The sequence below is a fragment of the Bactrocera tryoni genome, unplaced genomic scaffold, assembly GCF_016617805.1.
Source record: "Bactrocera tryoni isolate S06 unplaced genomic scaffold, CSIRO_BtryS06_freeze2 scaffold_11, whole genome shotgun sequence".
Classification (NCBI taxonomy): domain Eukaryota; kingdom Metazoa; phylum Arthropoda; class Insecta; order Diptera; family Tephritidae; genus Bactrocera; species Bactrocera tryoni.
In genome coordinates, this window is record NW_024395824.1 from 20,183,588 (window position 1) to 20,244,797 (window position 61,210).

Below are 61,210 nucleotides of genomic sequence, written 5' to 3' on the forward strand. Positions count from 1 at the left end.
AATATTGTTACGGGATTGGCAGTATATATGTAAATCCATTCCAAATAGTGTCATCCTCTTTAATAATTTCAGATAATATATTCCAAACATGGCTCCTTCCCTTATGTCGGGCTGACAATGTGTAGGCGTTTGTACGTATTTTTTCTAAAATATCTTCTTGCTCCATATCGACGGGATGACAAATACATACTAAAATATAAGTTGTGTACCAAATTCTTAGTGCAATGCATGTGACACATAACCTGATCGCGAACAAAGCATACAAAAACTATATACATACATACCAGAGAACTGCAAAACTCACTTTTTCCTTAAATCAGCTCATACGCAAAAGTTTCTATTCAATTCCAATCACTGAGCGAAAGTGAGCTAAACAGGCTCACATTGTACGCGAATGAGCGATTCGGCAACATGAGCTGATTTTTACTCAACGCTGTGTTTCGCTCAGTGATTGGACTTGAATAGAAACTTTTGCGTATGAGCTGATTCAAGGAAAAAGTGAGTTTTGCAGTTCTCTGCAGAGAACCGAAATGATGAAATAAAACAATACAAGACTTGCGTAGTAATGATCAACAGATATTTGGTGGCGCTTTGATTCTATTGGCTGGTGATTTTCGTTAGACATTGCCTGTGATTCCCCGTTCAACACCAGCAGATGAATTAAAAGCATGTTTAAAGTCATCTTATTTATGGAGACATGTACAAATACTCAATTTAACTTCAAATGTGCGAGTACAAATTCCAAACGATCCATCGGCCGACACATTTTCAAGGCAACTGTTAGCAATAGGCAACTGTTAGCAATAGGCAATGGTCAACTTGCTGTTGATCGTGAAACTGGCTTAATCGTTTTACCAGATAACTTTTGTAATATTGTACCGATAAAAGAAGAATTAGTGTCAAGTGTTTTTCCAAATATTGCAGAAAATTATCGCAATCATAATTGGTTAGCTGAAAGAGCTATACTGGCCGCTAAAAATAAAGACGTTGGTCAAATGAATGCAGACACTTTAACCCATGTTCCTGGCGAGGTTGTAACATATCAATCAGTTGACACGGTTACGAATCAAGACGACGCTGTTAATTATCCGACAGAATTTTTGAATTCATTGGATTTACCCGGATTTCCACCTCATCGTTTACAATTGAAAGTGGGTGCTCCCATTATTATGCTTCAAAATATAAATCAACCACGATTATGCAATGGGACAAGATTAGCGGTTAAAAAGGTCATGAACAATTTGATCGAAGCAACAATTTTAAGGGGAAAGTTTAAAGGTGAAGATGTATTGATTCCACGAATTCCAATGATTCCATCAAATTTACCTTTTGAGTTCAATACAACAGTTTCCAATACGTCTTTCACTTGCTATTAAAATAAATAAAGCGCAAGGGCAATCGTTGGAATTGTGTGGGATTGATTTAGAATATCCTTGCTTTTCACACGGCCTCACGTGCTCACGTGTTGGCAAGCCTTCAGTTTTCTTTATCTACACAACAACTCATGGCAAAACCAAAAATGTTGTCTACGAAAGAGCTCTAGGATAGTTTAAGTGATACATAGTCTAAGATTGTAAGAAACTAGAATTAAAAGTTGAATAATAGGGAACAAAACCAACTTTATTAAAAACAGGTGTGTTTCTTTTCTTATTTTGTTGTGCCGTGCGAAGCAGGCACCGGGTCGGCTAGTCATTTTATAAAATTCCCACTTGACGTTGTATTGTAGGAAAGGCACGGTATCTTTTGGGAGCTCGACGTTGCTTTCAATAGTGACCAATTCTTCAAGGAGGGCTTCAGAATGAGTCGGGAATCATTCAAAATTTTATGTAATGAGCTAACAAACATTGGCAAACGTGATACTACATACAGGCAATGTATTCCATTAGAAAAAATAGCTATCGCTTTGTATACCCTTGGTTCTTCTGCTGAGTACAGAACAGTTGGAAGACTATTCAGGGTTTTCAAAGCGTCTGTATGTTTTATCCTTAAAAACTTTTGCAGAGCGGTGTGGGACATATCACAATATAACAATATTAATTCATTAACAAAAGAAAATAATTCATAAGAAAAACAAAGAATTATAAAAACTTAAAATTTATATACATATGTATATACATACATAACAATATAAAATAAAAAAAAATATTTAGCCAGCTCATTTCTTACGCAGGATAAAACTACGGAGTGCGCTGAAGGATTTAGAAAAATTGGATTTCCCCAATGTCTGGGCGCATTAGGTAAGTTTATGAATTTGAAATATTTTACCCATAACATGCAAGTACAATTTATTTCAGATGGATGTCATATTGAGAATTAGCTCATCCGCATCTGATGCTGTTGACTATTTCAACTACAAAGGTTGGTACTCAATGGTTTTACTAGGCCTCGTAGACTACAGGTAAGTTAATGACATACATGTTTTGGAAAATACTTAAAACATTTTTTTTAGATATAGGTTTATGTACATTAATGTTGGAGCGCGTGGTCGTTGTAATGATTCCCAAATATTTGAAAAATCCGACTTGAAAAGAATTTTGCAAAACCCTCTGCTTAAAGAGAATGCGAAAAAACTTTGTGACACTAATGTCCCAATTGCACAGTCTACGACAAAAATATAGCACATTTGATTTTTTCCCTTTTTTTAATTCTAATGAAACATAAATACTTTTCTGATTATATGTCTATATATTTTAGTTGTATTCAGCATAAAACAAAACCACTTCTTATGGTACGACAAAAACTCCAGGTAATCGTACAAGTGAAAATATTATACAGTTAGCTTATTATAATTTTCATAAAGGTAAATCAGCTAAAGAAGTGGCTGAAATGTTTTCTCTAAATGTTAGAACAGTGTAGAACATTATATATCGCGCAGAAAAAGAAAATCGATTAGAATTAAAAGAACCCAGTGGCAGGTCAAAAAAGCTTACACCAAGGATGGAAAGGTTAATAATCAAACAAATTGACAATAAACCACAGTGCAGCCTTAGAATGTTAGCTGCAGATTTGAAGGAACGCAATATTGTGCAAGTAGGCCATGAAACCGTGCGAAGAGTTCTCTCAAAACACAAACATACTTCAAGAAGTGCAAGAAAAAAACCATTGCTATCACAAATTAACGTTGAAAAACGGCTTTCTTTTGCTCTAACTCACATTTCACATCCAATGGAATACTGGGACGATGTAGTGTTTTGTGATGAGACGAAAATAATGCTACACTACCACGATGGACCTCAAAGAGTTTGGAGGAAGCCGCTTACAGCCCTACAAAACAAGAACATTATTCCCACAGTAAAATTTGGAAAGCTGAGTGTTATGGTGAGGGGTTGTATTTGTAGCAAAGGTGTTGGTGAAATCAGAATAATTGAAGGTAATATGACAAAAGAAACATATTTAGACATTTTACGTAGCAATTTAAAAAGAAGTGTGCAAAAATTTGGGCTAGTGGATCTAAACAATCCCAATAAATTGAATTACAAATTATATCAAGACAATGATCCCAAGCACAAGTCTTATATATGCAGGACTTGGTTGCTGTATAATTGCTCAAAAGTGCTAGATACTCCTGCGCAAAGCCCAGACATCAATCCTATAGAAAACTTAAGGGCATATTTGAAAAAAAGTGGCAAAACGGTGCCCTACAAACAAAAGCACCCTAATACAGTCCATCAAAGAGGAGTGGGAGAAGATCCCACAGGAATATGACATAAAAAAGCTAATTTCAACGATGCTACGGAGGCTACAATGTGTAGTAGACGCTGCAGGTGGTCACACCAAATATGAACATAAAAATGCTCGCGTGTACTGATTGGAACTTTAATTGTGGGGAAATGTGAAAAGAATTTTGAGACAGTACAGAATAAGATATCTTTTGTTTTTTTCTAAGATATTTCTAATACGAGGTGTGTTCAAAAAGTATCGCGAATTTTGTGTTTTTTCAAAAATTATTTATTCATGAAGCACTTCAAAAAATCACTTTTTTATCTTCTTCAGCTCCTCCTTCGATGCCGTCTTTACCTCGTCAAGAGAAGCGTAACGTCATCCTTTCATGGGCCTCTTCAGTTTAGGAAAAAGTCACAGGGGACCAGATCTGGGGAATACGGTGGCTGCGGCATCATTAGTGTGTTGTTTTTGGCCAAAAAGTCGCGCACAAGCAACGATGTGTGAGCATGGTGCAAAAGCAAATTTTTATTCTTCCACAAATCCGGGCGTTTCTGGCGGATTGCTTTGTGCAAATTGCCCATAACTTGCCAATCGATATGTTTAGGTCCTCAGCAACTTCTCTAACGGTGATTCGACGATTGGCCAATACCATTTTCTCCACTTCATACCTTGCCTACAAGCGTCTTTTCGCGACGATTTCAAAAGCTAAAATTCATAAATTGAATATATTTCTGAAATTTTATGGAAGGAAAGAGTCACAACCCCGCAAATATAAGTATTAAAATATATTAGAATAAAATTGACAACATAGTTTATTTGTCGATTTTCAATTCAAGAAATGTTTCAAAGAAAATATTCAAAATTCCTCTGATTCATGTGTACAGTAAAACGCGGCTAAGTAGTACTCCGCTTAAAAGAAAATCAAATCCCTCCTTCATCACCCTTAACAGCCTAAATTATATCTTGCTGCATCTCACGGTTTGGTTTTTGAAATACATACATGCTTATATACATAGAAGTTATTGTTTAAGTACCACTTGCTTACGTATCCGCACTCGCTTATGTGCCATATTACATTTTTATTTTTAACAAACCACAAAATTCTGTATCTGTGATTGTGGTACATAACTGGGATTGACTGTATTTCTCAAGGAAAGTAAAAAATATTTTGTAATTCTGAAATATTTTTACGCAGCTGCGTCGATATGTATGTATACAAGCTCACGCATAAACATATGTACATACATATTTACGCTGGTTTGTAGGCGAAGCTGTTTCAGCGGCAAAGGGAAGCGGTGACAATCGGCGGCCATTCGTTTATTTTTTTCGGCACAGCATGGATTTTCACAAAGCATTTTGACAAAACGTGAAGATCGGCCAATGGTTGTCCGTGAAAACGGAGTTTATGTATGAAACAATTCGTGTATATATGTACATATTTACATAAAAAATTGTGTGTAGACAAATTTACAAACATTATGCGAATGATTCTTTCAAATTTGTTTACATGAATACAAAATTACATACATACATACTTATGTATGTGAATATGTGAACTTTATGCGTACGGTTTTTTAAAATCTGTTACATGTACACATATGTACATAATTAAATGCATATGACTTTTAAGATTTTATCAAAACGGGATTTTATCAAAAAAAATTTTTATCATTACGGGAATGGTTTTTAAAAATCTGTTTGTAAGTACATACATACATATGTACAAAGAAGACCAGCTTTCTATTTTTTCTTATTATCAGATAGAAAAATTTATATCTTGCTTCCAGCTGTATACTTGAAAAAATATCTTGTTCCTTAGATTTTGTAGGAAATTGAATGTTCTACAGAAAAGGTCTATTATGATTTTTTCGTAAACCTAAAAGTTTAAAAGATATTAACAGTTAAAGTTTGATTATTTTTGGGAAATTTTTTTATTTTTTATGAATTTTATAACGCAATGAAAAAAAATTATTATGAATGATGAAACTTATAGGCTTTCTTAGAGGTGTCTAGGAACCTATTCTTCAGAGTACCAAACGAAAAAAATTTTTCTTTTTTTGATTCACATTAACCGTTTCGGGACAATCAAAAAATCGTATCTGTCACAATATGGAAGCGATTTGGTTCAAAACAGTCCCAAATCATTCATTATACTCTTCTCTACAAAAACAAAAATCCCAGCTGTTGGTTGGAGTCATCAGTTTTTTATTAAATGTCATTTTCTTAGACACGCTGTTGCGTAGATGCTATTTGTTTGGAAAAAGCTTATAAAATAAGTGATTTTTAAATTAATTATAGTTATATTTTGTGTAAATAGTGCTAATATATTGAAATAAAAAGTTTACAATAAAGAATAACTTATTTTCCTTATAAGAAGTCAAGGTAAGTTCCGTGGGAAGAAATCATGCCAAATCTGTTTATTTGTGGGATATTATTATCCCATACGTACTCAAGTACATTATTTTACTTAGAGAATGGAGAGACCACGCAGACTGGGTGTTTCACAAATTCAGAACTTATTGAATGAATCGAGTGATGAGGATGTCCCAGTGAAAAAAGCAACATTGATTCAGAAGATGGAGAAAACACATAGCCCGGCAGAGCATATGATGAAAAAATAGAAATTGATCGCGGAAATGAAATTGCTATGGATGAAAATGATGGTGAAAATGAAAGTACTGATGATGAAATATACGAAGTTGAACGTTTGGAAGAAGATAATGTGAATGAATGGCCTGATGATATTATAATATGGACAGACCCACAACCGACATTCAAGCCACGATTCACTATTAGCCAAGAACAAATCATTAGTAATGAGGGCATAACTCGTGGACTGAAACCTTTGGAGGTATTTTTCAAGCTATTGCCTAGAAACTTTATTCATCACATAGTATATTGTGCCAATGAGAGAATTGATATTCACAATATAAGCCATGTAAAAAACAAACGAGCTAGAACCGATTTTGGTGAGATCCTCATAATTCTCGGATGCACATTTGTAATGTCATATAATCGAGTGCCTTCTTTGAACGACTATATTTCAAATAGCCTTTCATTGAGGAATCCATACATAAAAAAAGCCATGTCCAGAGATCCGTTCTTACACGTTATGTCCAAATTATATTTTTCCTCGTTATCATACCAGCCTGATCCAAAACCTAAAACATATTTCATTGATGATTTGGTCAATTGTCACAAAAGCTCCTTTCAAAAATGTAGATCCGACTCTCCATTCCAAAGCATTGATGAGTCTATGAGCAAATTTTTGGGTCGCTCTATCTTGAAGCAGTATATGCCTTTGAAGCCAGTGAAGAGAGGAATAAAATTATGGATGAGATGTGACAGTATGACTGGCTATACTTACAATTTTAATATACATATGTATGTTCCGGAAAAGAAGACAATTCGCATACATCATCCACATTAGGCGAACACGTTGTTGTGAAATTGGCATCGACCATCAGATATCCTGACACTTCATTGTGTTTTGACGGTTTTTTCACGTCAACAAAATTGATAAATAATATTTCTTTTCCAGCTTTAGGTACCTGTGTATCTAACAGAAAAAATTTACCTAAAGTTACTGAAAAACTAAACAGAGGAGAATATGTTTTCAAGTGTAATTCATCTGGTACTTTGGCAGTGGTTTTGCAAGATACTAAACAGGTAATGCTTCTAAGCAATTGCCATGAGGATACAGTGGGCACCGTTCAAAGAAAACAAAAAGATGGCACCAGAGTTGATGTGACTTGTCCAGATTTAGTGAAAACATACCGAAACATTATGGGTGGCGTAGATTTGGCCGACAAAAGTTACCCTGTATGAACTAGACCGAAAGTCTGCTAAATGGTGGCGAAAAGTTTTCTTTTGACTTATGATGACATGCGCCGTAAATGCTTGGATTATCCATGCGGAAACAAACCATCCACGTCAGAAAAGAGAACCGTTCTTGGGATTCTTGGTAGAGCTACCCGAATGCCTCATCGACGAAGGGAAAAAGAATGCGAAAATTCAGCGCAAAGTTCGAACAGGACAAAATCTGAGAGATCATTTGCCACAAAGTACGAACAAGAGACAACGATGCGTAAATTGTGCTAAGAAGACCAAAGAGAGCCGTACGAATCAGATTTGCATTGCTTGCAACTTGGCATTTTGTAAAAAATGTTTTACTCCTTGCCATCAGATATAAATAAAATATCTTATAAGATAAAATTGAATATATAAACGACAAAATAAAATGAAATCGAGTGTTTTTATCCCAGGACAATATCACCTTTTTTATTAATATATTTGAATACAGATGGATTTGCGATGTTTTTTTCCCAGGACAATATCTCCTTTTAGGGATGCGCTAAAAATATATGTATGTATTATCAAATTACTTTTCTTAAAATAGCCACAGAAGACGAAATAAACACTTTTCTTTGAGATCGTCCGTCACAAAAGTTCCCGTCCCGCAACGGTTAATATGCATTGAGTTTTGACGATGAATATCTCGTAAACGCTTAACTTAATCGAAAAATCATATGAGACCATTTTTATAGAGCAGTAAATTTCCCACAAAACTATGAGTTTCAGGAGAACCTTCCCGTTACAATTAAAAACTCATGTTTGGAGAGGCTTTCTTAGAGATGTCTAGGAACCTATTTTTCCGAGTAGCAAACGAAAAAAAAAAATTTTGTTGAATCACTCTAATATATACATATGTACACTTGTGCTCACATAATTAAGCCACTGCATAGCAAAACTATGTTTCTGAAAATAAATTCACCGTATTAGCTTTTCATTTGTCTGACGGTATGCAAAAAAATTCCGTTATATGTTGAGGAGTTGTTAAGATCATATTCAGAGAAATAAGTATCGTGGTTGGCGAAAAAATTAAAATAAACTCGCAGTTGAGCTAGTCGCGTGTGCTCATATAATTAAGCCAGTGTTACAAAATCTTTGCAATCACGGTCTGTGTAAAAAAAATTATTAAAAAAGTGAAACGTTTATTGGTTCCATTTAATTTAAAAACGTTTTTTAAAAGTGTTTTAAACAATGGGTAAAAACAAGAGTACAGTTCCATGTGAAAGAAGAGTCATATGGGAATGTTACCAAAAGTTCAAAAATATTGCGAAAGTAGTGGAATATTTAACCTTTTCTAAGGAAAAGTTTAAGAATGCCTTACAATATTTTAAAAAACATAAGTCTTTTGAAAATCTTCCCCTTAAAAAACCCAGAAAGACAACTCCTAACGACGACAGGCAGATAGTACATATGAGCAAGGTGGATCCTTTTTTGACCTCGAGCGAAATAAGAGCTCAAATTGAGCAAAATCTTGGTGTACGGGTATCAGCACAGACAGTCCGCCGGAGATTACAGGAAAATTCCTTAAATGGGCGAATTGCACGAAGCAAACCGATCGTTACAAAAAGGAACATCAAACGAAGGCTAGCGTTTGCGAGAGAGCAAAAGGACTCAAAATTCTGGGATCTAGTGGTATGGAGTGATGAATCTAAATTCAATGTCTTTGGGAATGACGGTAGACCCTTTGTCAGGCGACCACCACTACAAGAACTTAACCCACGGTATACCAAAAAAAAAAACTGTGAAACATGGTGGATCATCAGCCATGGTGTGGGGGTGTTTTACTTCAAGCGGAGTAGGACCACTTGTACAAGTTGAGGGCAAAATGACAGGCAGTATGTACAGAGACATTTTAGCCGAACACCTAAATGGAAATTACGCCGATAATTTACCACTAGCTTGGATATTTCAGCAGGATAACGACCCAAAGCACTGCTCCAGGGCCGTTAAGGACTGGTTTGCGATGATCCGTATCAAGTGTCTTGAGTGGCCTGGATTTAAACCCTATAGAGAATTTATGGGGGATTATTAAAAGGGCAGTTGCGGCGAGAAAGCCGTCAAATTAGGCTACATTGTGGCAAATTTCAAAAGAAGAATGGAGCAAAATTACTCCGGACCAATGTAACACACTGGTCCGTGCAATGAGCCAACGCTGCAGAGAAGTAATTTTGCAAAATGGATTCCCAACAAAATATTAGTCTAAATAAGGCAAGTTGTTTTGAACAAAACATCGAATTCTTTTATCTGACAGCTTATTTTTGCAGGTGGCTTAATTAAATGAGCACGAAAAATACATACCAATGAAGAAAAAAAACAGATTTTTGCTTTCGCATTAAAATTTACCTTTAAAAAACTATAAGTACAATAAAGTTAAAGCAATTTCTTTTAATTTTGTGAACTTTTTTTTCGATTTATCAATAAAACTCAACTTTTATGAATTTGTACACCATAACGTTAATGTGGCTTAATTGTGTGAGCACAAGTGTATGTACATATGAGCTTTGTTATCAAATATATGGAGAATATCTATAAATTATATACATAGTCGCTTGCGCATTGTAAATATCCGAATCTGTAAGCGTACATTTCTAAACATTGAAATTAGCATAATTTTTCTCATTTATCACTGAAAAAGCTCAATTCTGCTATTTTCGACCCTCCTGTTAAATATTGGTGAAATCCGCTAATAGAAAAGAGTACCCCTGCTTTTGTGGTGAAATCCACTAATAGAAAAGAGTAACCCTCCAAAAAATGAAATATCGTAAATTTGGCAACGCGGTGAACCTTCTCTATATTATACGTTCTCTGTTAACATCACCAAGCCTATAGCGCAAAACCAAATATGCCCTGCGAGAAAAATTTTATGATTCTAAATGCCTTTGGTGCCATGCAATACCTTTTATGTTCCAAGTCTTTTAAAGATAATAGTGAATATATACTTAAAAGACATTTTATTAATTTTCATTATACTATTAATTATTTAGATGAAAAAGAACAAAAATGTCTTTTTAAAGAAAAAATATATATTTTTTTGCAAAAAATATCTGACTGGTTACCTAAAAACGAATACTTAATGCATAGCTAGTTAAAATCGCTTCTCCCCTTCCTTCCTTTTCCTTCCTTAGCAAGCAAAATGTGTGAACAGTTGAGCCCGTGGTAAAAACGCAGAAATCAGCCATCTTTGTTTGTTTTCATTTGAACAATGTTGCCATTGCTCAATACGCATATGTATATATGTATGTAGTTTTGTACTCATCTTTGTTTTCAATTACATTTTTTTATAATATAAAATATCAAAACTGAAAAAAAAAACTATTAAAAATAGTTTACATATTTATAAATAATAGCATTCGACTCTGATTTTCAGTTATTTTATGAAAATTTCAAACATATTGAATAGTAGTGCGTTTCTGTAAGACAATATTCTGTCGACAATATAATCGATTATAGTGACGTCATTTCGATTCGATCCAAATTAGTCGATTGATCGAGAACGAGTGTTTCTGTAAGCATAAGTCGACAAAATATGAAACAGTGAGAGAAATGGAACGCCAATCGACAAGAAATCTACCGAATCAGACTGACAACTTCATGTTTGAGAAACTATTATTGAGAAAAGTAAGCATTATAGAAATGTGTGCACAAATATTTAATTCTTATTAATAAATAAAAATTGATTGTGTTTCAGCTATGAGTTTATTGGTAATAACGCTCGGCATACGGCATGACAGAAGGAATATGTTGTGAATACAAAGGCGCACTTTAAGGGACTCGACAGATCCATTCAGCATTCCCGAGCCGCGTTTTCTTGAGTTATTCCGCTTCAGCAGAACTGCAGTACGGGCACTCCTTGTGGAAATCGAGCCTTTTATGGACACAGCAGTAAGAAGTACATTTATTCCAAACTCCACTAGGTTGTGTGTAGCGCTGCATACTATGCTACAGGATCATTTCTTAGGGACGTAGGTCAGGATTTTGTTTGCCCTATAAGTAAGACCATGGTAAGCCGATGGATTTTGCAAAATCATATGGCGCAACGTTACATAATTTTTCCAACTACCTTAGAGCAGCAGAATATTGTGAAGCAACGGCAATTGAAGTGTTATAATCTTGAAGATTAATGGTTATTTATAGCTGGCTTATGTTTATATTCACTTCCCGGCTTCACTGCTACTGGATTTCCTGGCATCTTAGGAGCGATTGACTGCACTCACGTCAAAATTAAGAAGCCACCACTTGCAGTAGAACACTGCTACATTAATCGAAAAGGATATTTTTCCAAAAATGTGCAATTAGTGTGCGACTTTGATTTAATATCCTGGCGTGCTTTGCAAGATATGGGGGAAGTACGCACGACGCCTACATATGGGAAAGCAGTACACTAAAGTCCCATATGCTGAATGAGTACACTGCCAATGGGTCAACTGGATGGTTGCTTGGAGACTCTGGATATCCGTTGCAGCCGTGGCTAATGACTCCATTCAGAAATGTAGAGGGTATTAGTCAGCAAAGCTACAACGATTCTCACGCATGAGCTCGAAATTGTGTGGAACGCCTTAATGGAGTTTTAAAAAAATTATTTGGGTGCCTTTCCCAAGACCGTGGCCTAACGGTGAACCCCTCATTTGCAGGATCAATAATTAATGCATGCTGTACGCTACATAATATTCGAAAGAGATATAATTTTCCACTTCCTGAAGTTGATCCACTTGAAAATTCTCCGCATGGAGGCAATGGTTCATTACTCAACATTTTAAATGATGGAAGAGCTAAACGAAATACTATTTTAAGAAACCACTTTTGTAGTTAATTCACATACAGTGGTGTTCAGAAAAATATGAGGAACACTCCAAATGATACTGTTTGCAAATTATGTTTAACTCTTTATTTTTTATAATATATATTATAATAACAGTCGATTGTAGTGAACATTACTGTCCTTCCGGGAATAGATTTCAATGCAGCAACAATTGGAGCGCGTCTATGTAACCCCGTTTGAAGCAGCTACTGCTATTGGTGTACATACGCAAAGCCTTGGCCCCAACCAATGAATATAATATTTAGAAAATATGAATATTTTGCTGTGCCTACTCCTTATGCAACAGTCGCTAGAAGAAAAGGAATATTTATGAGATTTAAAGAACGTACAAATTTTATCGCCTCCCGTTACCTCCCGTCATGGTTTCCAGCAGAGCTCTCAGTGTATCGTGAATTCCATTTAAAACATCCATGTGCTCCTTGTGTTGTCTCTCCAAAATCTCTTTCAGCTGCATTCCGAACGGATCACTGAATAGCTTAGTTTTTAGTTTTGTAATATGTTACTTACGTCCAACCCAATGTTGGCAGTAGCATCACCCTCATCCTCAATGGTAACATCGACCATTTCAGCAGTTGTCTGCAATATAAACCAATTTTATTATCACATTTATAATCACAACTTTAAATTTTGACAGACGTTACTCACCGACAAACCAATTTCGCGAGTGAGCCCATCACCGTCCATCATGTCGCTTGAAAGAAACTCCAGAATTTCCCGGTCCATGGCATCCAACGGTTTTGGACCGTCCTGCAACGGCAGGTTTCCAGTTCGTCTGGCGAACGCTCTGTGGGCATTGTTCAGCTTCTTGACTGCCGATTTCCAGTCTATCCAACACTAAAAAAAACCAACACACATACATATGTAAATTGTAATGCTATTCACAAGAATATTTTAGTTTTACCTTTTTCCACTGATTAGGGGACTTGTGGGACCCTCCCAATGCATTTAATTCAGCAGCAACGGTAGCCCAAACCTCTTCGTGCTCCTTCCTCGCGTTTGGTTTCATAAATTGGCCTCTTCCAACGCTGCAGTGCTGCTGCATTAAGTGCAGTAACCGCCTCTTTTGGCCATTCGTAACAGCCCCGACGTACTTCTCTGTAAAGAAAATGCATCAAATCTTTTTTAACTATTCATATATAATATATTTACAAAAATTTACTTACATTTGCTTTAAATTCAATAATTCCATTTTGAATTTAACGAACAATTTTTTTGTCATCACCTCAAATGGAAGTGAGAAAACCAATCGACAGTATTTCATTCAATTTGGTTACAGAAACACATTCAATCGAGCATTCCTACTGAATTCTTACTGAAATGGAAACTGAATAGATTTTAGGAGAGGCTTTCTTAGAGGTGTCTAGGAACCTATTTTTCAGAGTACCAAACGAAAAACAAAAAAAAATTTTTTTTTGATGAATATCTCGTAAACGCTTAACTTAATCGAAAAATTATATGAGACCATTTTTATAGAGTAGTAAATTTCCTACAAAACTGTGAGTTTCATCATTCATAAAAATTTTTTCATTGAGTTATAAAATTCATAAAAAATAAAAAATTTTCCCAAAAATAATCAAACTTTAACTGTTAATATCTTTTAAACGTTTGGGTTTACGAAAAAATCGTAATAGACCTTTTTTGTAGAACATTCAATTTCCTACAAAATCTAAGGAACAAGATATTAATTTCTTTTCAATTTTGCCAGAATTCAATAATACTTGATTTGTTTGAAACTCCCCGATCACTTCTTAGAATTATTAATTCTGACTGCTAGTAAAATTCATATCGACTAATATGTACATACATATGTATGTATGTACATACTTACATATATCGCAATGAAAGAGATTTTCAAACAAATCTAGTAATGGTTGGATTTTTTCAAATTTTTTGAATCTGCCTTCAAAACTATTAAAAAGAGTTTCTAATATTACAATGTGATCACATTGTTTGATATATTTAATTTTTGAGAAAATCAATGCAGTTTTTAGGAAATTTTCATAATTACCTTCTTCGATTTCTGCAATTAATAAAAATAACTTCGTTTTTTTCACATCCTTGAAGTGACTTATTTAATTCATTTAATATTAAGGAAATATCTGTTATAAATGCTTAATTAAAAATAAATTTATTATCTTTAAAAAAACCGACTACAAAATTTTCTAGACCTCCAATCTCGAGGAACTGCAGAACTTCTTCTCTTAGCTGAAATAATCTGTTGAGACACTCCCCTCGACTTAACCATCGAACTTCTCTAAGCATTTTTATGTCTGAGACCCAGCACTCTTACATTTAAAAAATTTTAAAAATTTTCTGTGGGTCAGTGGGTTATGCCCACCACGTATTCTGTTTATGATTTTCTCTGAGATTTTCACTAAATTTCTACTTAAGAATTTGGAGCAAGGTGCATTGCATCATACATCAAGATTATGTACATTTATACCATGCTTTTTCAGCTGCCCGATAAAACCGTCATAGTTACCAATCATAACGTTTTCTCCATCTGTACACAGTCCTGCGAATTTTGTCATATCGACAACTGAAGAAAGCTTTTCATTAACGACCTCGAATAATAACTTTCCAGTTACATTCGAATCAAAGCTTTCTAGAGAATATACGGTTTCAAATATATCATAATTAGTATTTACGCATCGCACGCATTAAGCTTATTGAGATACGTCATTAAGGTATGTGCTTTCATCTAAACAAATACAAAAAAACGCATTTTTTTTAATAAAGACTTCATCGGAAAACGCCTACCCTGCCTAACAATCTCCAAACTAATGGAACTTTATAGCTGTGTTTTAGATTTTAATTGATATGTTCACTATAATCTAATAGCACAAACAGTGGAGAACGTAGAATCGTGGCCCGGCTGATACGATCTATGTATCTTATGGGCGCCCAATGTAAGTGAACAGTGAAAAACGCTACTCCCTTCTCTCTTTGACGTAGGATGCCGTGAGAATTCACGGCATTTTGATTTTTGCCGCAGAAATATGGCAGCTGATTGCTCTCTCACAACGCAGGGTTGCCAATATCGATATACTCTAGTAATTATCATCTTTTACGTTTCTGTAACCCATTTCGATCGATGTTCTCGACTCAAATTCTCGATTTGACGTCACTCTCACTCAATGTGTTTCTGAAAAATAATTACTCGATTCAATCGATTGTCAGCTGATATGTTCCATTCCATTTCAGTAGGAATGCTCGATTGAATGTGTTTCTGTAACCAAATTGAATGAAATACTGCCGATTGGTATTCTCACTTCCATTTGTGGTGATGACAAAAAAATTATTCGTTAAATTCAAAATGGAATTAGTTGAATTTAACCCGGTACTGCCCAGAACTGTTTTTCTTTCAGATTTTGCTGAAATTAAGTAGACTTACATATGTATGTATTTTGACCTCCTGAGTACGAAATTGATGTCCGTTTTACGATTCACTATATAACTTTTGCGGAAAATGCGAAAAACCAGCGATGCCATATGGTAACCGTGGGTCGCCTAGGACACAGGTTTTTTGCTCTTCCTTTTTGAAATAAAATCTTCGAAAAATCTTGTTTTATGCATTTTTATTGAAATTTAAAGTAAGAAAAAATAAATTTTATGACAATACAGTTATGGTTTTGTATGGTAGTCTGCAAAACACTTGACGCAAAGTCCAACGTTACATTTTCCATATGCTGTTCGCCCGTTAACGCTACAATTTTCACCCGCACAACGTCTACGATGTGATGGCACTACAAAGTGCCCAGTTTGATCGTACCGGAGAGTATGTTCTACGCGACTTAGTTGCTGGGCATATCTGCATACTACCATAATGTCTGCAATAGTATACGGCCAGTTGTCGTCGAAATTCAAGTTGCGTCATTTTTGGTTGCTCTTTTCGATGAAGCTGCCAAGCATTTTGAATAGAAGCATCTATCAGCCAGGTAAATATGCTAGACCACCACTTATTTCCCCTGTATGCGATGCGGTACTGGGCCAAGTTTTGATCGAAACGATCTACTCCACACATATATTTGTTATATTCAGTGACCGCACAAGGACGGGGTACGTTTATTTGGGATTTACTCTGCTTTGAATAACGTTGTGCCGTTGACTTAGGATTTTCACCAAAAGTGGTAGACAATAAGCAGACAACATTATTATCTTTCCATTTCACCAAACGAATACCAGTACTTTTCATAACAATTGATTCCGAGTAACCTCTATCCATTGATTTAAAATTTTTCTTGTGCATCAGAGGACAGCTTGCAGGAATGCGGTTTTCACGGATTGTCCCCGTGGCATTATATCCACATCTTTTCAGAAAACCTAACAAAGGATAACTAGCGAAAAGGTTGTCGAAATAAAACGAAAATGGCAACACTTTCAATGAATCAGGAAAATCGTCAACCATACTGACCAAAGGAGCAGCACATTTTCCAAACTTCGCTTCATAATCTTCGTTTGCACGAGGATTCTTTCCTTGGTAAATTTCGAAGTTCACCATATAGCCCGATGGAGTGCAAAGGGACCAAACTTTATACCCAAAATGTAATGGTTTGCCCTTGATAAACTGCTTACATCCGTGTCTGCCAAAGTAGGAAATCATACTTTCGTCAAAGGATAGATTTTGTTCGGCATGAAAATGATCAATCATTTTTCCTTTTAAATGATCAGTCCATGGTCGCAATTTCCACATTTTATCGGGATTGCCGTCGCCGTTTTTTGAAGATGCATTAGAGTTGTCTTCGAAGTGAAGGTTTTGCAAAATTTCCTGAAATCTATTTCGACGCATTGTGTTACTCACTTAGCTGTTGCGAATATCTTCATCTATGCTTAGGTTAGGTCTATTCTGTCCGATCGCATACATTACACTTTGTTCGCAAATGTGTCCCAATAATTCATCATCGAAAAACTTTTCAAATTGCTGATGCGGTAGTAAATAACGACAATCCTCGTAATTTGCATATGGGAAAATGGGAATAAGAGATGACGCATCATCTTTTATCCGTTGAAATGTTGTTTGTTTATTACTTTGTGGCAGTGAAGCATTTGAAGATTTTGGTTGCACTCTACGTAACCGCTTTCTGTCTGGTGATGTACAATTGGATGCTGAAGGTTGACCATTAAAATCCATACTTTTATATTCTTTTTCCACAATAACGACGGGCAAATCTTCGATATTTGGAGCTAAAGAATCCAAGATAATTATTTTTATGTAAATATGAAGCAATATTGTTTTCAAACATGCCTCCAATTTCATTTTCATCAAAATTTTGTAAACGTCGTCCACTAGCCATTACAACTTCACATCCGCTTTTAAGCTGCGCTGGACAAACATTATCTGGTATTCCCCCAGATTCGTTTTCCGCATCATCTTCACCAGATATATTGCCATTCAGAGGGGGTTCAATATAAATAGTAGCTGGTACATCATCTTGATCACCTGCTTCGTCAAGCTCTTCAATAAAATCAAGCATTTGTTGCAACGATAAACCTCTAAGCAAAATAAAACATAAGTATGAAAAACAAGAACATATTCAGACATTTGTTTAATAAAAGCATAAAAATACTTCGTACGCGATCCAAAATGCAAAGAAAATCACAAACAATTAAATGAAACACGAATAAAAAACCTGTCCCCTAGGCGACCCACGGTTACCATATGGTAACGCCTAAGTTAAAATGTAAAAAAATAGTAAAAACCAACTATTTTTTTACCAAACTGAATTCACATTTTATGGTTTATTTATTTATCTTTCGATTGGTATTAATAATTTTAAAGTCTGTCGAAATATAAGCATTATATAAAAGCACTTACCGACATGCCATATCGAAAAACGAGATTTTTTCACCTTTGCTTTCGTCAACTTATTTTCAGATACGATAATTACTCGAATTGAACTCCCAATAATTCAAATTTCACAATTCTGGAAAGCTGCAAATTTTTCGCATAAGAAAACGGTTTGTAGTTTGTAGTTTTGTAGTGTAGCTTTCAAGTTATTTATGAAAATGTAACATGACATTCTGCGTTGCCATATGGTACGCGTGGGTTATTTCGGGTTAAAGCAAATGTAAGTATATTTTTGTTAATATATTATACAGTCAGAGTCATAAGTCTACAAGCAGTCAATATAAAAATGTTTGTTTCAAAATACACAGTCTTACAAAAGTTTACATACGACCACAAAATTTTAATTTTATTATAAATATCAAAATACTGCTTATATGTTGCTGGTTTTTATAACTTTAAACGAAAGATAAAACCATTATAAATACTCTTCAATACAAAATTTGTTGTATTCGCTAAAGTAACAACAAAAAAGTTAAAATGCTTAAACTCCCATATTTACATAAGTATACATACGATGCAAAGAACAAAGTGTGCCGTTATGAGTACCGCTGCAGATTTTCTTGATATTTGCTTTAAATCATCAGTATAGCTTGACATTTCATAGAAGGTGGTCACAATTATAATTCTTTAGTCGAGAAGTGTTTTCTACTATAAATATGGGCAAAGGAAAGGAAGTTTCCGAACCAATTCGGAAAACCGTTGTAAAAATGAGGAATGAAGGTTATTCATTAAGCGAAATTGGAAGAATTTTAAATTTAAAGAAGCCAACAGTGCAAACAGTTGTAAAAAATTTCAAGGAAAATGGAAATTATGAAAGTAAACCACGCACCGGCCGTCCTCGGATGTTAGACGAAAGAACAGATAGAACAGTTATACGATTAATAAAAGAAAACCCCAAACAAAGTGCGGTCGAAATAAATCGTAAGATTCTGATCAAACAGTTCGCAGAAGTATTAAAAACAGTGGTTTCAACAGCTGTAAATATACAAAAGCGGTTTGAATACGCTCAGAAGTATGCGAATATTCACATAAGTGACCCAACGTTTTGGGAAAGGGTAATATTTACTGATGAATGTAAATTTATGGCGAAAACTAAATACAGAACCAGAATATAACCGCTACAATCAAATATGGAGGCGGTTCGGTCATGGTATGGGGGTGTATGGCCGCAAATGGTGTTGGCAAATTAAGGATTATAGAAGGCATTATGGATAAGGCTATGTACATTGACATTTTAAAGGATAGTTATCTTCCTATTGTGGAAATGTTAGATTTGGAAGGAAATTCTTTATTTCTCCAAGACAACGATCCGAAGCATTCTTCTAAAGTGGTAAAGGAATGGATTCTCTATAACGTCAGGCATAAGCTGGAACATCCACCCCAATCTCCCGATCTTAATGTTATCGAACATTTGTGGGATATTTTGAAGCGGAATTTGAAAAAACTGCAAATACCATCCATAGCAGGTCTAAAGGTAGAACTAATGGAGGAATGGAGTAAAATTACTCCCGATATTACAAAAAAATTGGCATTATCCATGCCCTCTCGACTGGCAGACGTAATAAAAGCCAAAGGAGGTCATACCGAGTACTAATTTATTAATTTTTTCTTTTATTTACTAGGCGTATGTAAACTTATGTAAAAGTTCTCAAAATGCAAAAGTGAAATATTTTGTGTTATTAAATATAAATTTATTAAATTGAACTATTTTTAAAATTCCTTTTTAATATTTAATACTTTAAAATAAAATAAAACAAAAACAATTATTATATGCTCAGTTTCCTTTATCAAATTGCAAATTTTAGTACCGTATGTAAACTTTTGTAAGACTGTGTATGTCCAAAATTTATTTATTTTTTTAGTTCAAGTTGTATTTTTCTTATGTATACTGAATTGAATGTAGAATGCTGGTGCCAAGTTTCTTTGCACGTGTTCGCAAGGCAGACGAGTGAACGGCACTTTTCCCTTTCTAGGTAACAATACAAGCGATCAAAAGTCTACAATCACTAAATATACTATGAAGGCGTTACATTGTAAAATTTAAATTGTTGTTCTTTAATAACGAGTTGGATATCCACGGCGCTTTATGACCTCTGCTAACCGTTTTTTCATCGAACCTACAAGTATCGCTGTTCTCCTGAGGTGTTATTTTAGACCACTCTTCTAATACACCCTGCGAAATAAGTATAAAGGCACTACAAAAAGATTTCTTAAAAAAGGAACTTTCTAATATTTTGTGAATTTATTTAGGAATTATATTAATGTATTTCAGAACGATTTAAAAACAAATGAACAAAAATTAAATTTTTAACCCTTTGAGCTCCAAGGAGGAAAAATTAAAAAAAAATTCAAATCTAGTGCGAAATAATTATAAAGGCACAAGAGTATTTTAGTTTCTTAGGTAAATATTTATTAATTTAATAAGAAGTATGTCCTCCGTTATTGTTTAGAACTTCTTCCAAATGCTTTGGCATTGAGTTAATGAGAGAATGAATGTACGATGGCTCAATGTTCCTCCATTCTTGTTGAATTTTTACTTTGAGCTCTTTAATGTTCTTAAATTGACGTCCATGACTGAAAACCTTACTCGCTAGCAGTGACCAGAGATTCTCAATTGGGTTTAGGTCAGGACTAATCGCAGGCCAATCGAGAGTTGGAACTCCGCGGGATAATAGGAATTCTTTTGTCTTCCTTGAACGATGGATTGCTGCGTTGTCCTGCTGAAAAATATATTCTGGAACAGATATATCTTCTCCAAACGATATTAAGACATCATCTAGAAGCTGGATATAATAATCGGAGTCCATCTTGGTGCTAATGAAGCAGATAGGTGTGGTTCCTCGGTAACTTATTCCCGCCCAAACCATTAGGGAACCACCTCCAAAGTTTCGGCGTTGACGTTTTTGCTTGGGAGTGCCTTTCTTGCGCCAATACTTATCTGCACCATCCGGCCCATCCAAATTAAATTTCTTCTCATCCGAAAATATTACAGTTTTCCATTCTTCATCCCAACAAATATATTTTTCAGCAAACCGTAATCTAGCCAATTTATGCCGAGGTAGCAGTGCTGGTTTGGAACATTTTTTCTCGTAGGAGAGAGTTAAATCTTTTTTTAAAATTTGTTGTACGCGTCGCACACCTACTCCTAAGTCCATTTCTCCAACTATCTCTTTTGTGCTTATGTTTTCCTTCACTGCAAGCCTGGAAATCTCCATTTTCGTCCTGTTGTCGATCCTTGATGTCCGCCCTGGTCGCTTTTTTTCCCATATAGATGGCCCATTTTTATGAAGTTGTCGATGACACAGCTAGATCTGTTTAACCGCCTCGCAATATCGCGATTCGACCGTCTTTCTTCATGATACGTTTCAATTTTCCCCTTTCCTCAAGGGTTAATGGTTTGCCGCGTGGCATTCTGAAATGTTTACATATTAAATATAAAATACTTGTGTAATTTATTAAAAATAGACTAAAATAAGAGATACTTACTTGTATTTCCTTGTACTGTCAGTATAATTTTTATAAAATATTAATTTTCACACTGCCTTTATACTTATTTCGCACTTCCGAACGGTTTTAATCGCGTTTTATTTTTCATACACACACAAGGATGAGCAAAAATTATCGATATTGCCTAAAGTTGCCACAGAATTCAATTACGCATTTGCAAAAAAAAAGTTATTTTGTGGGTTGCAAATCAAGAGAGTAATGATAAGAAAAACAAGTTTTTAAGCTGCTGTGTACTCGATATTGAGTGATTACCTATCATTCTTTCCAAAAATGCCCGTAAGTGCTCGATTGGGTTTAAGCCTGGTGACTGTGGAGGTGTGCATAGTTGTTTGGGGGCGTTGTAGAGCAGCCAAAGCCGTACGATTTCTGCAGTGTGCTCGGGATCATTATCTTGTTGGAAGTGAAACCTGTTTGTCTATCCTAAGTTTTCAGCTCTCGATCGCATATTACGCTTTAAAATGTCTAAATAAATACACCTATTTATTGTAGTCTCCACAAGTTCTAGGTTGCCGGGGCCACTGGCTGACATACAACTCCAGAGCATCACCCCACCACCTCCATGCTTCACAGTGGAATAAAGATTGCATTGGTTGAAAGCTTCACCTCGCTTACGCCACACTAATTTGCGTCCTTTTATACCGAATACACAATATTTCGTTTCGTCGCAGAAAAGCACATTATTCCAGAACTCATCTGGCATATTTATACATAAACATATTTGTTTGCGAAAACAATTCGCTTTATTCTATTAATCCGTGAAACAAAAGGTTTTTTTCGTACTACCCTACTATGAATCCCAGCCCGTCTCAAAATTCTTCGCGCAATAACGACAGAAATATTTTTTGCGAGCCTTTCCTGCACATCACGTGCAATTGTTGATGCAGTTATTCTCGGATCTTACTTCACCACATTCAGGATTGAGCGACATTCACGGTCCGAGAGTTTCGGTGGGCGACCAGATCTAGGCTTTGACGTGATGATTCCCGTACTTTTGAAGTTTTTTATTACGGTATAGACCGAACAGTGCGATCTTCCAACCAAATGTCCAATTTCCCCTATTGGATTTTCCTTAGTTCTAGAATTTAATGATAACAGTTCTTTCTACTGATTTCTTTTCGATTAGACGCCATCGTTAATATTTAAATCGAGTTTATAAAAGCAAAAGATTTTACTTCACTTTTCTGATAAATTAAATCAAATACAATAAAATGTAATTAAAATTTACGCAAATTTACATGAAACACGCACTAATGCCCTGATATTATTAAGTGTTTGTAGACTTTTGATCGCTTGTGTTGTTACCTCGAAAGAGAAAAGCAAGTGCAAAGAAACTTGGCGCCAGCATTCTACATTCAATTTAGTATAAGACAAATACAACTTGAACTCAAAAAATAAATAAATTTTGTACATATTTTGAAACAAATATTTTTATATTGACTGCTTGTAGACTTATGAATCTGACTGTATATGAATAGTTAAAAAAGATTTGATGCATTTTCTTTACAGAGAAGAACGTCGGGGCGTGTTACGATTGGCCAAAAGAGGCGGTTACTGCACTTAATGCAGCAGCACTGCAGCGCTGGAAGAGGCCAATTTATGAAACCAAACGCGAGGAAGGAGCACGAAGAGGTTTGGGCTACCGTTGCTGCTGAATTAAATGCATTGGGAGGGTCCCACAAGTCCCCTAATCAGTGGAAAAAGGTGAAACTAAAATATTCTTGTGAATAGCATTACAATTTACATATGTATGTGTGTTGGTTTTTTTTAGTGTTGGATAGACTGGAAATCGGCAGTCAAGAAGCTGCACAATGCCCACAGAGCGTTCGCCAGACGAACTGGAAACCTGCCGTTGCAGGACGGTCCAAAACCGTTGGATGCCATGGACCGGGAAATTCTGGAGTTTTTTTTCCAGCGACATGATGGACGGTGATGGGCTCACTCCCGAAATTGGTTTGTCGGTGAGTAACGTCTGTCAAAATTTAAAGTTGTGATTATAAATGTGATAATAAAATTGGTGTATATTGCAGACAACTGCTGAAATGGTCGATGTTACCATTGAGGATGAGGGTGATGCTACTGCCAACAATGGGTTGGACGTAAGAAACCATGACGGGAGGTAACGGGAGGCGATAAAATTTGTACGTTCTTTAAATCTCATAAATATTCCTTTTCTTCTAGCGACTGTTGCATAAGGAGTAGGCACAGCAAAATATTCATATTTTCTAAATATTATATTCATTGGTTGGGGCCAAAGCTTTGCGTATGTACACCAGTGGTCGGCAAGTGCCGAGTGCACGCATACAAAAGTATTCTTGCTTGTGTGTGTGACAAAAATACTCATTGCCGCTGTCAAATTGTACACCCAAAAAATTTTGCGGGCAAATAATATATGTATATTTTTTTGAAAATTTCACAGAACACTTTAAAAATAACTGAGAAGTATTAGATATTACAAATTAAAAAATATCAGAACTGCTTTTCGAAAATGTGTAAAATCATTCCCTTGTAAGAGGTAGATGTCTGAAAAAATGTTAAACGTATTTTGAATAATATTATAAAAATGCACAAAGCTAATTCGATTCACCTTGCAGTGCTAGCGCTCCGTAAAGTGGCGTGATAGGCCGCGTGGATTATATAAGTATGTACATATGTCATTTTCAAGCTTAAAAATAAAACACACTAATCCACAAATTTGCTTACTTCTTGTTTATTGTTTACTTCAGGTATTTTTCTTTATAACTAAGAAAAAAACGTAAATGTATTTCATTTCACTAAAATTATAAAAAAAAAAAATAAAAACTTCAATTTGTTAATCATAAAAAGTTTATACATATGTAATCCGCACAACCACTGCAGGGTTAAATATATGAATATTTAATTTAAAAGAAATATTATTAATATTATTTGAAATTATAGGTTAACTTTGCGTTTACTGTTTGCACCTTAAGTTTAACCATTAAACAGTTTTTAAAATGTCATCTATATTTATATCAGTTTTGTTAAGTTTAATTCTCATGAGGTCTTCTAAATTCGTGTCTGTTAAACGATTCCTATGTTTGCTTTTAATGATTTTTAATATAGAAAAAGCGTTTTCGCACGTATAGGTGGTGCCAAACATTGAATAGAGCTTAAATATTTCGGTTGTGCAATTCGGGTATTTTTTTTACATACTATTTGCTTCCAAAACTCCTTTCCCGTCGCCAAAGGTAATGAGACATCTTCTATCATTTGTTGTATTTCTTTTCTAATTGCAGGGCTTTGATTTTGTACATCAGAAACATAAGTGTTATTGTGAAGGTCTATAGCCGGTAATATTTTATTAAAATCTTCAAATCTCTTGTTTATGTTGTGAAATATTTCTTCACTTGTTGTAAAGAATTCTTGAAATAAAGAATCTGAAATACATAAATTATGTGATCCAGTTTTCGGCAGTGAGCTTATATTTTTATTTCTTAATTTTTCATTTAAAATTTGTAATTTTCTTTTGAAATTGTTAATAATTGGAAATAATTCAAATATACATATGTTTATTTTCGCCCTGCAGTGCAAGATTAAGTTCATTAATCATATTACAAAAGTCAGTAAGGAATGCTAGTCTGATTAAAAAATCGTTCTCGCTTAAATGACCCGATAATCTTTTAGAATCTGGAGACTGATCCAGGTTTAAGAACTCTAAAATTTCGCATCGAAGTTCAAAAAACCTTTCTAGACTTCTTCCTCTGCTAAGCCACCTTACTTCTGTGAATAACAATAAATCACCGTAGTCAGCTTCAACCTCCTCAAGAAATGTTTTAAATTTTCTATGATTTAACGCATTGTGACCCCCTCTTATTTTATTTATAATTTCTACACATATTTTCATCACATCATTCAAGCATAAATTTTTAGCAAATAGGGCTTGCTGATGTATAATGCAATGAAATGTTGGCACATCAATATGTTTGGTTAAATGCCCAATAAAGCCCTTCTTTTTTCCCACCATCACCTTTGCTCCATCTGTGCAGAGAGCACTCAATTTATTTTTGTCAATAATTGAAAAAACTCTCTCATTAACAGCTTCCCACATTGTTTTCACATTTACATCACCATGCAAAGAAACTAACCCAACAAAATCCTCATAAAAACCAAATTTTCGTGGACTGTTTTCAAAAAAATTATTAATTGGCATGTATTACCTATGTCAGTACTGTCATCTAGACAAATAGAAAAAAAACAAACATTCCTGAAGGCGTTTTTTCAAATCCTCAAATAAAAAATTACTTATTTTTGCTGTACGGCGATTAAGAGTTCTGGCTGATAATGGAATCGTTTTAACAAGCAAAGCCATATCTTTCCCACTTTGGCCAAAGCAATTTAAGACATTTTCAAAAAGATTTTTTACAAAAGGACCGTCTTCATATGGACGACATTTCTTTGCCAATGCAAGCGCAACAACATAAGAGGCTTTTAATATTTGGCGTTCTTCACAATTTTGATTATGATATGGCTGTTTTAAAAATTTATTGAACACTTTGGCTTTCATTTCGACAAGTAGTTCCGCTCTTTCATCATTTTTGTACTTTTCATAATCAAAATGGTGTGACATGTAGTGCCTTCTTATGTTATATTTGCTGCATTGTGCTAATTGTGTCGAACAAATGTAGCATTGCGGCTTTTTTAAATAATTTTCAAAGAAAAAAAAACATCAATTCCCAAACATATTTTTGCAGTGTATTTGAATTAAACAAGCGCTCATAATGTTGCTTTAAGAAAAGTCAAGCAGAGACTAGCTGCTTTGTGTATACAAATCTCTTGCGTACATGTGAATTGCCGATCGTGTCTGTGTAAAAACACGATTGCAGTCGGGCCCGCGGGTCTATGGACTGTTATTATAATATATATTATAAAAAATAAAGAGTTAAACATAATTTGCAAACAGTATCATTTGGAGTGTTCCTCATATTTTTCTGAACACCACTGTATGTGAATTAACTACAAAAGTGGTTTCTTAAAATAGTATTTCGTTTAGCTCTTCCTTCATTTAAAATGTTAAGTAATGAACCATTGTCTCCATGCGGAGAATTTTCAAGTGGATCAACTTCAGGAAGTGGAAAATTATATCTCTTTCGAATATTATGTAGCGTACAGCATGCATTAATTATTGATCCTGCAAATGAGGGGTTCACCGTTAGGCCACGGTCTTGGGAAAGGCACCCAAATAATTTTTTTAAAACTCCATTAAGGCGTTCCACACAATTTCGAGCTCATGCGTGAGAATCGTTGTAGCTTTGCTGACTAATACTCTCTACATTTCTGAATGGAGTCATTAGCCACGGCTGCAACGGATATCCAGAGTCTCCAAGCAACCATCCTGTTGACCCATTGGCAGTGTACTCATTCAGCATATGGGACTTTAGTGTACTGCTTTCCCATATGTAGGCGTCGTGCGTACTTCCCCCATATCTTGCAAAGCACGCCAGGATATTAAATCAAAGTCGCACACTAATTGCACATTTTTGGAAAAATATCCTTTTCGATTAATGTAGCAGTGTTCTACTGCAAGTGGTGGCTTCTTAATTTTGACGTGAGTGCAGTCAATCGCTCCTAAGATGCCAGGAAATCCAGTAGCAGTGAAGCCGGGAAGTGAATATAAACATAAGCCAGCTATAAATAACCATTAATCTTCAAGATTATAACACTTCAATTGCCGTTGCTTCACAATATTCTGCTGCTCTAAGGTAGTTGGAAAAATTATGTAACGTTGCGCCATATGATTTTGCAAAATCCATCGGCTTACCATGGTCTTACTTATAGGGCAAACAAAATCCTGACCTACGTCCCTAAGAATTGATCCTGTAGCATAGTAATGCAGCGCTACACACCACCTAGTGGAGTTTGGAATAAATGTACTTCTTACTGCTGTGTCCATAAAAGGCTCGATTTCCACAAGGAGTGCCCGTACTGCAGTTCTGCTGAAGCGGAATAACTCAAGAAAACGCGGCTCGGGAATGCTGAATGGATCTGTCGAGTCCCTTAAAGTGCGCCTTTGTATTCACAACATATTCCTTCTGTCATGCCGTATGGCGAGCGTTATTACCAATAAACTCATAGCTGAAACACAATCAATTTTTATTTATTAATAAGAATTAAATATTTGTGCATTTCTCAATAATAGTTTCTCAAACATGAAGTTGTCAGTCCGATTCGATAGATTTCTTGTCGATTGGCGTTCCATTTCTCTCACTGTTTCATATTTTGTCGACTTATGCCAGAGAACGTACATTTATAGAGAAGGTTCAGGGTGTGCCGATTGTCAAAATGTTCCTCTTTTTGGAGAGGTAGAGTTTTCTATTAGTGGATCTCACCACAAAAAATTAGATGAATTTGAAGTGTGTATTGGACTTTTTGTGTTTATGTTAAATATGAAGTTAAATTTTTTATGGATTAAGTAAGAAATAAAAAGTACATAAAATTTCCTTTTTAATGATATATAATATGTTAAGCTAAATTGTTATTTCAATAGCATTAACTTACATCCAAAGTTATAGCTGAGTTCATCCGGTTGGTCGTGTGAGTCACTGTACATGCGCTTTTCGGTTGAGGATTGGTATGTTAGATTTTTTTGATATATGTATGTTTTCATGGAGGAATTGCGCCAAATGTATTTGCAATATACATATGTACATACATACATATGTATGTGCTTTTGGCATATTAGGCTTTTCATATTTATGTTTGTACTTAGATTTTTACGTATATATGGACATATGGTATATAATATAGGTAATATACATATGTTTTAACGGGGAAATCGCGCCAATAGGAACCGCAAAAGCTAATACAAATGTATGTACATATGTGTGTATTTACAATACACCCAACTCTTTTTTTTACACGGTTTGGAAGTTACGCGGTTGATTTTTTTTGTTTTGTAAAAAAGTCGACGGCGCAAGACCTTTCGGAAAGTAGTCAAACAGTCAACAGTTCAAACCATCGAATAATTTGATGAATATCTTCAGTGATGTTACCGACTTTAGTCCAGTTCATCGCAAATGCAAAAATGCAAAATGCACTTGTTATCAAGTAGCGCGAATAAGTATGTAGCTACATACATATGTATGTAAATATTTTTTCTTTATTTCTCCTCTAGTTTTTCTGCTCTTAATTTTTGATTAGCAGATTTCTTTTATATTTTTGCTCTTCCAATTTTTCACCTGTATGAGTTATGTATTTTAAGTTTTAATGCTCAATAAAATGCCATATGAACATACAATTTGTATGCATATCTGAAATTTTATAGTTTTCAACATAAGTATTTTACACGGATTTTCGAAGTAAATACATAAGTTCTTTTTTTCATCTTACGCTGTTTTCAGATGACATCTAACGTATTCCCCATTTTACTATAGGAAACGCCTCTTTTTTTACACGGGTGTCTGAGGAACGTATCTACCGTGTAAAAAAAGAGTTGTTGTATATATGCATATGTTTGCGCTTTTTGGCTGAGTATTGGCATATTCGACTTCTCTGATATATGCTTGTACTTAGATTTTATATATGTATGTACATATGTATATGTACGCAATATGCAAGTAGTTAGATTATTATATGTACTTACGTACTACATAAGTTTTTGCGGGGAAATTGCGCCAAAACGAACCACAAATGCATGTATGGTATGCAGGTGGTTTTTGGCTGAGTGTTTGCATATTACATTTTTCTGATATATGTACATAGTACATATGTTTTCATGGAGAAATTGCGCCAAATCTAATGATAAAAAGTACAGTAGAATCGAGCAAAATTTGGAAATACAGTAATCCGATTTGGAGCGTCCATGTACAGCTTTAAGAAGTTAACTTTAGGTTACCGTTTTTGAACTTTTGTATCTATTTTTTTCAAACCCAACCGTTTGTTTGGCAAGATAAATAATTGTTATGTTTTCCCCGAATTTCTATGTATGTAAAAAATTATTGTCGAAATATTAAAACACTCTTGGGACATTTTGGTTAACTTTTTCGATATTCTACTGTGCGTACATACATATGTACATATATGTATGCAAAATGTAAGTAGTTAGTTTTTTCTAATTGGTGTTTTAGTTTAGTGTATATTAGTTTTAACGGGGAAATCGCGCCAAAATGAACCACAAATACTAATACAAATGTACATATGTATGTATGGTATGCAGGTGGTTTTTAGACGACAAAAGCTAATACTACATGCTTATGTACATATGTATTTTTTTTTTTTATTTTCTTTTTTTTTATATAGTAGGAGGAAGCATCGAAAGCCGAAGTGCGGGACTTTAATCCGCTAAACCTAACCTACTCCCACCTTATGTCTCTCCCACGGGACCACTGGACAAAGTATTACTTCATGGGAGAGAAGAAGACGTTTAAGTCTCCTCTATTGCACGGACTGACTGACGCCTAATGTGTTCTAAATGTCTCAATTTGGTCATAATTAGATTTGCCGCTCCGCTAACAGCTTTCCACTTTACAGAGGACTCGCACATAAGTGCAGTCAAATTTTCCACCGAGAAACTACCCCCCAGGGTGGTTTTCAACTTTTCCCTTATACTTGAAAACCGAGGGCAATAAAAGAACACGTGTTCAGACGCAGCAAAGAACGCAGTCAGCAGAAGCAGCAGAACACAGCAATCGGGCAACAACAAATGCACTGACAGCAACCAGTCTACCAGCAAGCGCACAGGCAGCGAAGAAAATTACAACGCAAGGTGAGAACGTAATAAAAAAAGGCCCGTCTGTACAAACAGGCATTGACCGCTACGTCAATATATATTTAATAGAAACAAAGTACCTCAGCCAATGTTTAAAATTGAGTTGTTGCCGAACTCAAAACAACTTAAAAAAAATGAAACACATCCAATATATAATTTGAAATATTTGCTGCATCGTAGAGTAACTGTGGAAGAACCACATAAAAGAAACGGTCCGGTACAATGTACTAACTGCCAAGAATATGGGCATACTAAATCATACTGCACTCTACGCAGTGTTTGTGTGGTATGTGTTGATTTACATCCCGCTTCTAAATGCACCCTTAAGAAAGAAGAAATTAAATAAAAATGCAGCAATTGTGGAGGAAATCACACTGCTAACTACAGGGGTTGTCCTGTATATAAAGATTTGAAATCGAAGTTGTCACAGGGCATTCAAGCACGTCGTAACCAAATGTTACAAACACCCCGTAATGATATTATAATAACCTCAGAGAAAAGTTCAAAACCCATTACTTCTACCAATAATAATATGCAAGGAAGCTATGCTAATGTGTTGAAAGCAACACTGTGCAACTGCCGCAAAATCCTCCAAATGGAGGTATTGAAACTATGATTATAAATCTTACACAGTGTATGACACAATTTATGTCTAGCATGCAAAACATGATCCAGGATTTAATAAAATCACAAAATCAAATGCTGCGAAATTTATTAAGTAAAAAATGAGCTTACTAAATATATGTATATGGAATGCTAACGGTGTTAACCAACATAAATTAGAGATTATTAGATTTCTGTCTGAAAAAAACATAGATGTAATGCTTATATCAGAAACTCATTTAACAAATAAATATAATTTCAATATACCGGGATTTAGACTATATGTTACAAATCATCCGGATGGAAAAGCACATGGTGGTACGGCAGTGTTGATTAGAAATCGTTTAAGCCATTATGCTCTAGAATCTCATGCTACACCACGGTTACAAGCTACAACAATATCACTAAAAAATCGGGGTTGTGACCTAAACCTTACGGCTATATACTGTCCACCTCGTTTTAAAATTACAGAAATCGAATTTAAAGACTTTTTTGGAACACTAGGTCAAAGATTTTTAGCAGGTGGAGATTACAACGCAAAACACACGTACTGGAGCTCACGTCTTATTAATCCGAAAGGACGACAGTTGTATCAAACTGTTATAAATAGGCACAATAACCTTGAAATAATATCTCCTGGTAAGCCGACATATTGGCCTAGTGATCGTAAGAAAATACCAGATTTAATTGATTTTGCTGTAATCAAAAATATAGATAAATCGCACATAACAGCTGATACATGTTCTGATCTATCTTCTGATCATTCTCCTGTACTAATCAAGTTATTTGAACAACCCATATTCGTTAATCCAAAAGTGGGTCTAACTTCTTATAAAACGAATTGGCTAAAATATAAAAAATATGTCAGTAGCCACATTAATATTGAGTACAAAATAAATACGGAAAGTGATATTGATGAAAGTATAAGAGAAGTTAATGATATAATAACCAGCGCAGCTGTCTTAGCAACACCAAACAAAAGATATACTCGTAATCCGCTTGGCTTCAGAAAAATCTCTAATAGAGAAATAGAATTGCTTGTAAATGAAAAAAGGCGTGCAAGACGTGAATGGCAGATAAATCGCTCCCCCTTCCACTCTGCTTCAATTGAAAGCTGCGGTACGTAAATTAAAAAAAGCGCTCAAACGCGAGGAAGAATTGAACACCGCAATGTATATAAAGAAGCTGTGTCCAAATTCAAACAAGCAAAATTCCCTTTGGAAAGCCCAAAAGTCCATGAAGCCCAACTGACTGAGTCCAACTGACTCCAACATGCCAATACGAGACTTGGGTGGAAATTGGGCTCGAAGTGACGAGGAAAAGGCTAATTGTTTTGCAAATCACCTAGAAAAGGTATTTCAACCCAATTTGCCAAAAATAACTTTAAGCTGTCAATCTTACCCAACACAGCTAAAGAGTCGATCGAGTCTCTTAAGACTCACCTTCTGAAATTATTGGTATCATCAAAGAACTAATCCAAAAAGGCGCCGGGATATGATAATATTTCCCGAAAAATGCTAATTGAGTTACCAATTATTGCTGTAGAGGTGCTCTCTTTGCTCTTCAATGCAATTCTTAGATTCGGATACTATCCAATTTCCTGGAAAAAGTCGCAGATTATCTTGATAGATAAACCTGGGAAAGACCTAACACAGCCGTCTTCATACAGACCAATTAGTCTTCTACCCTGTCTTTCAAAGGTATTTGAAGTATTACTATCAAAGATAACTCCTTTCCTCCATGAAAATAATACAATACCCATGCATCAATTCGGTTTTCGTGCAAAACATGGCACAATAGATCAAGTAAATAGAATTACTAACGAGATAAGGAAAGCATTTGAGCACAGGGAGTACTGTTCAGCAATATTTTTGGATGTAGCTCAGGCGTTTGATAAGGTGTGGCACGAAGGTCTTTTATACAAGATTAAAAAAATTCTACCTTTAGAACTGTATAAAATATTGGAGTCTTATTTAAAAAATAGACGATTTGTGGTAAAAGTGGGAGATTTCATATCTGATGAACAACAGATAAGGGCTGGTGTACCCCAGGGCAGTGTTTTAGGCCCAACACTATACATCATATATACAGCAGATCTTCTAACAGCTAATAATGTACTAACTTCAACGTTTGCGGATGACACAGCTATAGTAGGCCGTAACAAATGCCACATTTTAGCATCACGAATATTAGCGAAGCATTTAAGTTCTGTCGAAGATTGGCTAGCGAACTGGCGTATAAACGTGAATGAACAGAAGTGTAAGCATATTATATTTTCGTTAAGACCAAAGATGTACCCGGCAGTAAAAATAAACAATATTTTAGTACCCCAAGCGAACGAAGTAACATATCTCGGTATTCACCTAGATAGAAGGCTCACATGGAGAAAACACATCTCTAGTAAAACAACATGTATGAAGATTAGAGCTACAAATTTAAATTGGCTTTAAATAAAAACTCAAAACTTAGCCTAGACAAAAAAGTGCTTTTATATTATGCGGTCATAAAGCCGATTTGGATGAAGAAAGAAGTAGAAGACAGCAGAATTAAATATATATCTAAACTCCGAGATCACCCAAACCCTCTGGCTAATGCTTTGGCGCATTCCTGCGATCAAACACGACTTAAAAGAAGAGATATGCCTTCGTATTGAAGAGCGACGTATCACCAAAACAACTCAATCACTTGCTTGAGCCTGTCTAGTTTTTAATTAGATTTAAAATTTTATAACTTATTATTAGGCTTAGGAAAAAGCAGATCCAATAAATAAAATAATTTTGAAAAAAAAAAAAAAAAAAACGTGTTCAGAGTCTTCTATACACTCTGTGCACGTCGGACAGTATGGACTAAAGTCATGACGATATTTGAATAGGTAGCTTCTGAAGCAACCATGCCCACTGAGTATTTGGGTAAGGTGGTAGTCAAGGTCCCCATATTGTCTACCTATCCACGAATGTATGTCCGAGATCAGTCGGTAGGTCCAACGTCCTTTGCATGAAGTTTGCCACCGCTGCTGCCACATTTCAATGCTTTTAATTCTCTCACCTCTTTTTGCTGTAGTAGACATCTCCGACAAGTTATATATTCGCGCGAATTCGTCTCCTTGGATGTCAATCGGTGCCATACTGGCTAGTACCTCAGCAGCGTCATTTGAAATGGTTCCTTACCTTAGCTATTAAACATCCTTATTACCTTAGCTATTAAACATCGTCGGCTGGAACGCACACAGCCTTTATTTGCCATCATTCTAGATAACGCATTATATATTTTATTTGCTTTACGCGTCGCATTTTCCAAGTGTTCCTTGAACTTGAGTCGCGAGTCCACTATTACCCCAAGGTACTTCAACTGCGGCTGTGAAGTAATCTCACATTCTCCTATGGTGAGCGATATTTTCTCCTCAATTTTCCTGGAGCTTATGAGCAGGACTTCTGTTTTCTGCTCAGCAAGCTCTAGACTCATGGTAGCGAACCATCTGCGCAAACCATTTATGCTGTCGTTGCATTTGATCCGAAGGTCATCCAGATGTTTAGCTACAGCTACCACTATGAGGTCATCCGCATATGCGATTGATTTAACATTTTGTGGTTGCGGTATTCTTAGCACTCCGTCGTACATCAGGTCCATAGCAGCGGGCCTAAAACCGAGCCTTGCGGAACTCCACTGGAGATAGTGTAGCTCTGAGTGCCTTCGTCCGTCTCGAATAGCAATCTCCTATTTTGAAAGTAACTCATTATAATATTTATTAGATAATGAGGAGCGTGTATATCGTGTAGAGCTTTTATTATATTTGCCATTTTGCGGAGTTGAACGCGTTCTTTACATCAAGGGTTATTAGCGCGCAGTATTTTTGTACCACCTTTCCATCTTTTTCCACTTATTGCACATTTCGCAGTGTCGACTACTTCTCTTAGTGCGTCGATAGTGGACCTCTTTTAATAAAGCCGTATTGTCTCTCTGATAATCCGCCGGCTTTTGGATTACTATCTCCAAGCGGTTTCTTACATGTGCTTTCGTACACTTTCCCAATTGTGTCGAGCATGCAAAGAGGTCGATAAGATGAAGGTTCTTCTGGTGGCTTTTTCGGCTTTGGCAGTAGAACCAGACGTTGTATCTTCCACGGGTCGGGGAATACCTCTTCTAATATACACGCATTGTACATATTAACAAATAAACCGGGCTTTAGAGTTATGGCTTCTTTAAGGGCTCTATTTGGTCTACCATCTATTCCAGGCGCTTTGGAGTTTTTGATTTTTTTCACAATAGCCAATAGTTCATCTTCTGTGACTAATAGAGGTGGCTCTGTAGCTTCGTTTCGTCTAATAAAGAAAATGGAGGCATGTGTCGGGAATAACGTTTCGACAACATTTTTCATAAATAATGCGTTCTTGGGCTGCTGCGACTTAGTTTTCAACTTCGACATACAAATTTTGTATGCCGTTCCCCAGGGGTCTATGTTGGCTTCTTCGCAGAGCTTTTCGAAACAGGATCTCTTACAACGGATAATGGCTGACTTCAGGAGCTTTTTTTGGCATTTAAATGCTTCTCTAAGGCTGATTTCGTTATCACTTCCCTGATTACGCTGTAGGCGGCGTCTAGCTGAGTGACAGAGCTTCCTCAGCCGGCAATTTCGTCGTTCCACCAGTATACTGCCTTTCGATTGTTATAGTATCTCGTCCTGCGCATAGTTGCATCGCAAGCTGCAACTAGTTCCTTCCGCACAGCGGATACTAATTGGGTTGCGTTTTCGCCTGATGCATTTGCCGTGCTCCAGACACTCTCAAAACGTCAGTATCAAATTCCTTTTGCCGCCAACTTCGTTTTCGGGAGGTATTTCTCGGACAGTGTTCCGTTTCTTGGGAGAACGAAGACCTCAGCAATTATAGCCATATGGTCACTATTTGTGTACATATCTGACACCTTCCACTTAGTATGCCTGCTAAGCGCGTCGTTAACAAACATTAAATCTATTATTGAACCTTTATTTCCCTTTTGAAAGGTATTTTGTGTGCCACTGTTTAGAATCGTAAGGTTTGTTTGACTCTAAAAATTCTAGAATGAGGCGACCACGATGATTAGTAATTCTGCTACCCCCATGCAGTAGACCATGCGTTAAAATCTCCGCTATAATTATTGGCGATTTGCTTCTGATTTCTAGGGATGGCTCCAGGAGAAAGTCTTCAAATTACGCTAATTGTTGCACTAGGACGAGCATAACAGCTTACAAAAAATATTCCTTGTATATTCGCCCATGTAAAGCCGTTATGGGTTTCGTTGGAACGTGATGTGAAGGCTTGACCTTTGCAGGCCCATATTGCCGCCTTGCCACTTATATCTTTATTCCAAGTGCTTTCCGAACCTTGAGAATATTGTTCGCTTAATAGAGCGACATCTATGTTTTCTTCTATCACTGTCTGTTTCAGAAGGTCTTGTGCTGCAGCGCAATGGTTGAGATTTAGTTGCAATATTTTCATTATTTCGTTGTCTTCAACATATCTGCGTATTTAGGACAAACCGTACTTAAAACGGAGTGCTCCCCTTTACAGAGCATACAACTTGGGGAATTTGTACATGACTTTGCTACGTGACCTGGGGTTCCGCAACGTGTACAAAGGGAAGACCTATCAATGGGGCTGCAACATTTGTGTGCTATATGTCCAAGTTGGAAACACCTAAAACAACGAGTAATAGGTGAAAATTCCCGGAGGCGACAGATAGACCACCCAGGATCTTAACTTTACCACACTTGAGTAAAGTTTTGGCATCCTCAGCTCGTAGGCATATAAGGGCTATTTGAGTGCCACTTCGAGTTTTCCGCAGATTTTTATATTTTGCTTCCCCAGGTTTTGGATCCCACACTCCTTTGTAATGCCTCACAGATTTCTTCAGGGTGGTTATCTCGTCCAAGTCTTTGCACACAATGGTAATATTATGGGATTTTGGCTGTATTACGGCCATCTCACCAATAACTACCTCTAGGGCGCTTTCGAACGTGTCGGCTCTCTTTTCTGCTTGATTTTTTAATTCAATCAGTAGGTCTCCTTTGAGGGTTTTTCTAATGTACCTCACATTTGAACCCAGTTCTTCAAGGCCTTTGTCACATTTTATTTTCTTCAGGATATCGGCATACGACGCTCCCTCCTTTTTTGTTAAGATAATAGCGTCTGGTTTCGATCTGATTCTCTTCTCGATCGGTTTCTTCTTTCTAACAACGTCTATCCATTTCTCGCCTGCGGTCTTGTCTCCCAAACCGTCTTTGTGCATGAGTTTAGTGACCTCACTATATGTCGCTTGCACTTTGTGGCTCATGTTTTTGGGCTTCTTCGTTGGTGGCAAATATCCCAATATCTCGCGTGGTCTCTTCTGGTGCATTTTTTCACTTTGAATAGGGGATACCTGCGACGCTTTCCCCACCATGACTCTTTTCGACGAATTCTCCTGCTTTTCATACAAGCTTGTGATGCAGCTTACTAGATCACGCATTGCTTGATTTATATGTCTCTGTCCGGACATCATGCTTTCGAGCTCTTTAATTTTTATACCCAATTTGCAGAAAATATTGGGATTTTCACTATTCTGAAGCTGCTCAGATTTATCGCCTTTGTCTGTTTGGTCGGCATTTTCACGTCTTTTTGCTGATCCAGCAGCGGCGGATTCTTCATGTTTGCCTTTTGGAGGCGTTCTCAAAATTTTTGAGTTCCTCCGAAAAGGACTCTCTGGTGTACATATCAAACTATTCTCAGAGGCCATAACTCTGCCAGAAAATAGTTCGGAACACCTGTCAGTGGGTACGTTCAGTCCTTTGCCTTAACAAACCTTACTTGTATTTTGTGGGCTGGCAATGCCGTAACCCAAAACAAAACGAATAAGGAGAAGAAGGAGAAACGAAACAAAAACAAAAAACAGCTGGTTGACCAAGTCAAAACGGCAAAAAATAATTGAGTGCAAGTTTTGATTCGCTGTTACGTGCGGAAATTCCTATTTAATTTTTATTTAAATTTGCCAAAAAGGGGCAGGTAAGTGCCAAATAAATATATTCTAATGAACCAATTTATTGTACTTATTCAATTTTGCGATTAGCATCCAGTCAAATAAAAGTTCCAGTCTCCCGGTAAGTCCCAGACAGAAACAAGCTTTCTATCGCTTTAAAACACCACAAAATTCTTGCAAATATACTAGATCACTAAAAAACACGTCTACTTTCACTGATATCCCAAATATAGTATAGTGTACATATGTATGTATGTATGTAAATGAAAGTGCTTTTTGGTTGGGAAGTACTTGTATACATATTTGCGCCAAAACCAACGTTAAAAAGAGAAGAATGTTCATGATTTGAAAAAATTCTTGTACATAGTACATATGTACATACTTATGTATATTATATGCTTAGATTTTTTTTAATTGTAAGCGGTAATCGGGAAATTGCAGGTTAAGCAGAAAATTTTCAACGGAATTTTAGTTTTAAAAAAATTTCGACGCGTGAAGTCTAACTCTACCGTTCGTTAGTTAAATAAAATTATTTTTATTAATTTTTATTAATACAAACTTACATACTTATGTCAGAAAAAAGAAAGTGCCGTGTTCGCGAGTGCCGTTCCACGCGTAATCATTTTTTTCTTTCCCCAGCGATCCGGAGCAGGCAATAAAGTGGGTGGAAAACCTGAGGATCCCACCACCACTGGACTTACCCGCCCACAATGCATTCGTTTGCATAGAGCACTTTGAACCAAGTGCAGTGGGCGTGAGGAAATTGAGGGCAAATGCGGTGCCAACCCTCAACCTAATTATTAATTTAATATATGTATGTACATACATATCTAATTAAAATGTGCGAATAGTGTGAATCTCAATCTGCCATCCCGATATCCATTTTTTTTTGTTGAGTGGGTTGGTGTTGTGTCGTGGTGTATCAAGCTGTTTATTGCAAGGGTGCGCCAGTTTTTCCCGGGTAGAGTAGGTGGAGGCTTATCTCATATAAGCAATGTTTAAAAAAAAAATTGTGAATATAGTAAATATAATATAGTGTCTGAATATAGTGATTTAATTGTGCACTATATTCAGATTTTTGATGAAAAAATATATTTAAAATCGAATTGAAATGTGTGTGCGAATAGTGTATAATAGTGTGAATGGTCTGCCATGCTGGTGTATCAAGCTGTATTTTGCAAGGGTGCGCCAGTTTTTCCCGGTATAAGCAATATTTTAATAAAATATGTAAATATAGTGAATAAATATAGTGTCTGAATATAGTGATTTTATTATTGTAAAACTTGTGCACTATATTCAGACTTTTATGATAAAATATATTTTTTAAAATCGAATTAAAATCGAATTAGATTTTTGATGAAAAAATTTATTTTTGTGTACAATTTAGTGGAGGCTTATCTCATATAAGCAATATTTTAATATAGTGAATAAATGTAGTGTCTGAATATTAATTGTTTTTATTATCCATAATATGTAAGTTTCACAGTTATTTTGCATTTTGACAATATAACTTGTATTAAGCACTACTATTTCATTGCTCGCAGCTGTACATATACATATTGGCACAATTCCGATTACTTTGGCGGTGAGGTAATGAAAACAAGTTTTGTTATAAATGAGGAATATGCTGATAGGGGTACTTTTCCAGAGGAGGAATATGCAAAATTAATGTTGCTAACACTTATATTTTCTATAATATTCCCGATTTCCTCATTATTGTCCACAACGGGCGTAAAAGTAATTTTTAAAATGTAGATTTCTTAATTAAAAAACATGCGAAAAATGTAAATGTAAATTTGTTTAAATGTTTACAGTTAAATTTAATAGATTCGAAGTGAAAAACTTAATAATTTAAATTCTGATGAATGTAGTGAAATAGCTTGTTGAAATGTTACACTTTTCGGAGTTTTTGAACTTTAAAATCGAATATTGTGTAAACTAAGCATTTTCGGTACCTATAACTCTGTATGTTTGTATATTTTTTAATCAGGAGGATTTCCTCTTTCAAACGGTACCTTTAGATCGCCAAAGTTATCGGAATTTTGCCATTTGCCCACATATTACTGCAAATTAAAATACTAATATAATATACGTATATACATATGTATATGTACATATATAATCGCATCTACATATATGAGGTTCATTAAAAAGTTTTAATGTATCCTATTAGGCTATGAAGATGCACCTAGGCATTTGTAGACGGTTCCACGGCCCAGACGAAGATGCTGCATTAGCAGCTGCGTTGCGAGACAGGCGACTCTTTTTGGATTCCCTAAAAGGGAAGATGTTCGCCAAAGTTGGGCAAAGGCTTGCAACATAGTTGCATCGCCTTCCGATTCCCTGTATATTTGTCGAAACCACTTTGATCCTGAGTTTGTCACTAAATTTAGACTTCTCTGGGGCTTTCCCTTGTTTAAGATTAGAGTCAGAACTAAATCATAGCACATCTAGCTCTGACTCTGATTGGGTGTGCCCCCCCGTCACTACAACTTATGTTCGTCCTAAAGTAGCTGTAGGAGGTAGTGTAGAGGACGACATAACTTTGATGGAATTTGAAAAATATTCCATTCTAGTGGAAAAGAGATTAGGATTAGGGGCAGAAAGTAACTGCGAAGGCTATGCAGTAGACAGCCGCGAGCGATTTGCTCGATCCGCGCGTTATTATCAAAGTAATGCGCTGAAACTAAATAAAAAGGTCAAGGAGTTAGAGGGGGTTATTCAAAATTTAGAAAAAAAATATGAAGAACTAAAAAAACGTGCAATAGTTGCGGATGAGACTTCTAGCCAAGACGCTATAACATTCGCTAGGATGATCGTCACGAAACGCAATCACTTTTTTAGTGACAATGAAAAGACATTGGCACAAAACATTAGTTATATGTCCACCAAATCATATAATTTCATGCGTGACGATTTAGGTTTCTCTTTACCGAGCAAAAGTTCCCTTTTGAGATGGCGCCCCATAAAATATGTTGTTCCTGGCTTCGATGCCAATGTCATAACAAATTTAGGCAAAATCGCCAAAAATATGTCCGGTCTAGAACGTAATTGCGTTCTTTTATTTGATGAAATCATCATAAAGTCCGACCTAACTTACAATAGAGTTAGAGATATTATTGATGGGTTTGTAGATTATGGGGACGACCATCGCGAAATGAAAATAGGCAATAAGTGTTGTTTCTTTATGGTAAAAGGGTTAAGTTCAGGTTGGAAATATGTGTTTTCATACTATATTTCCAAAGGTGGACTTACTATTCAAAATTTATCCGAAATTTTGAATAAAAATATCACAGCACTAAAGTCCATTGGACTTAATGTTAAGGCTTTGGTCTGTGATCAAGGGGCTTCAAATTCTTCGATTTTTAAAACGATAAGAATTAATGTAGGAAATCACTTTTTCATGCACGATGGTTCGAAAGTGTATTGCTTATATGACTATTGCCATCTAATTAAGTCCGTCCGCAATACGTTGATGAAATATGATATTTCAACTCCTGATGGAATAGTCAGTTTTAGTGTTATTAAAAAACTATTCTCTATTGACCAGAGCAATACACACTTTAAAATATGTCCGAAACTTACGGAGTCACATATTTATCCCAGCGTTTTTGAAAAAATGTCAGTAAAACGTGCCACTCAGGTTTTTAGCAATTCGGTCGCGGCTGGCATCGAAATGGCTTATAGCCAAAATCTATTCGGCAGTGACGAATATTTATTAAAATGTATAAAGCCTACGCAGTTATTCGTCAAGAGAATGAATGATCTCTTTGACGATTTAGACTGCAAGCAATTTAGTTCCAAAAATCCGTTAAAATGTCCGCTCATAAGAAATGAATTCGGGAAGGTCCAACGCCTCTATGATCACATTGAATTTTTACGATCTATTAAATTACCTGTCGGGGCTCGGGTTAAATGTATTGATGGCCTTTCCAATACTATTAGGGGTATGCTAATGTTAGCAGAAGAACTCTTTAGGGAACAAAAGGAATTAAAATATATACATATATTCCTTGGGAAAATGAATCAGGATGCGTTGGAAAATTTCTTTTATAGAGTCCGAGCGAGTCAGGGTATTAATACCCATCCGACTGCCCATGAAGTGCAATACATTGTAGAAGTGTGAAGATACTTAGGCAAAATTTTGAAAATAAGGGTGCCAATTGTGAGGATGATGACGATGTCAATTTAGATTGGAATTAAGGCCCCGAAGATCGTCATCTAGATGTACAGGGAAACGAACAGGAATCTGAGCAACTCGACCTGGAAGCTTTCACTATTCCAGACGAAAATTTTGTTGAAGAGGACGACAAAGCTGACGTCCAGATCAAGCGGTATTACACTGGCTATGGTATTTACCAAAAAATTCTGTGTAAGATCCATTGCGAAAAATGCACCAAAGCAATGACGAAGACACAAAGCGATTTAACGCTGTATTCGGAGGCCCTCATCAGAGCAAAAAATTACAAGGATGACAGCGATTTAAGGCTGCTCAATCCTAGTGATAGGGTCTTCGAAGTGTGTCGACTGCAAATGATGTGGTACGTCAAGCTCTTCAACGAATATGCTCATCATTCCAATGTTCGTTGTTTAATGTTGTCCGCTATACAACAAAAAACCGAAAAGGTTTTTCCTCAATGGTTTGATCAAGCCGATGAGTGTTTCGCACACAAGCTAAAATTGTTAGAGTATTTAGTGACAGTACTCCTTTTCAAAAATTCAAAGTGGTTTGTAAAAGAAGAGTTAAATAGGGAACGACATCGGAAGCGCGATGAAAAAATAAAAAAAACTTAAAAGTAAGTTGCAAGTCAGAACCCTTTGGCTAGCGAACATCTTACTTTTGGGTAAGTAATGATTTACAAAATAATAATATATTAACTTTTTTTAATGTTTTTGACTTTATTCTATTTACAGGTTTTTTCTATTTTCAGTTTTTTTTCTATTTTCAGTTTTTTTATCTTTCCAGGTTTTTTTTCTTTTTCTAACGTTGCAACTGAGCCTAGCTTTTTTAAAAAGTAATATTAATTAAGATGAATTAAATTTAATTCATCCTGGTTAATATTATTGTTTAAAAAAAAAGCAGGTGAAATTTAATGACTTAATTTCATTATTAAGTCTTGTGAGAAATTTCCATTTTAAATGGAACATTTCGTAATTCAGTTTTAAATTTAATTTTTTATATTAATAATTAATTTAATTAAAATTTTTAAATTGTTAGTTTTAAGTAAAATCATTTCAATAAAAATACCTTACATATTTAATAAAAAAATAAAAAAAGTTGTCTTTAATTAAATTAATTTAACTAAAATTTTTAAATTGTTAGTTTTAAGAAAAAATATTTCAATAAAATTATACATATTTTATAAAAAAATAAAAAAATTGTCTTTATTTAGAATAAAATCATTTTGGATTTGTTTCAGTTCATTGTCATGCAAACCAACAATTGTATATACATATATATGTACATTAGGGTGATTCAAAAAAAAAATTTTATTTTTTTTCAAGTGGTACTCGCAAAAATAGGTTCCTAGACACCTCTAAGAAAGCCTCTCCAAATATGAGTTTTTAATTGCAACGGGAAGGTCCTCCGCCTAACGGTTTTCTATTTTTTCTTATTATCAGATAGAAAAATGTATATCTCGCTTCCAACTACTTGAAAAAATATCTTGTTAATTAGGTTTTGTAGGAAATTGAATGCTCTAAAATATGGTCTCTCATGATTTTTTCGTAAACCCAACCGTTTAAGAGATATTAACGGTTGAAATTTGATTATTTTTGGGAAAATTTTTTATTTCTTAAGAATTTTATAACTCAATGAAAAAAAAATATTACGAATAGATTTTTGGAGAGGCTTTCTTAGAGGTGTCTAGGAACCTATTTTTGCGAGTACCAATTGAAAAAAAAAAAAAAAATTTTTTTGAATCACCCTAATGTACATGCATATGTAAATTTGTATAGTAACGTCGGCACGACAAAAAATAAACATACATACATACATACATTTGTTTCAACAGAAGCATACACACTTTTACAAACATACATCGCATATGAGCAAGCGCAAAATCAACCCTTATTCGTGTACAACGTGGCACGCGCAAGTCAATATGTCTAAGTTACATATTTGCATATACGTATGTATACATTCCATGACGAATACAGTCAATCTCGGTTATGTGCCACAATCAATGATGCAGATATTTGTAGTAAGTTAAAAATAAAAATATAATATGGTACATAAGCGACTGCGGATACTTAAATGAGTCGTACTTAAAACAATAATTTCTAGGTATTTCAAAAACAAATCGTGAGATGCAGCAAGATATAATATAAGCCGTTAAGAGTGAGGAGGGAGGGATTTGATTTTCATTTAAGCGGAGTACAACTTAACCGGGATTGACTGTGCACAAAAATCAGAAGAATATTGAATATTTTCTCTGAAAAATTTCTTGAATTGAAAATCGACAAATAATCTATGTTGTCAATTTTATTCTAAAATATTTTAATACTTAATTTTGCTGGGTTGACTCTTTTTCCTTCCCATACATTTCAGAAATATATTCAATTTATGATTTTTAGATTTTGAAATCGTCGCGAAAAAATGCTTGTAGGCAAGGCATGCTCGGGGAGATGTAATGGCGTCTGCTTTTATGAATGAATCGAATATGCTTTTTGAAAATACATTTGCGTTCATGAATGCAAATTTTGTTGCTGTGTAGTTTACTATAAATTTTGACGTCGAAATTCGGCTGCCATATTGGTTTCTGATGCTTTTTTAAACGATTGTTGTTTTTGTAGAACAATATTTGTAGTTTTTGCCGGTGACATATTCACATGTGTACGCATACATATAAGTATGTATGTTGTGTATGCATTATTTGTGTGGGAAAGTCGTACGCACATATTTACATGTCTATGCATATAAGTGTGTATGATGATGCTTGAGGCGATTGTAGAACAATATGTGTAATTTTTGCGGGTGACATATTTACATGTGTACGCATATAAGTATGTACGATGATGCTTGAGAGGACATATTTTGCGGGTGACATATTTACATACATACCCTGCCAACCACGGCTACCCGCTTGAGACAAATATTCCAATACAACTACACATTTTTTCTCTATACACTAACACCAACGCACATTTTCGGGTTATTTTTTTTTTACCTAAATGCGATGAAAAAAGTTTCTTTCATCTCTTGATTTATTTGAATGAGTGCGAAGGAGAAAACATTATTGTCAATAGTGACAAAAGAAAATCCCAAAAAGGGTAATAAAAAAACGATTGAAAGACGCATGTCATTCGTGATCGTACTATCGTAAAGGAGGCTCGTACAACAAGAAGGTAAGTGAATGATTTTTTTTAAATAATTTGCAAGTAATTACTTCATTTGTTTTTATAGCATTGGAATTAGCAGCTGCAGCAATATCATCAGAAGCAGCAAATTTAAATTGTTAAGTAAGTATGTGAGAAAAAGTGTGTGTTGTTTGAAATTGGATTGCGCAGTTCAACATAATACGCAAAAATAATTGCATACATATGTACATAAGTATGTATTTTATGCGTTTAAGGCGGCCTGCACAATCCAATATAATATGTGAAAACAAATGTTTGCCTTATATTTTAAATAATCAGATAATATTATTCTTTTATTTCAGATATTATTATGATTTTTATTTAATTATTCTTTCTTTTCAGATTTTATCAATATTTTTATTTAATTAATATTGGCTTTCAGAGTAAATTCTATTTGTATTTAATATATTTTATTCTTTCAGATAATATTAATATTTTTTCAGATATTATTATCATTTTATACAATTAATCTTTCTTCAATGTAATTATTATTTATTTTCAGGTATTAAGAATCTTTATTTTATTTTTTTCAGGTATTTGTCTTTTATAATATTTTTCCACTCTTTTATTTTCAGGTTTTAAAAATTCTTTTCTTTATTTAATCTTTTTCAGATATTAAATATTTTTTTAAATTAAATATATTTTTATTTATATAAATTATAATAAATGTTATGTAAAAAATGTAAAAAATAAAATAAAATAAAAATTTTAAAAATTAAAAAGTTTTCTTTTAAATTTTAAAAGTAGGGAATCAAAAATGCAACCCTGCATCAGCTATTTAAAAAAGAGAAAATGCAACCCTGCATCAGCCGTCGATTGGGGATATTAGAGCAGGACAGATATACTTTTTTATATGACACTGCTGAATGAGCGCAACAAAGATGTATGATCACATGTATACGTACGTGACTGGGTAAAATATCTGCCAGGCTTAAGAAACATTCTATGTATATGTTTACCACCACGTTTACCACCATGTTACCCGCTAATTATCTGGTGTTTTACCCGCTCATGGTTGGCAGGGTACATACATACTTATGTTGGTATGTTTGTGTATTCATTATACGGCAATGTTATATGTATGTTCATATAAAGTTATGTGAAAAATAATGACAGTGACCTGCAGTTAATGAAGTTAATGTACATCCAGATATGTGAGGAAATTAGCGGCAGTTAACTATTCTTATTTATTGCGAAAAAATTAAAAATGAGTTTTTTTTACAGTTTTACACATATTTTGCTATGTTTTGTATTTTATTTGCAATTATTTTAAATTGACGATATTAGGATGTGAAAAAAATAAGAACACTTTGCGATTTATTTAAAAATATACAATATTAAGTAAAAAAAGTAACTGGTTTTCACTCAGAAGTGATGATATTAATTAGTTATTAATTTAAGATTTTGTTATTTAAAATTGACATGTTGTACAATTTTGTTCTTGTTTTGTTTTTAAGCATCCCTGCCCTTATTATTTTTCACATAACTGTACATTAACGCGCGCACATATACTTATGTATGTACATACATACATAGTGTATTGATAAATGATAAAATAACTTTTTGAATTTCTAAAAACCAAATAAATATATTAAATGTCCAAATTGGTTATAAGTGATAAGTATGAATATCGGTGTTAAATGATGAAAGGTAGGATTTATATACATTTGTATGTAAATTGATTATTTTAATATTAGTATTTTATGACGATAGTACACATCTATACTAATATTATGAAGCTGAAGAGTTTGTTTGAACGCGCTAATTGGATACTGTGTTGGATAGTCCATTTATCGAGGAAGGCTATAGGCTATATAGCATCACGCTGCGATCAATAGGAGCGAAGAAACAGTGGTAAATGTGTAAAAAACGGGTGAAATTATTTATCTTTGAGGGCTTCCGTTCCTTGCGCTGCGAAAGCGGTCCGTGAGTACCGTTTTTGTGATAACTAATTTGGTCGAAATTATTTGTTAGAGTTGTATTAACATAATAATATTAATCTTTATCCAAATAAATGTGTTGTTCGGTAATTCTTTTCACATAATATTCAGTTTACGTAAATACCAAGTGCAGGTAAAAATAATTAGGTTCCTGACCACAGGAGTTTCTAAATTCTTTGAACCCAAGTGGCCTTCCTCCACATTCCCTTAAGCTAAAAATAGCCCCAATAATTTGACTTAGAAATCTGAAACCACCGCAGGGGCAAACATTTAACCACGTGGGGATCGATTTACGCCAAGACTGCTTTTCACATGGCCAATTATACTTATGTCGCGTTGTCAAGATCAGGTTGCGGAGAAAATCAATATGTTCTTCTGCCATCAGAAAATAAAACAAAAAATATAATTTAGCAAGATAATGATTTGATAACAGAAATTGACGCGGACGAAGATAAAGACGAAGCCCAAAATCAGTATTCCACGTGGTCGCCGCACAGCTAGTACATACATATGTATGTATGTATGACAAACATACAGTGACTCACACTATAAATGGGACACCTCAAAAACTATTTGATTTTGTAACTTAAAATATAAATAGTAAGCAAGGTATGATAATTTTTTCAAAAAATCCATTTTTTTCAAATAAGACATATATTTTTTATGGACATGAAGAAAAAAAAACGAAGTTTATGCTATAACAACAGCGAAATGAACATATTTACATTTATTGTGCGTTCAATGGAACTCACACTTGAAATGGGACAGTTATTGCGGCGCGTCATAGTACCGTTATTTTGTCTAGAAACTGAACTTAGATTGAAACTGCTTTTAGTAGTACATTAACCTGCAACATAATTAGATTATCAGCGACTAAAATTAGAAAAATGCCTCGCACTACAATTGAAGAAAGGAAAATTATAATTAATAATTACGAACATAATAAATCTATAAGGGAAATAGGCGAAATTGTAGGCAAAAAAAAATCTACTGTATTTAACATTATTCAGCGCTTTAAAAAAACCCGTACCTTATGTAATAAAATACCTGACAGAAGTATAAAACGAAAAATTGACGACCGAAGTGCGCGGTTTTTGTTGAGAGTAATCAAAAAAAACCCATATCTGTCTGCTGTACAGTTACAAAAACAGCTAAAAGAAGAAAAGAAAGTTGAAGTAAGTGCAGAAACAGTTCGAAGATTACTTAGACAAAATAAACTTAACGCTAGAATACCTCGTCGAAAACCACTGATATCACAAAAAAACCAGAAAGAAAGAATGGAATTTGCTCTGAAATATCAAGATAAGGACTTTTCCTTTTGGCGTAAGGTAAACTGTTTTTAAAGCTTGATTTATGAAACCTCTTGTGAATTTCAGTTATTCTTAGGTTCTTTTCACTGACGAAACCAAAATTAACATCTTTGGATCGGACGGCAAGCGTTTCGTATGGAGAATGGCTGGCCAAGAGTTGGACGACAAAAACATAAAAAAGTGAAGTTCAGTGGTGGCTCACTGATGATTTGGGGCTGTATGTCGGGGGATGGGGTTGGAAAACTGCATTTTGTAGACGGAGTGTTAGATGGTAAAGGATATATAGACATTCTGAAAGCAAATGTTCATTGTAGCGCGGAGAAACTTGGGATTCGTGATTGTTTTATGTTTTACCAAGACAACGACCCAAAGCATAAATCCTGGAATGCTAAAAATTGGTTGCTCTACAATTGCCCAAAAGTACTTTGTACGCCTGCTCAATCCCCCGACATTAATCCCATAGAGCATTTATGGGCAGAACTTAAAAAAAGACTGTCCAAAAGAAATATTAAAACAAAATTAGAGTTGAAGAAAGCCGTGGAAGAAGAATGGAGTCTAATAGAAACTTCGGTATGCAAAAATCTTGTGGAAAGTATGCCACGTCGTCTCCAAGAGGTCTTAAATAAGAAAGGAAAATCCACTAGATATTGAACTCCCGCAGACTTAATTTTTTCTTAACTTTACAAACTGTCCCATTTCGAGTGTGAGTAGCATTGAACGCACAATAAATGTAAATATGTTCATTTTGTTGTTGTTATAGCATAAACTTCGTTTTTTTTTCTTCATATCAATAATAAATATATGTCTTATTTGAAATAAAAAGGAATTTTTGAAAAAATTATCATACCTTGCTTACTATTTATATTTTAAATTAAAAAATCAAATAGTTTTTGAGGTGTCCCATTTATAGTGTGAGTCAGTGTATATGTATGTACATATGTACGTATGTGTATGTAGTTTGCATGTTATATTATCAAGCATAAGAAATACTCAAAAAGTAGATCTTATTTGCAGATTATCAATAAATATTACTTTGAAAGAGCATAGTTTAACTTGAATGTTATAATTTTATCATTTTTGCATGCATTCGTAAAAATTTCAAAACGAAATTCATATCCATTCATAGTATTATTCCATATAAACGTATAAGCAAAGAGACTAACATGCGGCTGAAGTATCAACGCAAGTGTCTGAGCACAATTTTCATTCAATGCTCAGCTCTGTTCACTCATTTCTGTTAAAATTTCTCCTGTCGAGCCAAAAATGGTGAAATCCACTAATAGAAAATTCATGGCTCTTGACAGTTCACACGCTTGTCCGTAGTTGAACCTTCTCTATATTAGACGTTCTCTGCTTATGCTTACAGAAACACTCGTTCTCGATCAATCGACTAATTTGGATCGAATCGAAATGACGTCACTATAATCGATTATATTGTCGACAGAATATTGTCTTACAGAAACGCACTACTGTTCAATATGTTTGAAATTTTCATAAAATAACTGAAAATCAGAGCCGAATGCTATTATTTATAAATATGTAAACTATTTTTAATAGTTTTTTTTTTCAGTTTTGATATTTTATATTATAAAAAAAATGTAATTGAATACAATAAAACATAGATGAGTACAAAACTACATACATACATATGTATATATGCGTATTGAGCAATGGCAACATTTTTTTTTACCACGGGCTCAACTGTTCACACATTTTGCTTGCTAAGGAAGGAAAAGGAAGGAAGGGGAGTAGCGTTTTTGACTGGTTGTGCTATAAGTATTCGTTTTTAGGTAACCAGTCAGATATTTTTTGCAATAAAATATATATTTTTGGTACGAAGTTCCTTACGGCAGGCTTGGAGAAGATAGGGATTTTGCTGCGGGACCTAACTGAAAAAAAGTGATAGTAAAACCGTTAGAAAAAAACCGTAAAAATCGAAAAATCGAATAATTAGGCATGAAAATCTGTAACATAATTTTGTATGCAAATTAGTTTTGGGTGAGAATTGTGCTTGCACTAAGTACGTTTATGGGGAGTTGAATTGTTGCATATTTTTTGGCGTTAGAAAAAAGTTAGGCTGTTAACGGGAAGGTGGTTATCGGATTATGTGATTATTAGATTAAAAATAACCTCTATGCTCCGTGAACATCCTATGTATGGTTATTTGCTTATTTTTACACAAACAGCTGTTCATTGTTTAGAATTTTAGTTCAATGAAATTCCTACTTATAAAATACCTAAACAAAGTTTAATAAGCAAAATAATCGAATTTAAAATAAGTTCTGCTATTAAGGAAATGGACTTTATTGAAGGTGTGTGCTTATTAAATAATCCGAATTTTAAGCGTTCAAAAAATTCTTTGTATAAAATTTGCAGACATCTTGCGCCCTGAACAGTGTCACAATGCAATGGATGAAGTATTAGAAGAACTGCTAGAGGATATAACTTTAATCATCTGTAGTAGACGGGGAGATGAACTCCATGTTCCGAAATCTATTCATTGGCGAGAAAATGTTCTGTGTTGCTTTGACGATGGAAATTTTTACAAATGCTGCGCGTCAGCAAATGCCAATTTGCTCATCTCCTATTTTTTGATGCTTTTTAATGCTTTTCATTTCGGTTTTAATTTGCTGATTGTAAACAAAAAACAGAAGTTAATAGCAGATTTTCCTTTAAGAAAAAAGAAAATCTAAATGGAAATGCCATTCGCTTAGTTGTATTTATTTTTTGTGCTGCCATTTAGTAAAATTCCAACGACTTTCTAACACTGGAAATAAGCAAACAACCACATAATCTGTAAACAAGGGCTTAGGTTGGTCAAAGTTGGTTATTTTGTCATACCGCATTTTGTAGTTGTTTACTTAATCACATAACCACATAACCCGATAACCACCTTATCATCGTTGCGCTTTTGTCAAAAAGCTTTAGAGCTTTGAATGTGTCATTGTGTTGCCATATTCTTTCAATTCGTTTCCCTTAAAGAATCAGGTGCGACAGTCGCATACACCAGCGAGTACTGCATAATACCTTTCTCTTTCTCCATCTTTCTTTCGTTCTTTCATTCCTTCTCTCTCTATTTCTATGTAATTTTATGGTGTCAAACAAAAATAAAGAGACATATTTTTTGTTATTTTAGTTATAATTTGAATTATTTTTTATTTTACGTAATTCATTATTTCTTAAAATCTTAAATTTTCTTAAAACTTATCTGTACTTAAATAAAAAGTAATCAGCAAAATTTGAGAGAAATATCAAGACAACCTACATAAAATTAATTTTTTTTTTGCAAATTGTATCGATTCTACATTAGCCGAAGGAACTTCGTTCCTACCTGGTGTCCCACGACACCACATTTCTTTTTTCTTTAAAAAGACATTTTCGTTCTTTTTCATCTAAATAATTAATAGTATAATGAAAATTAACAAAATGTCTTTTAAGGATATATTCACTATTATCTTTAAAAGACTTGGAACATAAAGGGTATTGCATGGCACTAAGGGCATTTAGAATCATAAAATTTTTATCGCAGGACATATTTGGTTTTGCGCTATAGGCTTGGTGATGTTACCAGAGAACGTATAATATAGAAAAAGTTCACCGCATTGCCAAATTTACGATATTTCATTTTTAGGGTTACTTTTTTCTATGTATGGATTTCACCACAAAAGCAGGGGTACTCTTTTCTATTAGCGGATTTCACCAATATTTAACAGGGGGGTCGAAAATAGCAGAATTGAGTATTTTCAGTGATAAATGAGAAAAGTTATGCTAATTTCAATGTTTAGAAATGTACGCTTACAGATGCGGATATTTACAATGCGCAAGCGACTATGTAGTACATATGTATATACTAATTTATATTGGCTATTATGATTTTTCGATTAAGTTAAGCGCTTACGAGATATTCATCGTCAAACATCAACGCATATTAATGTGGATAAACAAAAAATCTTAAAAGTCATATGCATTTAATTATGTACAGTGGATCACAGCCAAAATGATGCAGCCATCTGAGAAATTTTAAAGCATGCTTAATAAAAAATATAAAGCCAAAATTGGTTTGTTTATGAGTGCCAATTATTAGTGGCAGATGTATTTTTTTAAATATTATTTTTAAAACTCACATTTTACACTTATTTCATTTAATAAATACAAAAAAATGAATTCAGCCTTAAATTTTACCTCACAGCGAAAATGATGCAATCTCTAAATAAGCAAATACATAAATAAATAAATAGATTTTTTTTTAACAAAACTTAAATTTTCGGTTGATCAATACTTCGTAGGATAACCTTTGTTATCTATGACAGCTTTCATGCGCTTAGGCATCGATTCTACCAATTTGTTTGTATAGTTTGTGGATATTTTGTTCCATTCAGCTTCCAAAGCAGTTTTCAGATCAGCCTGATTTCGAATTTCATATTTTCGAATCTCTCGCTCCAAAACTGACCACAGATTCTCAATAGCATTTAAATCTGGAGATTGTGCTGGCAGTTGCACCACAAATAAGCCAACTTGGGACAACGCCCGATTTATGCTTTGGATCGTTGTCCTGGTAGAATCGAAAACCTTCTCTAATATTTAATTTTGAGGCACTTTGTAACAAATTTTCTTTCAAGATATTCAAATACATAGTTTTATCCATAGTACTGTCAATGAAAGCCAAATTTCCAACACCAACAGAGGACATGCAACCCCACACCATTACATGCCCTCCACCGTGTTTTACAGTGCTCCGCAAATTCTGTGGATGAAGCTCTGTATTTGGATTTCTCCATACGTAGCTCTTACCATCTGTTCGAAAAAGGTTGAATTTACTTTCATCTGCAAAAATTACGCTAGTCCAGAACCTTTCATCCTTACATAAATGCTCTTTAGCAAATTTTAGTCGTGCACTTCGACTTTTTGCGCTGATATATGGCTTATTACGAGCTGTGCGTCCATTGAAGTCTGCTTCCCTAAGTATTCTTCGCACGGTTTCCGGGTGGCACTTCTTTCCGAGATATTTTTCCACATCATTTGTCAATGCTGGAGCACTTAAATGAGGGTTTTCCCGTATTTTCCGAACTATCCAACGAGAATCAACTTCATTAAAAATTTTATTATGGGAGTTTTTAGTTTTATTTTCTACACGATTTTCACGAATGTAGCGTTCAATGATATGTTGAACAGTTCCGTGGCTCAATTTCACTGCTTCTGCGATTTTTCGTTGGCTTTTGCCATCTTTATAATGTTTTAAAACTAATTCGCGCACTTCAACTGTTGTTTGACGTCCCATTTTGATCTGCACTGTGTAAATGTCGACACTTCAATGCAAAAACTATCAAATATTGTTTCTAATTCAGTTATTTTAATGTTACATAATAGCTGACATTCGGAAATTCCCGCCAAGCCGTCGCCACTAACGGTAAACTTCAGTGCATCACTTTCGCTGTGAGCTTGATTTTCTGCAAGTGTGTGAATTTTTGCTAACCGTTTCCGAAAAAATTTAAATTTGAGTTGATTTTGTGTTTTACAAGAAAATACATGCTTATATCAAATAACAAAATAGCTAAATTTTTCATTTTTTTAAGATGCAATTGTTTTTTTTGTCAAGTGCTACTGCATATCAGTGCTGCATCATTTTGGCTGTGAGACACTGTATGAGTACATGTAACAGATTTTAAAAAACCGTACGCATAAAGTTCACATATTCACATACATAAGTATGTATGTATGTAATTTTGTATTCATGTAAACAAATTTGAAAGAATCATTCGCATAATGTTTGTAAATTTGTCGACACACAACTTTTTATGTAAATACATATATACATACACCCATTGTTTCATACATAAACTCCGTTGTTACGGACAACCAATGGCCGAACTTCACGTTTTGGTCGCCGATTGTCACCGCTTCCCTTTGCCGCTGAAACAGCTTCGCCTACAAACCAGCGTAAATATGTATGTACATATGTTTATGCGTGAGCTTGCATACATACATATCGACGCAGCTGCGTGAAAATATTTCAGATATACAAATATTTTTTACTTTCCTTGAGAAATACAGTCAATTCCGGTTATGTACCACAATCACAGATATAGAATTTTGTGGTTTCTTAAAAATGAAAATGTAATATGGCACATAAGCGAGTGCGGATACTTAAGCAAGTGGTACTTAAACAATTTCTTCTATATACATACATACATAACAATGTATGTATTTTAAAAAACAAACCGTGAGATGCAGCAAGATATAATTTAGGCTGTTAAGAGTGATGAGGGAGGGATTTGATTTTCATTTAAGCGGTGTACTACTTAGCCGCGATTGACTGTACACATGAATCGGAGGAATATTGAATATTTTCTTTGAAACATTTCTTGAATTGAAAATCGACAAATAAACTACAGTCAGAGTCATTGATATTCGGTTTTAGTTTTCTTTAACTTAATACCTCCACATTTTCAAATATACAGTTAGGGACTTAAGTCTTCATACATATCCAAAATTTCATATTTTCGTCAATTAATGAGTAGCAGGAAAAAAATTTTTTAATTAACAAATTCAGTTCTATTTTAATTACTATACGAAAACAAAATTTTTCATTCAACTTTTAAAATAAAGAAAAAAAACAATAGAAAACAAATAAGAAGTGAGGACAAAAGTGTTCATACATAGCAAAACACATCTTAGTATTTAATAAAAATATAGTTTTTAAGTTATTTTTTTTTTTAAATTAATAATTTGAAACAACTTATTTGACTGATAAACTGCTAAAACGTAATTCAGCAGCCACGTAGACTACATGAATTGCAAAAAACTAACGGCATTTGAACTGCAATTCTTTTTAAACTATAATCAAAGCAGAAGAGAATGTAGTGTATGAACACTTTTGTCTTTCTTTATTTTACGTTTTTTTCCATATTTACCGTTATTTTTAAAGAAAATAAATTTTTTTACTTTGGAAGAGTAAATAATATAGAATGGAATTTTTTGGCTTAAAATTTTTTTTCTGGTACTCTTTGATTAGCGAATATGTGAAATTATGGGGATGTATGAAGACTTAAGTCCCTAACTGTAAGTATTAAATGCGTCAATTTTTTTTTCAACAATTAAAAAACAATGACCATACTTCTTGTTCATGACATTTTTGGAGTATTTGAATCTGTAAAAAGCAACCTTGTAATGTTTACAGTTTACTAGAAAACGACGCGCCATTATTATTCGGTTTTTCCCGCGCTTGGAGTTTATGTGTGTAAAAAGTGAGCTAAAAGTGATTTTCTGAGAAAGTTTAAGGTATTGTAAATAAACCCTAATTTTGATTTAGAAATGGTTCAAATAGTTTGATTCCAGACAGAAAATTCCAATGGGACGCAAAGGAAAAAATTCTACTCTGGAATAAATCCAGTTAGTAATTTTTCATCATAAAAATGGAGAATCTTATAAAAAAATTGCAGAAATGACCGATATGAAAGTCAATACAGTGGGAGATATTGTTTGGCGTTACAAAAATGAAGGAAGAGAACATTTGTTGAAACAACCGGGTAAGCCTAAGAAGCTCAGTGAGAGAGAGCAGAAGGCAATCGAACGAAAAATAAAGGCAAACCACCACTTAAGTGCACCAAAAATTGCCACAGAGATTGCGGAAGAGTTTGGTAAAGAGGTTTCGTCGTCTACTATCAGAAGAACTCTTAATGCTAAGGGTTTTAATGGCTTTTGGTGCAACAAAAAAACCGACAAGCACGTGTAAAATTCGGCAAGGAATATATGTATTTCTAAACCAAAGAGTTGGTGGAATGACGTTTTATTTGCCGATTTGCCGTCTTTGGTTCGGATGGACGTGTAAAAGTTTGGCGAAAACCTAATAAAGAGCTACAACCGAACAATTTGAGGCCCACAGTAAAGCATGGAAATGGTCACGTTATGGTGTGGGGGTGTATGGGAGCAAAAGGGGTCGGGAAACTAGTTTTTATTAATGGAATAATGAACAAAGAGTCGTATCTTTACCAAGATAACGACCCGAAACATAAATCGCGGTTAGTACAAGAGTGGCTTCTTAATAATTGCCCCAAGGTGCTCCATCCACCTCCCCAATCCCCGGACATTAACCCCATCGAAAACCTGTGGGATGAATTAGATCGTCAAATTCGCAAACATACGATTTCTTCAGTAACCAACCTGAAACATAAGCTGCAGCAGGAATGGGATAATATATCGCCGGCATACACTGCTAAAATTGTTGAAAATATGCCAAATAGGTTGAATGAAGTGCTTAAACAAAAGGGATATCCTACGAAATATTAATGTTTTTCGGTATTAATTTTTTTTAATAATTTTGTGCCTTAAATACCAAAAAACCGGATATTAATGAACGCAATTTTTATGTGTACCTGAAGTTTTTTGCTTTCTTCGTTTAGAATGGAATTCTGTATTATTTTTTTTGCTTATGTGCCCTACTTTCTGTTGAATTATCCTAAATAATAAAACAAACAAAACTAAATAATATATTTTTTTTACAATACAACATAATGACTCTGACTGTATGTTGTCAATTTTATTCTAATATATTTTAATACTTATATTTGCGGGGTTGTGACTCTTTCCTTCCATAAAATTCCAGAAATATGTAGTATATTCAATTTATGAATTTTAGCGTTTGAAATCGTCGCGAAAAGACGCTTGTAGGCAAGGTATGCTCGGGGAGATGTAATGGCGTCTGCTTTTATGAATGAATCCAATATGCTTTTTGAAAGTACGTTTGCGTTCATGAATGAAAATTTTGTTGTTGTGTAATATTGATTTCAATGGAATTAAAATTTTTATTATACTATATTCGCGTGCTCTAATTAAAACCGGTGTGTTTTCGCAATTGGAAATTTTAAATATATGTATATAAAATTAAATAAAATAACTGCTTTCAAACTTTATAATGATGTCAAATAACCAATCAGGTAAATATAATACGTTATTTAGCTCTCTGAAAAGTGCGCATTATATTACGTCCATATAACGAAAATTTGGAGTAAAAAATCGCGCGATTTTTTGTTCCAAATTTTCATTATATTTTCAGTATAATATATTACATTGAAACAAGCGCCGCAGGCGAAAATTTGGAATAAAAAATCGCGCGATTTTTATACTCTCGCAACAAAGTTGCTAATAAACCAAAGTGATCAGGCTTTGCTATATAAACCAAAGTGATCAGGGTGACGAGTAGAGTTGAAATCCGGATGTCTGTCTGTCCGTGCAAGCTGTAACTTGAGTAAAAATTAAGACATCATGATGAAACTTGGTACACGTATTTCTTGGCTCCATAAGAAGATTAAGTTCGAAGATGGGCAAAATCGGCCCACTGCCAAGCCCACAAATTGGCGGAAACCGAAAACCTATAAAGTGTCACAACTAAGCCATAAATAAAGATATTAAAGTGAAATTTGGCACAAAGGATCGCATTAGGGAGGGGCATATTTGTGCGAGGTTTTTTTGGAAAAGTAGGCGTGGCCCCCCCACTAAGTTTTTTGTACATATCTCGGAAACTACTATAGCTATGTCAACCAAACTCTATAGAGTCGTTTCCTTCAGGCATTTCCATATGCAGTGCGAAGATGGAAGAAATCGGATAATAACCACGCCCACCTCCCATACAAAGGTTATGTTGAAAATCACTAAAAGTGCGTTAACCGACTAACAAAAAACGTCAGAAACACTAAATTTTACGGAAGAAGTAACAGAAGGAAGCTGTACCCAAGGTTTTTTTTAAAAATTGAAAATGGGCGTAGCGCCGCCCACTTATGGACCAAAAACCATATCTCAGGAACTACTTCACCGATTTCAATGAAATTCGGTATATAATATTTTCTTAACACCCTGATAACATGTACGAAATATGGGTGAAATCGGTTCACAACCACGCCTTATTCCTATATAACACTATTTTGAATTCCATCTGATGCCTTCTCTGTATAATATATAGTACATTAGGAACCAATGATGATAGCGGAATAAAACTTTACACAAATACGGTATTTGAGCTGAGGTATCCCTTGGGGAAAAATTGTCGTGATCGGACTATAACTTTTCAAGGTCCGTTATATCGAACAAGAAGAATTCAGTGCCTAACCTAACCTAACCTAATTTTTCACCGAAAATATCAGTAAATCTCTCAGATGTTTTCATGTAATTCAGAGGGCATCATTTTTATATTCTCGCAATAAAGTTGCTAATAACGGTATCTCGATTATCACTTTATCATGCGAGAGTATAAAATGTTCGGTGACACCCGAACTTAGCCCTTCCTTACTTGTTTTTTTCCAAATTTTCGCCTGCGGCGCTTTTCAGGAAGGTTTGAAATTTTCTTTGAAAACAGTATTATATAAAATAATATCTAATCTTTTTCAAAGATGATGATATTCCATCCACGAGCGCTGCAGCAGTAATGTGTCGTGATGCTACCATGATACAGCAGTGGAATGTAGTGCGAATGGACAAATACTTGGGCTCACATGAATTTTGTGTATCATTTGCCGAGGTATACGGTCTGTTGCCAAAAAGCCGGCTTGTTGCCGTTCACAAAACCCAAATGGCATTGCGCAAACGCCACCCAGTAGGGTACTTTAAATGCTGTAGGGGCAATTGTAAGACAAATCCCCTTATTTCAAGGGCAGCGGGCACGTGGTTTGAAGGCGTCAAGTTAAGCTTTCCCCACTTGTTTTACCTCATGTATTGCTTTGCCCACCGCTTTACGCGGGAAGGTATTTATAGGGAGGATTATGCGAGCGTTGGAAAAAAATTGTCATCTAGCACTATCTCCGACTGGTATAGCTACTGCAGGGAAGCGGTAGTTATATTTCAGTTAGACCCCCAAGAAGTCAAAGGGAAGATTGGTGGTCCACGTAAGGTAGGGCAGATTGACGAAAGTAAATTTGGGAAACCCAAATACAACAAAGATAATAACAATAATTTATATATAATGCAATTATGTTTATTCAAATACTTTTCTTTTTTTTCTGGAAGACGCGCAGAAGGCCATTGGGTGCTGGAAATGATAGAGGATGGCAGTGAGGACCTCAGACTGGAGGTATGCCCTGACAATGTACGTTCCGCTGAGGTCCTCATCCCTCTTATTTGTAAGCATGTACACGAAGGAACAACCATAAGAACCGATTTTTGGGGCGCATATGAACGCCTTCCTGAGTATGGTTACATCCATGAAAGGGTTAACCATAGTGACCCTGGCAATCCATTCATCGCCGAAGATGGCACACACACCCAAAGAATCGAATCTCATTGGCGTGTAGTGAAGAGATTTTTTTATAAGGATAATTATAATAATCCGGCAAACTTTGCGGATGTAATAGTAAAATTTTTATGGAGGCGGGAAATACAAAAAAAAAGACTGACCCATTTATTTCGTTACTGGGTGTTATTAAATATGCGTATAACACGAAATAAAAAAACTCCATTCAAATGAAAACCCAATTTTATTATTTAGGGAGTCTTGTATAAATGGTTGGTTGTGTTATCTTGGTACTTCAAATACTTGTATGCATTATTACTGATACATATACAATTTTTAATTTTCAGTGTTTTTATTATTTAAATAAAGTGGATTTCCACTTTAATGAAATAATAAAAATAATAAACATAGAGTCACTCTATGCGTAAAAATACATAAATTTTATAAAAATTACTGAAAATTGTATGGAAAAACTACGATTTTACACCATATTCAGGAGGCTGCTATTATTCAATAGCTCTATTCATTATCTTTCAAATGAGGGGCAAGCCCACAGACTCCTCCCCCTTTGCGCAAAACCTTTTCGAAAAGGGATACTGGAACGAACATTCCCCTCATAAAGCATCAAAAATCATGATATTGGTCAATGTATATTCATATCAAAATTTCGTTGAGAGTCACGAAAAAAAAATTGTGTCGAAATTTGAGCCCTTTATCTTAATTTTTCAGTTAGCGCTCGCAAAAATAAGAATTTTCGTCAAAAAATGTTTTTTTCCATTCATTTTTTGGTTATAGATAATTTAAAATACCAAATATAAAAAAACCCTTGGTATGGTTTTGTAGCAAATTAAATTCTCTACAAAAATGATCCTTTCTCGAATTTATTGAATCAACACCGTTTTTTTTATTGCTCATTCAATTACAATTTGTTCAATTATTGATAAACACTTATTAAACTTCTTTCCAACGAAAAAAACAAACTAAATCAATTTTTCTAGGAATGTTTATGATCTAAACAAGTAGTTTTTATACTTTAATTGATTGTTATATGGTACAGTAAAATATAAAAATAATTTTATTAACAAATATTATGAAGACAAAAAGATTAATCTTTTTACAATTTTTATTTATAAGTCTCGCGGTCTTATAAATTATTTATGATGTAAAATTTACAAGATATATCTTTTTTGGACCTTTTTATACGTCAAAGGATTCTGGTATAGAGCTTGTAACTTGAAACGGCAGTTATTTAACCCCGCCAGTGTACAACTGCAAAAATTACCTCATAGATGTCGTTAGTATAAGTATGTATGTATGTGTCACACCTGATTAGATGAAATTGGCTGCATTAGCTGACTAGTTTCTCTTCTATAATTTGA

General features: G+C 34.7%; 1 protein-coding gene and 2 pseudogenes across 1 annotated transcript; 2 read left to right on the forward strand and 1 right to left on the reverse strand.

Moving 5' to 3' along the window:
- Nucleotides 1-6,310: 6,310 nt before the first annotated feature.
- On the forward strand, nucleotides 6,311-12,159 carry LOC120779846 (annotated as a pseudogene).
- A 14,385-nt stretch (nucleotides 12,160-26,544) lies between these two features.
- Nucleotides 26,545-27,597, reverse strand: LOC120779847 (annotated as a pseudogene).
- Nucleotides 27,598-33,904: 6,307 nt separating this feature from the next.
- LOC120779848 lies at nucleotides 33,905-40,909 on the forward strand. Its single transcript, XM_040112208.1, has 5 exons — nucleotides 33,905-33,923; nucleotides 38,025-38,030; nucleotides 38,095-38,125; nucleotides 38,644-38,818; nucleotides 40,207-40,909. Exons 1-5 carry the CDS (start codon nucleotides 33,905-33,907, stop codon nucleotides 40,447-40,449), a joined length of 474 nt encoding a protein of 157 aa, XP_039968142.1. The 3' UTR covers nucleotides 40,450-40,909.
- The last annotated feature ends 20,301 nt before the right edge of the window (nucleotides 40,910-61,210 follow it).

Excerpts from the sequence above, each read along its gene's own strand:
- LOC120779848 (XM_040112208.1), top strand. Across the intron at positions 38,126-38,643 it reads ATAAAAGTTCCAGTCTCCCG|CGATCCGGAGCAGGCAATAA; the intron begins GTAAGTCCCAGA and ends TTCTTTCCCCAG. Across the intron at positions 38,819-40,206 it reads TAATTATTAATTTAATATAT|ACGGTTCCACGGCCCAGACG; the intron begins GTATGTACATAC and ends AGGCATTTGTAG.